Here is a 72,089-nt window from a genome sequence, read left to right as displayed (position 1 = left end):
AGAGCCGAGGAGGGATATGGACGAAAAGAACCGGGTCGAGACCTGATGAGAAAGGCGAATGCCAAGCCCTCAAATGCTCGTCCCACGAGAGGACCACGTTATACAATGTATACAAGACATTTTTAAATATTTGTCATGTCGTTCCTTATTTTACTATATATATACGTTTAGGTCGCGCTCATGCAGGTCCAATCTCGAATAACGCACACGTCGACGCCGAGCAATCCTCGGCTGATCACTCAAAAAGTGCGCTCGAGCCCGACAGGTTTCCCTCCCGATTAACCTCCTCGGCTAAGGATGTACCTAGGCCGAGCATTAAAAGTAATGATGTGATAATCTAATTGAGATGACCTTTTGTGATTGGAGGGACAGGAGTTGGAGACAGAAGATTTTGATCCTATATAATAATATGATTAATTGAAAATATTATATTTACAAATTTAATGACACAAAAATATAATTGTAACACATTTTCTTATTTGAAATCAATTCTAATTATTTTTTTTTAATATTAAGAGACTTGAGAATGCAATACCGAGTAATACTTATGTAATATCAAGTAATTATAAATATATAGTGTAAAATATTTTTGATATATTTAAAGCATTATAATTGTAAAAGAATTAAATTTTCCCATTACCAAAAATAATACAAATAGACACCTACACACACACACACACATATATATATATACATATATTTTAAAAAAATATATATATTGAGATATGAAATGCCTTGGTTTAAATAAAATATAAACACGTACATAAAAAATAAATACATATAAGCAGTTAAGCACCACGTACAAGTAATTGAAAAATAACTACCAAAATCGATAAAAATTGCCTAAAAGTCCATTTACCCTGGCAAGGTAATTTTATTCAATACAGAGTTGGGATTTGGTGGGGCAACGTGTTCATGATGTTCTTAAAGACTATCCGCCTTTGCGCTTAACTCACGGGCGGAAGGTACTACTTTTAGAGCCAAAGCCAACCTTTTGATGCATTTTTAAGAAGATTCAACGGTTGAATTCTTAAAAAAGAGGATTTGTTGTTTAAAATTTCTGATTACTATTTCTCAGGTTTTAGAGGTCCGACCTGTGATTAACTGGGATAAGGGAAAAGTTGTCACCTCTTTACATGAGTTACTTGGTGAATTCATTAAAAAGGTTACTTTCTTTAAAGATCAAAGTTCATTGTTTTGCAGTAATTGACATTAGAATATTGTGATTTAGGATAAACAATTGTGATGATGTGCTTCCAATATATATTGGAGATGATCGGACAGACAAAGATGCATTCTATAAGAATACTTAAAGGGTTATACTTATTAAAAATCAAAATTAAAATTAAAAGTAATGATGTGATAATCTAATTGAGATGACCTTTTGTGATTGGAGGGACAGGGGTTGGAGACAGAAGATTTTGATCCTATATAATAATATGATTAATTGAAAATATTATATTTACAAATTTAATAGACACAGAAATATAATTGTAACACATTTTCTTATTTGAAATCAATTCTAACTATTTTTTTTAATATTAAGACACTTGAGAATGCAATAACAAGTAATACTTATGTAATATCAAGTAACTATATTTATATAGTGTAAAATATTTTTGATATATTTAAAGTATTAATTATAATTGTAAAAGAGTTAAATTTTACCATTTCCAACAATAATACAAATAGACACCTACACACACACACACACATACATATATATATATATATATATATACATATATTTTAAAAAATATATATATAAAGATATGAAGTGCCTTGGTTTAAATAAAATATAAACACGAACATAAAAAATAAATACATATAAGCAGTTAAGCACCACGTACAAGTAACTGGAAAAAAAACTGCCAGAATCAATAAAAACTGCCAAAAAGTCCATTTACCCTGGCAAGGTAATTTTATTCAATACAGAGTTGGGATTTGGTGGGACAACGTGTTCACGATGTTCTTAAAGTCTATCCGCGTTTGCACTTAACTCACGGGCGGAAGGTACTGCTTTTAGAGCCAAAGCCAACATTTTGATGCATTTTTAAGGAGATTCAACGGTTGAATTCTTAAAAAAGAGGATTTGTTGTTTTTAATTTCTGATTACTATTTCTCAGGTTTTAGAAGTTCGACCTGTGATTAACTGGGATAAGGGAAAAGCTGTCACCTTTTTACTTGAGTTAATTGTTGAGTTCATTAAAATGGTTACTTTCGTTAAAGATCACAGTTCATTGTTTTGCAGTAATTGACATTAGAATATTGTGATTTAGGGCTAAACAATTGTGATGATGTGCTTCCTATATATATCGGAGATGAACCGACAGACGAAGATGCATTCTATAACAATACGTAAAGGGTTATACTTATTAAAAATAAAATTAAAATTAAAAGTAATGATGTGATAATCTAATTGAGATGACCTTTTGTGATTGGAGACACAGGGTTTGCAGATAGAAGATTTTGATCCTATATAATAATATGATTAATTGAAACTATTATATTTACAAATTTAATAGACCTAGAAATATAATTGTAACACATTTTCTTATTTGAAATCAATTCTAACTATTTTTTTTTAATATTAAGACACTTGAGAATGCAATACCGAGTAATACTTATGTAATATCGAGTAATTATAATTATATAGTGCAAAATATTTTTGATATATTTAAAGTATTATAATTGTAAAAGATTTAAATTTTAACATTACCAAAAATAATACAAATAGACACCTACACACACACACATATATATATATATATACACATATATTTTTAAAAAATATATATATATAGATATGAAGTGCCTTGGTTTAAATAAAATATAAACACGTACATAAAAAATAAATACATATAAGCAGTTAAGCATCGCGTACAAGTAACTGGAAAAAAAACTGCCAAAATCGATAAAGACTACCAAAAAGTCCATTTACCCTGGCAAGGTAATTTTATTCAATATAGAGTTGGGATTTGGTGGGGCAACGTGTTCATGATGTTCTTAAGGACTATCCTCTTTTGCGCTTAACTCACGGGCGGAAGGTACTGCTTTTACAGCCAAAGCCAACCTTTTGATGCATTTTTAAGGAGTTTCAACGGTTGAATTCTTAAAACAAAGGATTTGTTGATTATAATTTCTGATTACTATTTCTCAGGTTTTAGAGGTTCGACCTGTGATTAACTGGGATAAGGGAAAAGCTGTCACCTTTTTACTTGAGTTACTTGGTGAGTTCATTAAAATGGTTACTTTCTTTAAAGATCACAGTTCATTGTTTTGCAGTAATTGGCATTAGAATATTGTGATTTAGGGCTAAACAATTGTGATGATGTGCTTCCTATATATGGGTGATGATCGGATAGACGAAGATGCATTCTATAACAATACATAAAGGGTTCTACTTATTAAAAATCAAAATGAAAATTAAAAATAATGATGTGATAATATAATTGAGATGACCTTTTGTGAGTAGAGGGACAGGGGTTGAGACAGAAGATTTTGATCCTATATAATAATACGATTAATTGAAACTATTATATTTACAAATTTAATAGACCTAGAAATATAATTGTAACACATTTTCTTATTTGAAATCAATTCTAACTATTTTTTTTTAATATTAAGACACTTGAGAATGCAATACCGAGTAATACTTATGTAATATCGAGTAATTATAATTATATAGTGCAAAATATTTTTGATATATTTAAAGTATTATAATTGTAAAAGATTTAAATTTTACCATTACCAAAAATAATACAAATAGACACCTACACACACACACACACATATATATATATACATATATTTTTAAAAAATATATATATATAGATATGAAGTGCCTTGGTTTAAATAAAATATAAACACGTACATAAAAAATAAATACATATAAGCAGTTAAGCATCGCGTACAAGTAACTGGAAAACAAAAACTGCCAAAATCGATAAAAACTACCAAAAAGTCCATTTACCCTGGCAAGGTAATTTTATCCAATACAGAGTTGGGATTTGGTGGGGCAACGTGTTCATGACGTTCTTAAGGGCTATCCTCTTTTGAGCTTAACTCACGGGCGGAAGGTACTGCTTTTAGAGCCAAAGCTAACCTTTTGATGCATTTTTAAGGAGATTCAACGGTTGAATTCTTAAAACAAAGGATTTGTTGATTATAATTTCTGATTACTATTTCTCAGGTTTTAGAGGTTCGTCCTGTGATTAACTGGGATAAGAGAAAAGCTGTCACCTTTTTACTTGAGTTACTTGGTGAGTTCATTAAAATGGTTACTTTCTTTAAAGATCACAGTTCATTGTTTTGCAGTAATTGACATTAGAATATTGTGATTTAGGGCTAAACAATTGTGATGATGTGCTTCCTATATATATTGGAGATGATCGGACAGACGAAGATGCATTCTATAACAATACATAAAGGGTTATACTTATTAAAAATCAAAATTAAAATTAAAAGAAATGATGTGATAATCTAATTGAGATGACCTTTTGCGATTAGAGGGACATGGGTTGGAGACAGAAGATTTTGATCCTATATAATAATATGATTAATTGAAAATATTATATTAACAAATTTAATAGACACAAAAATATAATTGTAACACATTTTCTTATTTGAAATCAATTCTAACTATTTTTTTAAATATTAAGACACTTGAGAATGCAATACCGAGTAATACTTATGTAATATCAAATAATTATAATTATATAGTGTAATTGTTATATTTAAAGTGTTATAATTGTAAAAGAATTAAATTTTACCATTACCAAAAATAATATAAATAGACACCTACACACACACATGTATATATATATATATATATATATGTATATATATATATATATATATATATACACACATACATATATTTTAAATATATATATATATATATATAGAGATATGAAGTGCCTTGGTTTAAATAAAATATAAACACGTACATAAAAAATAAATAAATATAAGCAGTTAAGCACCACGTACAAGTGACTGAAAAACAATCCCAGAATCGATAAAAACTGCCAAAAAGTCCATTTACCCTGGCAAGGTAATTTTATTCAACACAGAGTTGGGATTTGGTGGGGCAAACTGTTCATGATGTTCTTAAAGACTATCCGCGTTTGCGCTTAACTCACGGGCGGAAGGTAACGCTTTTAGAGCCGAAGCCAATATTTTGATGCATGTTTAAGGTGATTCAACGGTTAAATTCTTAATAAAGAGGATTTGTTGTTTATAATTTCTGATTACTATTTCTCAGGTTTTAGAGGTCCGACCTGTGATTAACTAGGATAAGGGAAATGTTGTCACCTTTTTACTTGAGTTACTTGGTGAGTTCATTAAAATGGTTACTTTCTTTAAAGATCACAGTTCATTGTTTTGCAGTAATTGACATTAGAATATTGTGATTTAGGGCTAAACAATTGTGATGTTGTGCTTCCTATATATATTGGAGATGATCCGACAGACGAAGATGCATTATATAACAATACATACAGGGTTATACTTATTAAAAATCAAAATTAAAATTAAAAGTAATGATGTGATAATCTAATTGAGATGACCTTTTGTGATTGAAGGGACAGGGGTTGGAGACAGAAGATTTTGATCCTATATAATAATATGATTAATTGAAAATATTATCTTTACACATTTAATAGACACAAAAATATAATTGTAACACATTTTCTTATTTGAAATCAATTCTAACTATTTTTTTTAATATTAAGACACTTGAGAATTCAATACCGAGTAATAAATATGTAATATCAAGTAATTATAATTATATAGTGTAAAATATTTTTGTTATATTTAAAGTAATATAATTGTAAAAGAATTAAATTTTAGCATTACCAAAAATTATACAAATAGACACCTACATATATATATATATATACACACATACATATATTTTTAAAATATATATATATATATATATATATATATATATATATAGATATGAAGTGCCTTGGTTTAAATAAAATATAAATACGTACATAAAAAATAAATACATATAAGCAGTTAAGCACCGCGTACAAGTGACTGAAAAAAAACTCCCAGAATCGATAAAAACTGCCAAAAAGTCCATTTACCCTGGCAAGGTAATTTTATTCAATACAGAGTTGGGATTTGGTGGGGCAAAGTGTTCATGATGTTCTTAAAGACTATCAGCATTTGTGCTTAACTCACGGGCGGAAGGTACTGCTTTTAGAGCCAGAGCCAACCTTTTGATGCATTTTTAAGGTGATTCAATGGTTAAATTCTTAAAAAAGAAGATTTGTTGTTTGTAATTTCTGATCACTATTTCTCTGGTTTTAGAGGTCCGACCTGTGATTAACTGGGATAAAGGAAAAACTGTGACCTTTTAACTTGAGTTACCTGGTGAGTTCATTAAAATGGTTACTTTCTTTAAAGATGACAGTTCATTGTTTTGCAGTAATTGACATTAGAATATTCTGATTTAGGGCTAAACAATTGTGATGATGTGCTTCCTATATATATTGGAGATGATCGGACAGACGAAGATGCATTCTATAACAATACATAAAGGGTTTTATACTTATTAAAAATCAAAATGAAAATTAAAAGTAATGATGTGATAATCTAATTGAGATGACCTTTTGTGATCGGAGGGACAGGGGTTCGAGACAGAAGATTTTGATCCTATATAATAACATGATTAATCAAAAATATTATATTTACAAATTTAATACACACACAAATTTAATTGTAACATACTTTCTTATTGGAAATTAATTCTAACTATTTTTTTTTAATATTAAAATGGAGGAGGGCGTCCAGGGTGCTATGTGATAAAAAGGTGCCTCTTAAGCTTAAAGGAAAGTTCTACCGTACTGCTGTTAGGCCGGCTATATTATATGGGACCGAGTGTTGGGCCGCAAAGGGGCAACAAGAGAAAAAACTTCATGTAGCCGAGATGAGGATGTTACGGTGGATGTGCGGACACACGATAAAAGATCGGATTAGAAATGATTGCTTCCGAGAAAGTGTGGGGGTTGCACTTATTGTGGAGAAGTTGGTTGAGTCCCGTCTTAGATGGTTTGGGCATGTGTGGAGGAGACCGGCTGACGCACCGGTGAGGAGGGTCGATGAGATGGAGGTTACTGTGGGAGCTAGAAGGAGAGGAAGGCCTCGAAAAACTATAGGGGAAACAGTGCTAAAGGACATGGAGATCAATGTCTTATCTAGAGAGATGATTTATGATAGATCCCTATGGCGTCGTATGATCCATATAGCCGACCCCACCTAGTGGGATAAAGGCTTGTTTGTTGTTGTTGTTGTATTAAGACACTTGAAAATGCAATACCGAGTAATACTTATGTAATATCAAGTAATTATAATTATATAGTGTAAATTATTTTTGATATATTTAAAGTATTATAATTGTAAAAGAATTAAATTTTACCATTACCAAAAATAATACAAATAGACACCTACGCATATATATATATATACATATAATTTAAAAATATACATATATAGAGATATGAAGTGCTTTGGTTTAAATAAAATATAAACACGTACATAAAAAATAAATACATATAAGCAGTTAAGCACCACGCACAAGTGACTGAAAAAAAACTGCCAGAATCGATAAAAACTGCCAAAAAGTCCATTTACCATGGCAAGGTAATTTTATTCAATACAGAGATGGGATTTGGTGGGGCAATGTGTTCATGATGTTCTTAAAGACTATCCGCGTTTGCGCTTAACTCACGGGCGGAAGGTACTGCTTTTACAGCCAAAACCAACCTTTTTCATGCATTTTTCAGGAGATTCAACGGTTCAATTCTTAAAAAAGAGGATTTGTTGTTTATAATTTCTGATTACTATTTCTCAGGTTTTAGAGGTCCGACCTGTGATTAACTGGGATAAAGGAAAACTTGTCACCTTTTCCCTTGAGTTACTTGGTGAGTTCATTAAAATGGTTATACTTATTAAAATGATTGGATAGACGAAGATGCATTCTATAACAATACATAAAGGGTTATACTTATTAAAAATCAAAATGAAAATTAAAAGTAATGATGTGATAATCTAATTGAGATGTCCTTTTGTGTTTGGAGGGACAGGGGTTGGAGACAGAAGATTTTGATCCTATATAATAATATGATTAATTGAAAATATTATATTTACAAATTTAGTAGACATAAAAATATAATTGTAACACATTTTCTTATTTGAAATTAATTCTAACTATTTTTTTAATATTAAGACACTTGAAAAAGCAATACTGAGTAATACTTATGTAATATGAAGAAATTTTAATTATATAGTGTAAAATATTTTTGATATATTTAAAGTATTATAACTGTAAAAGATTTAAATTTTACCACTACCAAAAATAATACAAATAGACACCTACACACACACACACATATATATATTAAAAAATATATAGAGAGAGATATGAAGTGCCTTGGTTTAAATAAAATATAAACACGTACCTAAAAAATAAATACATATAAGCAGTTAAGCACCACCTACAAGTAACTGAAAAAAAACTGCCAGAATTGATAAAATTTGCCAAAAAGTCCATTTACCCTGGCAAGGTAATTTTATTCAATACAGAGTTGGGATTTGGTGGTGCAACGTGTTCATGATATTCTTAAGGACTATCCTCTTTTGCGCTTAACTGACGGGCGGAAGGTATTGCTTTTAGAGCCAAAGCCAACCTTTTGATGCATTTTTAAGGAGTTTCAACGGTTGAATTCTTAAAATAAAGGATTTGTGGATTATAATTTCTGATTACTTTTTCTCAGGTTTTAGAGGTTCATCCTGTGATTAACTGGGATAAGAGAAAAGCTGTCACATTTTTACTTGAGTTACTTGGTGAGTTCATTAAAATGGTTACTTTCTTTAAAGATCACAGTTCATTGTTTTGCAGTAATTGACATTAGAATATTGTGATTTAGGGCTAAACAATTGTGATGATGTGCTTCCTATGTGTATTGAAGATGATCGGACAAACGAAGATGCATTCTATAACAACACATAAAGGGTTGTACTTATTAAAAATTAAAATTAAAATTAAATGTAATGATGTGATAATCTAATTGAGATGATGTTTTGTGATTGGAGGGACAGGGTTTGGAGATAGAAGATTTTGATCCTCTATAATAATATGATTAATTGAAAAGATTATATTTACAAATTTAATAGACACAAAAATATAATTGTAACACATTTTCTTATTTGAAATCAATTCTATTTTTTTTAATATTAAGACACTTGAGAATGCAATACCGAGTAATACTTATGTAATATCAAGTAATTATCATTATATAGTGTAAAATATTTTGGATATATTTAAATATTATAATTGTAAAAGAATTAAATGTTACCATTACCAACAATAATTCAAATAGACACCTACACACACACACACAAACATATATATATATATATATATATATATATATATATATATATATATATATTTTAAAAAAATATATATAGAGAGATATTAAGTGCCTTGGTTTAAATAAAATATAAACACGTACATAAAAAATAAATACATATAAGCAGTTAAGCACCACCTATAAGTAACTGAAAAAAAACTGCCAGATTCGATAAAAACTGCCTAAAAGTCCATTTACACTGGCAAGGTAATTTTATTCAATATAGAGTTGGGATTTGGTGGGGCAACGTGTTCATTATGTTCTTAAAGACTATCCGGTTTGCGCTTAACTCACGGGCGGAAGGTACCGGTTTTAGAGCCAGAGCCAACCTTTTGATGCATTTTTAAGGAGATTCAACGGTTGAATTCTTAAAAAAGAGGATTTGTTGTTTTTAATTTCTGATTACTATTTCTCAGGTTTTAGAGGTCCGACCGGTGATTAATTTGGATAAGGGAAAAGCTGTCACCTTTTTACTTGAGTTACTTGGTGAGTTCATTAAAATGGTTACTTTCTTTAAAGACAACAGTTCATTATTTTGCAGTAATTGACATTAGAATATTGTGATTTAGGGCTAAACAATTCTGATGATGTGCTTCCTATATATATCGAAGATGAACGGACACACGAAGATGCATTCTATAACAATACGTAAAGTGTTATACTTATTAAAAATAAAATTAAAATTAAAAGTAATGATATGATAATCTAATTGAGATGACCTTTTGTGATTGGAGACACAAGGTTTGGAGATAGAAGATTTTGATCCTATATAATAATATGATTAATTGAATCTATTATATTTACAAATTTAATAGACCCAGAAATATAATTGTAACACATTTTCTTATTTGAAATCAATTCTAACTATTTTTTTTAATATTAATACACTTGAGAATGCAATACCGAGTAATACTTATGTAATATCGAGTAATTATAATTATATAGTGCAAAATATTTTTGATATATTTAAAGTTTTATAATTGTAAAAGAATAAAATTTTACCATTACCAAAAATAATACAAATAGACACCTACGCATATATATATATATATATATATATATATATACATATAATTTAAAAATATACATATATAGAGATATGAAGTGCTTTGGTTTAAATAAAATATAAACACGTACATAAAAAATAAATACATATAAGCAGTTAAGCACCACGTATAAGTGACTGAAAAAAAACTGCCAGAATCGATAAAAACTGCCAAAAAGTCCATTTACCATGGCAAGGTAATTTTATTCAATACAGAGATGGGATTTGGTGGGGCAATGTGTTCATGATGTTCTTAAAGACTATCCGAGTTTGCGCTAAACTCACGGGCGGAAGGTACTGCTTTTACAGCCAAAACCAACCTTTTCATGCATTTTTCAAGAGATTCAACGGTTCAATTCTTAAAAAAGAGGATTTGTTGTTTATAATTTCTGATTACTATTTCTTAGGTTTTAGAGGTCCGACCTGTGATTAACTGGGATAAAGGAAAACTTGTCACCTTTTCCCTTGAGTTACTTGGTGAGTTCATTAAAATGGTTATACTTATTAAAATGATTGGATAGACGAAGATGCATTCTATAACAATACATCAAGGGTTATACTTATTAAAAATCAAAATGAAAATTAAAAGTAATGATGTGATAATCTAATTGAGATGTCCTTTTGTGTTTGGAGGGACAGGGGTTGGAGACAGAAGATTTTGATCCTATATAATAATATGATTAATTGAAAATATTATATTTACAAATTTAATAGACATAAAAATATAATTGTAACACATTTTCTTATTTGAAATTAATTCTAACTATTTTTTTTAATATTAAGACACTTGAAAATGCAATACTGAGTAATACTTATGTAATATGAAGAAATTTTAATTATATAGTGTAAAATATTTTTGATATATTTAAAGTATTATAACTGTAAAAGATTTAAATTTTACCACTACCAAAAATAATACAAATAGACACCTACACACACACACATATATATATATTAAAAAATATATAGAGAGAGATATGAAGTGCCTTGGTTTAAATAAAATATAAACACGTACCTAAAAAATAAATACATATAAGCAGTTAAGCACCACCTACAAGTAACTGAAAAAAAACTGCCAGAATTGATAAAAACTGCCAAAAAGTCCATTTACCCTGGCAAGGTAATTTTATTCAATACAGAGTTGGGATTTGGTGGTGCAACGTGTTCATGATATTCTTAAGGACTATCCTCTTTTGCGCTTAACTCACGGGCGGAAGGTACTGCTTTTAGAGCCAAAGCCAACCTTTTGATGCATTTTTAAGGAGTTTCAACGGTTGAATTCTTAAAATAAAGGATTTGTTGATTATAATTTCTGATTACTTTTTCTCAGGTTTTAGAGGTTCGTCCTGTGATTAACTGGGATAAGAGAAAAGTTGTCACCTTTTTACTTGAGTTACTTGGTGAGTTCATTAAAATGGTTACTTTCTTTAAAGATCACAGTTCATTGTTTTGCAGTAATTGACATTAGAATATTGTGATTTAGGGCTAAACAATTGTGATGATGTGCTTCCTATGTGTATTGAAGATGATCGGACAGACGAAGATGCATTCTATAACAACACATAAAGGGTTGTACTTATTAAAAATTAAAATTAAAATTAAATGTAATGATGTGATAATCTAATTGAGATGATGTTTTGTGATTGGAGGGACAGGGTTTGGAGATAGAAGATTTTGATCCTATATAATAATATGATTAATTGAAAATATTATATTTACAAATTTAATAGACACAAAAATATAATTGTAACACATTTTCTTATTTGAAATCAATTCTATTTTTTTTAATATTAAGACACTTGAGAATGCAATACCGAGTAATACTTATGTAATATCAAGTAATTATCATTATATAGTGTAAAATATTTTGGATATATTTAAATATTATAATTGTAAAAGAATTAAATGTTACCATTACCAACAATAATTCAAATAGACACCTACACACACACACACAAACATATATATATATATATATATATATATATATATATATATATATATTTTAAAAAAATATATATAGAGAGATATTAAGTGCCTTGGTTTAAATAAAATATAAACACGTACATAAAAAATAAATACATATAAGCAGTTAAGCACCACCTACAAGTAACTGAAAAAAAACTGCCAGATTCGATAAAAACTGCCTAAAAGTCCATTTACACTGGCAAGGTAATTTTATTCAATACAGAGTTGGGATTTGGTGGGGCAACGTGTTCATTATGTTCTTAAAGACTATCCGGTTTGCGCTTAACTCACGGGCGGAAGGTACCGGTTTTAGAGCCAGAGCCAACCTTTTGATGCATTTTTAAGGAGATTCAACGGTTGAATTCTTAAAACAGAGGATTTGTTGATTATAATTTCTGATTATTATTTCTCAGGTTTTAGAGGTCCGACTTGTGATTAACTGGGATAAGGGAAAAGCTGTCAACTTTTTACTGGAGTTACTTGGTGAGTTCATTAAAATGGTTACTTTCTTTAAAGATCATAGTTCATTGTTTTGCAGTAATTGACAATAGAATATTGTGATTTAGGGCTAAACAATTGTGATGATGTGCTTCCTATATATATTGGAGATGATCGGACAGACGAAGATGCATTCTATAACATTACATAAAGGGTTTTACTTATTAAAAATCAAAATAAAAATTAAAAGTAATGATGTGATAATATAATTGAGATGACCTTTTGTGATTGGAGGGACAGGGGTTCGAGACAGAAAATTTTGATCCTATATAATAATATGATTAACTGAAAATATTATATTTACAAATTTAATAGACACAAAAATATAATTGTAACACATTTTCTTAATTGAAATCAATTCTAACTATTTTTTTTAATATTAAGACACTTGAGAATGCAATACTGAGTAATACTTATGTAATATCAAGTAATTATAATTATATAGTGTAAAATATTTTGGATATATTTAAATATTATAATTGTAAAAGAATTAAATTTTATCATTACCAACAATAATTCAAATAGACACCTACGCATCTATATTTAAAAAAAAAAATATATATATATATATATATATATATATATATATATATAGATATGAAGTGCTTTGGTTTAAATAAAATATAAACACATACATAAAAAATAAATACATATAAGCAGTTTAGCACCACGTATAAGTAACTGAAAAAAATTGCCAGAATCGATAAAAGCTGCCAAAAAGTCCATTTACCCTGGCAAGGTAATTTTATTCAATACAGAGTTGGGATTTGGTGGGGCAACGTGTTCATGATGTTCATAATTACGATCCGGTTTGCGCTTAACTCGCGGGAGGAGGGTACTGGTTTTAGAGCCAAAGCCAACCTTTTGATGCATTTTTAAGGAGATTCAACGGTTGAATTCTTAAAAAAGAGGATTTGTTGTTTCTAATTTCTGATTACTATTTCTCAGGTTTTAGAGGTCCGACATGTGATTAACTGGGATAAGGGAAAAGCTGTCACCTTTTAACTTGAGTTACTTGGTGAGTTCATTAATATGGTTACTTGCTTTAAAGATCACAGTTCATTGTTTTGTAGTAATTGACATTATAATATTGTGATTTAGGGCTAAACAATTGCGATGTTGTGCTTCCCATATATATTGGAGATGATCGGACAGACGAAGATGCATTCTATAACAATACATAAAGGGTTATACTTATTAAAAATCAAAATTAAAATTAAAAGTAATGATGTGATAATCTAATTGAGATGACCTTTTGTGATTGGAGGGACATGGGTTGGAGATAGAAGATTTTGATCCTATATAATAATATGATTAATTGAAAATATTTTATTTACAAATTTAACAGATACAAGAATATAACTGTAACACATTTTCTTATTTGAAATCAATTCTAACTATTTTTTTAGTATTCAGACACTTGAGAATGCAATACCGTGTAATAATTATGTAATATCAAGTAATTATAATTATATAGTGTAAAATATTTTTGATATATTTAAAGTATTATAATTGTAAAAGAATTAAATTTTACCATTACCAAAAATAATACAAATAGACACCTACACACACACATATATATATATATATACACATACATATATTTTAAAATATATATATATATATATATATATATATATATATATATATAGATATTACGTGCCTTGGTTTAAATATATAAACACGTACATAAAAAATAAATACATATAAGCAGTTAAGCACCACGTACAAGTGATTGAAAGAAAACTGCTAGAATCGATAAAAACTGCCAAAAAGTCCATTTACCATGGCAAGGTAATTTTATTCAATACAGAGTTGGGATTTGGTGGGGCAACGTGTTCATGATGTTCTTAAAGAGTATCCGCGTTTGCGCTTAACTCACGGGCGGAAGGTACTGCTTTTACATCCAAAGCCAACCTTTTCATGCATTTTTAAGGAGATTCAACGGTTCAATTCTTAAAAAAGAGGATTTGTTGTTTATATTTTCTGATTACTATTTCTCAGGTTTTAGAGGTCCGACCTGTGATTAACTGGGATAAAGGAAAACTTGTCACCTTTTCCCTTGAGTTATTAGGTGAGTTCATTAAAATTGTTACTTTCTTTAAAGATCACAATTCATTGTTTTGTAGTAATTGACATTAGAATATTGTGATTTAGGGCTAAACAATTGTGATGATGTGCTTCCTTTATATATTGGAGATGATTGGATAGACGAAGATGCATTCTATAACAATACATAAAGGGTTATACTTATTAAAAATCAAAATGAAAATTAAAGGTAATGATGTGATAATCTAATTGAGATGACCTTTTGTATTTGGAGGGACAGGGGTTAGAGACAGAAGATTTTGATCCTATATAATAATATGATTAATTGAAAATATTATATTTACAGATTTAATAGACACAAAAATATAATTGTAACACATTTTCTTATTTGAAATTAATTCTAACTATTTTTTTTAATATTAAGACACTTGAAAATGCAATACCGAGAAATACTTATGTAATATGAAGTAATTTTAATTATATAGTGTAAAATATTTTTGATATATTTAAAGTATTATAATTGTAAAAGATTTAAATTGTACCACTACCCAAAATAATACAAATAGACACCTACACACACACACATATATATATATATATATATGTTAAAAAATATATATATATAGATATGAAGTGCCTTAGTTTAAATAAAATATAAACACGTACATAAAAAATAAATACATATAAGCAGTTAAGCACCACCTACAAGTAACTGAAAAAAAACTGCCAGAATTGATAAAAACTGCCAAAAAGTCCATTTACCCTGGCAACGTAATTTTATTCAATACAGAGTTGGGATTTGGTGGTGCAACGTGTTCATGATGTTCTTGAAGACTATCTGCGTTTGCGCTTAACTCACGGGCATAAGGTACTGCTTTTAGAGCCAAAGCCAACCTTTTCATGCATTTTTAAGGAGATTCAACGGTTGAATTCTTAAAAAAGGAGATTTGTTGTTTATAATTTCTTATTACTATTTCTCGGGTTTTAGACGTCTGACCTGTGATTAACTGGGATAAAGGAAAAGCTGTCACCTTTTCACTTGAGTTACTTGGTGAGTTCATTAAAATGGTTACTTTCTTTAAAGATCAGAGTTCATTGTTTTGCAGTAATTGACATTAGAATATTGTGATTTAGGGCTAAACAATTGTGATGATGTGCTTCCTATGTGTATTGAAGATGATTGGATAGAAGAAGATGCATTCTATAACAATACATAAAGGGTTATACTTATTAAAAATTAAAATCAAAATTAAATGTAATAATGTGATAATCTAATTGAGATGATCTTTTGTGATTGGAGGGACAGGGTTTGGAGATAGAAGATTTTGATCCTATATAATAATACGATTAATTGAAAATATTATATTTACAAATTTAATAGACACAAAAATATAATTGTAACACATTTTCTTATTTGAAATCAATTCTAACTATTTTGTTTAATATTAAGACATTTGAGAGTGCAATTCCGAGTAATACTTATGTAATATCAAGTAATTATAATTATATCGTGTAAAATATTTTGGATATAATTAAATATTATAATTGTAAAAGAATTAAATTTTACCATTACCAACAAAAATTCAAATAGACACCTACACACACACAAACATATATATATATATATATATATATATATATATATTTAAAAAAATATATAGAGAGATATTAAGTGCCTTGATTTAAATAAAATATAAACACGTACATAAAAAATAAATACATATAAGCAGTTAAGCACCACGATAAGTAACTGAAAAAAAACTGTCAGAATCGATAAAAACTGCCAAGAAGTCCATTTACCCTGGCAAGGAAATTTTATTCAATACAAAGTTGGGATTTGGTGGGGCAACGTGTTCATTATGTTCTTAAAGACTATCCGGTTTGCGCTTAACTCACGGGCGGAAGGTACCGGTTTTAGAGCCAAAGCCAACCTTTTGATGCATTTTTAAGGAGATTCAATGGTTGAATTCTTAAAAAAGAGGATTTGTTGTTTATAATTTCTGATTACTATTTCTCAGGTTTTAGACGTTCGACCTGTGATTAACTGGGATAAGGGAAAAGCTATCACCTTTTTACTTGAGTTACTTGGTGAGTTCATTAAAATGGTTACTTTCTTTAAAGATCACAATTCATTGTTTTGCAGTAATTGACATTAGAATATTGTGATTTAGGGCTAAACAATTGTGACGATGTGCTTCCTATGTATATTGGAGATGATCGGACAGACGAAGATGCATTCTATAACAATACATAAAGGATTATACTTATTAAAAATCAAAATTAAAATTAAAAGTAATGATGTGATAATCTAATTGAGATGACTTTTGGTGATTGGAGGGATAGGGGTTCGAGACAGAAGATTTTGATCCTATATAATAATATGATTAATTGAAAAGATTATATTTACAAATTTAATAGAAACAAAAATATAATTGTAACACATTTTCTTATTTGAAATCAATTCTAACTATTTTTTTTAATATTAAGACACTTGAGAATGCAATACCGAGTAATACTTATGTAATATCAAGTAATTATAATTATATAGTCTAAAATATTTTTGATATATTTAAAGTATTATAATTGTAAAAGAATTAAATTTTACCATTACCAACAATAATTCAAAAAGACACCTACACACACACACATACACACACACACACACACACACACACACACACACACATATATATATATATATATATATATATATATATATATATATATTTTAAAAAATATATATATAGAGAGATATTAAGTGCCTTGGTTTAAATAAAATATAAACACGTACATAAATAATAAATACATATAAGCAGTTAAGCTCCACGTACAAGTAACTGAAAAAAAACTGTCAGAATCGATAAAAACAGCCAAAAAGTCCATTTACCCTGGCAAGGTAATATTATTCAATACAGTATACAGAGTTGGGATTTGGTGGGGCAACGTGTTCATTATGTTCTTAAAGACTATCCACGTTTGTGCTTAACTCACGGGCGGAAGGTTCTGCTTTTAGAGCCAAAGCCAACTTTTTGATTTCTTCAATAATGACATCAAACAATGTATTATAGGTTTTGAGAGAGGGAAATAGAGGTTATGGGATCTTGGTGTCTTCAGCACCAAAAGAAAGCAACGCAGTTTACTCTCTTCGTGATCCATCCGAGGTAAATCTCATTTTTAACTGAGTTCATATATTTTGTTTGAAATTTTTCTTGTAGCTACTTGTTCATTAGGTGGTCTAATTCGTTGGTATTATTTGATGTGGACATAAATTTTACCTTAACAAACATTGTCATTGTATTTACAGGTGATGGAATTTCTCAAGTCACTTGTGATAGTTGGGTCGGGCCGCCACAAAACTTTGTGATAATTTTATTTTAATAAATCATTTTCATTTTTAATATCCCACTATTGTTTGCTAAATTTTGCTCTGCAGAATGGGACCTTGTGAATCGTGAACGCGTTACTTCACTGCAATTTGTGCTCTTCTCTGCCTCACTACATAGAAATATATCTCTATTTTTAAGTACGTATTTATCCTTTCCTCTCTCAATTTCGTTTGCTTACATCGCATGTTCGGGTTTTGCTTTTACTTTCTTTTACTTACAAATTCATCGCATGTAAGTACTCAAAATGATATTTTGTTAGTTTTATAGTTTTTTTTACCGGTTATTGTCTGTATGATTTGTTTGTGATTTTTGGTGAAACTCTATGACTTAAATAGTGTTAGTATAGATTAGGGATTGTTAACATGCTGTATGAACATTTTGAGATTTGCTGGGATTATGTATTTTAGGTTTATGGATGTTTGCTTGAAGTTGCTGATTATGCATGTTAAATGTTTGTTAAATTGTCAACTTGAATTTGTTAATTTGGGGGGTGTAGATTTTTATAATAGTGGGGCCTCTTTCAGAGGAAATAATATCGCTCTTGGTCCACACATGTATATATCTATATCTATATCTATATCTTTAGGTATAGGTATGTAATTATTTTTAGTCTCCATTTTTTTTATCTATCTATTTATACTTATGTATCTATATATATCTATACTTCTATTCTATATTCTATGTTCTATACTTTCTATATACTTATTATAAAGGAGACAGGTACGTAATTGTTTTTGGTCTCCATTTTTTGGACCATTATACCCCTCAAATGTAAGAAAAATTCTTATATTTTTTTAAATAATTACACACAATTTTTTAATATTATGTTTGTGTATAATTATTAGAGACATGAAGTGCCTCGACCCCTTTAATATTATTATTATATATTTTATATTTTATCTATACTTCTATACTAATTTATAAATGAAATATTACTTTCAATAACTACTTTTGATTTTCATTTTTACATGAATTATTTTATTCTTTATTTAATATTTATAGGTGAATGATCAAACACCCACCAAACATGACAAACCAGATATAGCTAACTAATTCACCATAGAGTTGGCAAAGTGAACCAAGTTTCAAAACCACAGGTCAAAATAACCAACTGATCTATAACAGTGGAGAAAAATTACATGATGTCATAGTTAGAGTCTTAGAGACAGAATAAATGCTTAAGGAGTAAACAGGAACATAAAGATACTACTGGGCCATCATAATACAGTTCAGCTTTTCCGGTTCCTTGATTTAGAGAAAGTGAGATTTCACAAATACCTTTCAAACAATGCAAGTTGGTTAATAGTCTAATGGTTGTAGCTTTTGTTGACATTCAAACGAGGTTAACAAATATTATGGTTATCCATAGGTTTAACATTTATAATGAGTTAGTTAACCTCTCACACATACATTGTGGCATATTTAAGACCCTGATTTAGTGGGAGTAATATATTTTTAAAATAAAAATTATTATTATTATTATTATGGGAAGGATTAAAATGTGAGGTAAAATAAAATGTCTAGTTAAATGAAACATAAAGATTTTAAAAAGTTAAAAATGGAACAAAAGATAAGAAATATACGGGTCAATAAAAAATTATCTCCTTTATATAAAAAAGGAAAATTGTACTTAGAAAATAGAGGTACAAAACTAGTATATACCATTGATTTCACAAATTAAAAAAAAATATATACATATACATATACATACATATATATATATATATATATATAATTTTTTTCCTTATTATTGATGACATCTATCACTTTCTCTTTTGTCTTTTTCTCTTTTCTTCTTATCTCTTATTTTCACCTTAATCCTCTCAAAATGAGGTGCACAAATATCATCACTTAATGCCAAATAAGAAAAACTAAATGGACTGGAACAAAATGATAAGATCTACTTTTGTGCATTGGGCCTATGGGATCCATAGAACAAATGGCCCAACCCAATTAATTTTCTCTCTCACACGTGACGTCTCACCGTTCGGTTTTCCTTTCTTGTTGAAAAAGTTTAAACCCTCTGCATAAACCCTCGACAACCACAAACCCTTCACTCTCATTGGACGTCATCAGAACTTGCAAGTTATTCCCCTTTCCATTTTCCGTTTCTTTCCTGTAATATTTTCTACAAAGTACCTTAGGCCATTTCTCGATAAGGCAATGATTCAATTCTATTTATTTGCCAACTGTTTATAGTTTTCACTACATTCGATTAATCTTCTCCCTTTGATCAACATTTTCCTTTTTCTCAGTTTTTTTTATCAACATATGAACATCTCATTCTTTTCTTGTTTAATAAATGTAATTTTCCTGGATATATAAATATAATTTATATATAAATAAATGTGTTTTTAACGTACCTAAAAACATGAATAACGCATGCAATCATTCTGGTTCTATTGAAAAGTGAAGAAATTGCAAGCAAATGCGCAACCCTCGCCCGCGAACTCTCTCTGTGTGACCCAGTTCTCGCTCGCTCCGACCCCTCTTTCTGCGAACCTTCTCTCTCCCTCCCTCGCTCGTTCTCTCGCTCGCTTTTTCCTTCTCTCTTTCTACTTTAGGTTTGCCTTTCTTCTGTTTTAGACCCAGGGTTCCGTTTGATTTCTTGATGATTAGGGTTTCATTTTCAATTGTTTGATTTTGTCTTTGATTTCTTATTTATTGGGGTTTCATTTTCATTTGTTTGATTACATTGACTTCATATATTGATTATGTAGGTTTGTTTACCGATTAAAGATTGAGACATAAAGTGAATAACAGTTATGTATTAGTCTCTCTGATTAGATTTTGTGGACTGTATTTTATTCATTTTCATGTTTTTGCTTCTATCTTGTTACAGGTAGAAATAAGGAAAATTCTATTTGCAATTGTTTTGTAGGTTTTAGGAATGAAGGCATGTATGTATCAAAGAATTAATCCATTAGAGAAAAAGTTTATTCAATTATTGCATTGTAAATTTTGTTCTCTTGTCATGTTGGAAGAGTAAACGTATTAGACAAGATGAAGTTACAATTGAACACATTTAGGAATAAAAGATAGTATATGGTAATAAAGATGGTAGAAACCCATCCCAAGTGGTTTTCACGTGTGAAGAAAATTATTAGAGATAGAAAAAGTTAACTTCTAACGACTTCTTACGGAGAAAACTGACTTTTTCTATTTCTAATGAAAATTTGTAGAAACTGCAATAAGAAGAATAGATGAAACAGAGAATACACTAAAGCAGAAAGAGACCAACAAAAATCATAAGCAAAATCATTAATAAGGATTTTATGTTCAATAGTTATACTATAAACATGATTTGCTAATTGCTATAGAGCATAATAGGATCTTCTTATCTATATATGTTGTCAACCCAACTAATGGAAAAAGGTTTGGTTGTTATTTATTTGTCTAGGGAAATAAAAGAAAAGGTAAAGGATTCTAAAACAAAAGAACAGGAAAACGTAGACATAATCTAATATTGTGTTATGATATTTCATTCAAGTTCAAGTACTCTAACATCATCTATCATGATTTGCCCACTATTGGTTTATTCTAATGACGTGGTCTTAGAGATAATAATATTTATATTAATGTTCTAAGGAAATTAAATTAAATCAATAACAATGTCCTAAGGCACCTGTTTGTACCTATATAAATCATCTCAAATTATTTGGTATGTGTTGATATTTGTTGATTTGTTTCTTTAGAACTCATGCTTATTTTGTGAAATTCACTTTTCCTTTATCATGCTCTCTTTGACTCTTGTAAAAATTATTCGGTATGTGTTGATATTTGTTGATTTGTTTCTTTAGAACTCATGCTTATTTTGTGAAATTCATTTTCCCTCTATCTCCTTTGTTTAATTCTCTAATATTACCTTTTTTTATGAGTAATTTCTCATTCTTTTCCTTTTTTTTATTTTACTCTGAAACTATTATAATTGTGTTTTTTTCTTCTTTTAATACAATACAGGCACATAGTACCTTTTTCTTGCTAGTCTTTATTTATATTTTTTTATTTGTTATATATACTAAATATTTAATACACAAGTTAAAATACTACAATTTAAAGGACTTTTTAATATTTGAGAAGCTGAATAGTTCGATTTATAATAGTTTAAGAATCACTTATATAACTTTAGTACGATTTAATAATTATTTAGGAGAGACTGATTCTTGTAGCCAAATTGATAATTTATTTAAAAATTTTGTTAATTTTCAATTCTTATCGTCATGTTGAGGATCAAAACAAGATGATAAATTTTGGAAAGATAAATAATAATAAGATTTAAACTCTAAATATTTTCAAGCTTTTAACATTAATTTTTCATAATAAGTGATTTCAATTTAGTTTTCAAAAGATTCACATGATATTAATTTGTATTTTATTATTATTGAATATAGCTATTATGATTTACTAGAAGAAACATCTCCAAATATTTTTTAAAAGTAAAATAAATAAATAAAAATATAATACTGGGAACAATTATTCAAAATTAATTAACAATGGTTACTAAAATTGTTAATTTATTTATTTTTAATAATTGAGAGTATTATCGTCTACAAATTGTAAAAACGAAAAACGGTATTTTTTTTAATAAAGTAAATATCTTGATTTGTTGTACATATTTTTTAGATGATTTTATTCTTAAATTTTTAAATAATGAAAAGTAGTATTATAATATGTGCACTTTTTTATGAAAATTTTAATAAAGTATTTTAATTAATTTGAATTTATTTAATGGAGTTTTAAATAATTTTAAAAAATTATAAAATTTTGTATAATGATATATTTAAACTGAAATAATGGATGACGTATTCTATAAAGAATTGAAATTTATTCTTGAAAGGTATGACATTATTCAATTTAATTATTTATTAATTTTAATATATGTTTTAGTTTATGTTAATGTTAACTAAAAATAATAGTAGAATGATATTTAATTTCTATCATAAATTGCAAGGAAGCTAATAAGGTGGAATTATTATTTGGTCTTCTTATTAAGGAAATTTTATGATCGCAAAACATCATGTTGTGTAAAATTATTTATATGATTATATGCCAACAAATGAATTCATTCCATAAATGAGTTGTTTTAAATCTATACTAATATTCTATACTAATATATAAAGGGGTTTTTAGTAACTACTTTGCTCTCCAATTTTTTTTGGATCATTATACCTTTTTATTTTAAAAATTTAAAAAAATATTTTTTAATTAAATTTAAGAACTTGAAATTAATGAATTAATCATAATATTAATTAGATTCATATACTTTTATTATTTAATTTTTATTTTTATTTTCAATAGAGGTATGAAGTGTCTCGATCTCACTAGTTTAAAGATAATATATATATATATATAGACACGAAGTGCCTTGATCCCACTAAAAAATCTATATCTATACTAATATATAAAGGAAATATCATTTTCAATAACTACTTTTAGTTTCCATTTTTATATGGGCTATTTTATCATTTATTTATTTTTCAATAACTACCTTTTTTATGAGTAATTTCTCATTATTTTCCTTCTTTATTTTTTTTAATACAATGCAGGCATGAAGTGCCTTTTTTCTTCTAGTAATTATAAGGAGTTATACATCTATCACCATTATATATCTTGGTCAGTTTTTATTTTCTTTTTTGGGCTTATTGTTTGCAGGATTAAACAGGGATACAAACATTTTGGGTCTGGTGGAAGTGTGGGTCTGGTGTGGCGAGCCCAAACATTGTTTCCCTCCTTCAATTCAAAGCCATTCTTCCATTTCAGTTTCACCTTCATTTCGTTGTTGCCAAAACCGCTACCTGCAGAGGCTCCACCAAACTTAGCATTGAGATTCAGTTTCACAGAATTTAATACTATTTTTCCGAAATCTCTCTGTTAGGTAACCTAACTACTCTTTTTTTGAAAAGTTTTTTTTATATGATTTGAATGTTTTTGTGATAGTAAAGTTGGCGTTTGTTTTTCGAATCACGTATGTGAGAATTCCCTATGTGTAAATGATATGTTAATTGGTATGCACTCGTGGTGTTCGCCATAATTCCTACACCACAAACATGCCAGATTCAATTGTCGCTTCCTCAAATTAGTGTCATTTTAGCTCTTAACATTTCGGACAAAAAAATATATGTTCTATTATTCCAATCCTTAATTTAGTACTCTCTGCGATCTTCTTTGTATACGAAACAAATAACTATAACTAATTCATCACAATACAAATACTTGACTAATAATGTCAAATTGAATATGGAGACAATGAAAATTGACAATATAACGTGGCATACTTTAATATGTACAGGTTTCTTATTTTAAAAAGTTACAAAATTTTAACACACATACTAATACAACGAGTTCGAATGAAATAATTCGATTTTCACCTATATGTATATCTTGAAAAAAGTGATAACTTTTTTATTATAAAATATATGAGAACTATAAATTTAATTCACATAAATATATGATGTATGACCAGTATTAAAAGATATTTAATATCCGCATGACCATATTTTAGTTTAATTGTGACCGTTCAAATTTAATAAACTACACTCACGTATTTGTTTAGAGTGGTTTTGGAGTGGTTTTGTTTTGCTTTTGTTGTCTGAAGAAGAATAATCGTCAAACCGCTTCTCTCTATTTTGCATGTTACGTCACTTTCTTTCTTCTCTCCACATTCACTTTCATGTTCCCAAGAAAACCATCCTTACGTCTTGTTCTAGATCTATATAATTTCGATGGTAAAACTTGATTCTGCATGTATTTGAATAATTTATTAATGTCATTGAATGCTCTTTTATTTATTTATTATTGATTATTGATGCTTTGGTTTGAATACTCATTAAATTATTTGGCATCTTGTTGATCATAATAAAGATCACATTAAATTTACCATTGCAACTTCATCATTTCAGAACGTAGATATATGTTGAAAGCTCGTGCATATGGGAGAAAAGAAACAAAGGGATAACCCACGTTACTCTTCCTTAACCAATTAGAAGAGTACTCCACAATTCAAAACCGTAACCACCCAAAAATGGCATTGCGTTCGTATGTCACCCTTATCATCTTCCTACTTTCTTTTTCCTTTCTCGCGTCTCATGTTGCTGGAACTCAAATTATCTCCAAATCCAAGTTGGAGAAGTGCGAGAAGAACTCCAACTCCGATAATCTCAATTGCACCACAAAAATTGTAGTCAACATGGCTATTCCCAGTGACTCGGTAAATCATTCTCATTGTCTTCAATTAAGTGAATTAGCCACGTTATGAATTGTATTTTCTCGTTTTTGAACTTGCTTTATGATGGTGTAGAGTGGAGGAGAGGCTTCAATTGTTGCAGAATTGGTGGAAGTAGAGGAAAATTCAACTAGAAAGATGCAGACATTGCGGATTCCGCCTATGATAACGGTCAACAAAACTTCTGCATATGCATTGTATGAGTTAACATACATAAGAGTATGATATTCCTATTTATTAGCCATTTCGCCCTCTCTTTTCAACTAATTTTTCACGGTATGATGCATTCAAATACATATATATTTGCAATTGTATATAGATGTTGGATTATATGAGTGATAATTATTTATTGTTACTATTGAGAACTAATCTAGCATTTTCTTTTGGTTTTGGAGATTCTATTTTCAAAGTGAATGGAAGCTAGACGATTAGTGTGGATATAATTTGATAGTTTGTATGATTAAGTTAGAGTTTGTTCTTAGCAGGATGTTCCATATAAACCTGAAGAGTATTATGTTAAAACACGCAAATGTGAGCCAGATGCTGGTGCGAATGTTGTGAAGATATGCGAGAGGCAAGCTATGTTTTATTGCTGTTTTATTTTTTTCTAGAGGCTAACTATAGTATTAGATAATGCTAATTTCACTGCTTGGTTTCTTGTACTTGTGTTGCAGATTGCGAGATGAAGAGGGTCATATAATTGAGAACACTCAGGTGGCTTTCTAACACCTAATTTTATATATAGTCATTGATGGTCATAGTTAACATACTTGCTCTACTTTTTACTTCATTAGTTGTTTATGTTAATCTTATTTTAAGTGTTTGAACAGTTATGAAACCATCTTGGTTTACATATCTATGTTTTTGTATTTAATGTAGCCAATATGTTGTCCATGTGGGCCCCAGCGGCGGATGCCTTCATCACGTGGAAACTTCTGTAAGTGCTTTATTGTTGTAACATTCTGTTAAGTTTTCAAGAAACATAGAACACACAATTATGAGTGAAATTGTTTAACTAGTTGAAAAAGTAACAAAAGGAAAGGCCAACACTGCACATTATGTACGTTTCCCAGGTGATTGGTAAGCGTCCACCCTCCCCGTTCTTTTTTATTCTAATTGTGATTGATTTGGACTATTTTTGTTGATATATGCTCTTTAAATGTATTTTGTGTTGGACTTAATGGGAACACATGAAAACCATGTTTGCATTGAACCTTTTGTATATACAAATCAACACCCTATTCCATGTTATCTTGTCAAGATATTTTTTGAAATCTTTTTGTTTTCATTGTGATTATCCACTTTTTTTTCCTATTTGTTTTAAATTTTTAAAAAAAGTTTTAGTTGCAATAACCAAATAACTTTCATTAAGTTCGTTGTAATTTTAGGGATTTAGATAAAAAAAAAAAGGGAAAGAGAGAGATATAGCACAATATAATTTATCAAAAAGATTTTAAATATTGACATATTATACCCGTAGCTATATTATGTTAATCATCTTGTTTACGAAATATAACTACCATAAATTCAACTCTTAACGCTCATAATATACAAATATAGTTATAATTTAACTAAAAATTACTACTTAATAGTAAATAACCTGATATTCTAACAATTTTATGAGGAAACTTTGTTATTTAAGATTAGTTATATTACATTGTAAAGTGTAGTTTTGTCTTGTTTTAATTGTAATTACCTCTAAAAATTGACAAAGTGAAAGCAACTTCTTTGTTTTAGTCATCAGTTACAAGTTACAACTCAGACATCCTTCTTTCTTTTTCTCGCTCAATCAATTTAGGTTTCATGTTTTTGGCATTGGGCGACGAACATTGAGATTTAGGGTTCGAATACAGGTGAAGAACAGAACTCAAGTTTCGGTATGCAACTATTGGTTTCTTATGCAATAATATTAAATTTAAATATAACATGCATCTTTTTCCATGGACTACGTATTTTGTCTCATGATACATGATACTCGATTTGGCTATTGCTCAGGATAACCCTTGGATTGTAAATATTAGATTTTAATATATTTCTTTTCCTTTTACATTTGAATGAGAAATAGGCAGAATCGTTGGTCCTTCTTTTTTCTCTTTTCTTTATTCATTTGCTAAAATTAGAATAACATTTTGTTCTAAACAATTAAATAAAAAATAATTCAATTTAGTCCTCAAGAATATTTAGTCCCTCATGTATACTCAAATTAATTTTTGAAGTTTTTAAACCCATGACATGATCTTTTTGTTGACATGACCCTTTTTTTAAATAGACAGAATCACTTTGGTCCTTCTTGTTCTTGTTTCATCATTCTTCTGGTAAACTAGTATTGTGTTTTGCTCCAAATGTTATGAAAATGAATATTTTCATTTTTCATATGTTTTTTTAAGGTCATAACCAGTTAGGAGTTGGCAAATTGATTAAAAGGATTATGTTCTTTTAGTTATCCTTTATATTTCGTATTATGATGTGCTTGCAATGGAAAATGAGCGTAAAAATGCTTAAAAGATGCATGCATACATATATAATATTATTTTTCTATTCCACTTTTGTATATCTAACACATAACTTTGCCCGTCCATAATTTGGCTGGCAGGAAGTGGTGGTGGGACCTGAAAATAGAACAATGATCTCTGGTGATAAATTTTTTAGGGTTAATCTTATTGGAGATTTTGTTGGGTATACAACTATACCATCTTTTGAGGATTTCTATCTTGTTGTACCAAGGCAGGTACGTTGTTTGTGACATTTGAAGGCATATAAAGTTATGCTTCCTCACGCACAACGTATATGTGACACAAAATATAATATGTGTTTGTTTTATTGATCACACACATTGCAAGTCATGTTAATGGAAAAACAGACTAGAGGAATTGATATGTAATTGAGGGCATTATGAACCTTTTTTATCATGCCAAAAATGTTAACATTGTAGCTATATGTATATATAAGGGTTAGGAAAACATTTTTTTATTTACTTTCTAGAGTTTTCTCAATGAAGAATTCTTGCAACATGAAATTATATTAGACAATGTTATAATTATAAGGAGGCTTGTATATTGCAATTGCAAGTTCATAGGATTATGCTCTCTTAGTTTCAACGGTCTCCTCTTTGCACTAGGTTAGGCACTTTTTTCCCATTTTTAATCTAAGTCACACATTAATATTTGATAGGTTAATTTGGACCTTGATAGATTTAATACAATTGAAAATGATATTTAAAAATATTGGACCTTGATACATTTTTATCAATCTTGACATTACTAGTTTAGTTAAGGAAGAAATTATTGATGAACTACTTTTACATATTTTTGGCATGACTCACAACTTTACAAGCTTAAAAAAATGTTTGAAATTTTTCTTGTGATAGGGAAGCTTTGGTCAACCACAAGATTTGGGAAGAAACATTTCTATGTGGATGCTACTTGAGAGAGTGAGATTTACCTTAGATGGTATTGAATGTAACAAAATCAGTATTAGCTATGAAGCTTTTAATCAACAACCAAACTTTTGTTCTTCACCCTTTTGGACTTGCTTGCATAATCAACTGTGGAATTTTTGGGAGGTTAGTATTGCAACAACTGTTTTTTTTTCTTTAACTCTTATTCTCATCGTATTTTTTGTAAGTTTCATTTTTTGTTATCAATTTCTTTTTAGTTTTCAATTATATTTTTTGCAACTATATAGGTTCCATATTTGGAATGTTTCTTTGGTATTTTGCTTGTCTTTATTTCCTGCTCTGGGACCACATTACCAAGAGTCCGAAACGTTTAATTATTATTGTTAAACAAGGATCACAAAGGACTTTTAGTAACTTTAACACCTAAAATTGAGCATGTAGGTGCATACACACTTATCTATAATTTTAAGACATGTATGATTGCATCAATAAACATAAAAATTATTTTGTATTAAAATGTCTCACATTGACTAAGAATAAGACAAAAATACTCCTTATAAGGATTGGACAATCCCTTGAGTTAATTATACTTCATTTCTAATAATTTCAAATCCTATTATTTATATTTATCTAATAGTTAATTGAAAACTTAGGTAAAGTTTCTTAGAGTTTTTGAAAATTTGAAAGAAAATTTTATATCCTTAACAGGCGGACTTGAATCGAATGAGAAGGAATCAGATGCCACTCTATGGTTTGGAAGGAAGGTTTGAAAGGATAAACCAACATCCAGTTACGTTGCAATAATTTTGTATTTATATTAAATATGGTGTCTTTTATTAAAAATTATTATTTATTTTATTTTATAGTTTTGTTTGCAGAATGTTGGGAGTTATTCTTTCTTCATAGGAATTATAGAGGTTCTCAATACAAATCTTGTGTTAGAATTAAGTGAAAATGATGTAGAGTATGTATATCAAAGGTATTATTATTTTCTTGTCATATACATATGCTTCCAAAATAATATTTTTTTTTATATAATTATATACCTTTGATATGATGGATTGTCATGATTTTTCTTACACGTCTTTTTAAGCTTTGTATCATAAATGACCGAAAACTTTTCTTTTTCTAATATTTCCTTTCGAAAGTTGATGTGTAAGATTTATTTGTTAGCTTGAACGAGATTGTAATATGACAAAATCATTTCTAGATTATAGACTTTGTAGTCAATTACTAACAAAGTTATTTTATGATATGATGATTGTTGAGCTCTATTTTTTGTTTTATTCTTTTGGGCTGGGTGTGGAAGACGTTTCCTTTCACCTTTTCATATGTTTAATTTGGATTACCAATAATGAATATTTTGATCCTAAATAGACATATAAATCTTGAAAAGTTTGCCATACTGTGAGATGGGCAGAGAGAATATCTAAAAATGATGGTGAAAAGATTATTTAATGCAACCAATTTATTTTTTATTGATACTAGGGAATGTCTTTTGGTTTGTTATAAACTTGTAATGTCCAACAAAATTATTATTTTTATAGTGAAAAAAACTTTTCAAAATTTGTTTGACATGGTTCTTTTTTTTCTAGGAGCCCAGGAAAGATTATAAGTGTTAGTGTCCCCACATTTCAAGCCTTAACTCAATTTGGTGTTGCTTCAATCACAACTAAGAATACTGGTGAGGTGGAAGCATCATATAGTTTGACGGTAGTCTACTTCTCTATATTGTGCTACCTTGAATTTATTTTTGTTATCCAGTGCTCCTTATACAAGGACAATGGAACATTGATTTGATGTCAGATATGCTTTAAATTAATTTCTATACTTGTGGCACTGTTCTTTAAGGCTTGAAAGAGTTGGTGGAGTTCTATTCCATTTCTTTGCTTATGATATCTAATTGAAAACTCGAATGTAATAAAAGAAATTATAAAATCTTCTAACATGTACTCATTGTTTACACTAGCACCATATCACTTCTTCATTGCATACCCATATGATTCAGGAGCAAAATTATTGTTTATTAAATTATCTCTAGTTAGTTTAATTGATAGAATGAGAAGAATGGGAATTTAACAAATGCATGCTACTCCAGATGCTTTTGTGTTATAAAAGTTGCAAAATTTGGTTCATATATATTTGAGGCTTGCAGCATTTCAATAATATTCCCTAAGTGTCCAACAAGATGTAGTTTTAGCTTTGCTATGTTGTGTTGTCTTGCAGTTTAATTGCTCCAAGGATATCACCCTGATGGAGGTATTATTCTAAAACGTATTTCACCAATTTATTTTTTGCCACTTCTTGTTCAATACTTTTATTGGTTTTCTATTATGTTTTTCTTTTGCTTGTAAACATGGTTGAGGAGCAATTTTTAATAATGAGGTCTAACGAGATTACGACCCGATCATTCAAAATCTACCCAAACACTGATCAAGCTTCAAAATATTTCTGTATAGGTAAAGTTGAAGCTTAGGATTAATACATTGTTATTTTGACTGAGGATAAGGAACACATTGATGTTTACTTTGTGTCCTTTTTTTTGGGTGTTTTGAATGAAGCCATACTAAAAGATTCTAATTATAATGAAGTTGATAGAGCTGAATGTCAATTTGCTACTACATCAACTATTCTTGACAATGGAACAGAGGTTTGTCTTTTCCTGGTGCCTGAATTTAGTATGTTTTATTTTCTCTGACATGAACATAATAACCCTGTTTAATTCATGTAGTTGTATTCCCATATAACATGAAACTCATCCAAATTTGGATATTATGTTGTTATGGTATCCTTAAAGGTTGCAACCAATCATATTATGTGAAAATGATTTTTTCACACTAAAACAAGAATAGGACCTGCTGTATAGATTAATTCACACATAAAATGCCTTCATACTCTTAGGAATTTTAGGTTTAACTCTTGCATGAAATGTGATCAATAATGCATTGTATTGATTCTGATGTGGCTAAAAATTTATGCTTGACCATCTTACCTTTCTAACTTATTTGATGTTATTTTTTTTCCTGGTGATGTATTGGAAATTTTGCTAGCCAACATGAACATTATAAAATGCTATCAATGCTAATTTGACTTTGTAAAATTGTTCCCCATGGTTATATTAAAGTTCATTTAAAAGTTAGTCTTTTGATTGCTTCACAAAAAATATCCTAGTTATTGGTGATGATGTTAAGAAGTATGTTATAACAACAAATTGTGAATCACTAAATCATTTGTTACTACAGGGCATGCCTTTTCAACCACCAAAGACCGGTATAAATGGTTTTTTTGATTCTATCAAAAGAATATGGAATAAACTATGGAAAAGCTTAACAAAATTTATCAGTGGAAAAAGTTGTAGGTATTATTTTCTACTATACTTTGTATTTGCAAGTTATACAATTTAAATTCTCACATAAAATGTACAAAACGTCAATTTCTTAAAATTTTGTACACATGATTACATTGATAAGAAATTCTACTTATTGAACACATATGAGTAGCACTCACTATTCTGAACATATGGAATGCATTTTATTAATCATTCGAATATTCTGTCATTAGTATCATAAAGGGTTAAAGCTAGGATTATTTTATGCAAAATCTATTATTTTACAATCTAGTCAATAATAAACAAAAGTTGCTACACTTATTTTTCTTTATTTGCATGTGAATCAAGTCTTTCATTATGTTCTTTATGTTCTATTCTTGGCAAAATTTTGGCATGTTTCCACTCCCAAAAACTAATATTGAGTTTTTTTTCTTCCATGTTTCTATTCTTAGTGATTTATACATTTTGTTATAAATGTAAGTATAAAACACTACACATTGAAGCATGATATTGGAAGATTAGTAACTATGTTGCTTTCTTAACCATAACCTTTGTTTAATATTTTGATTCATTTTTCTTGACTAATTATTTGATCAAATTTCTTCCTTGTCCCTCGATTTGGGTGGAAGAATAGACAAAAATGCTCTGGATTTTTTGAATTCAAGTGCCACATACAGTATGTATGCTTGAGTTGGGTGATGTTGTTTGGTCTATTTTTGGCAATTTTTCCGACAGGTATGACTTTTTTTCAATGTCTATTAGTATACTATATTTTGTAAATCTAGCATAACAACTTAATAAACACTATTCTTCAAATTGCAGTGCTTGTGTTATTATGGCTTTTACACCAGGAAGGTCTATTTGTTCCTTTTTATGACTGGTGGGAAGATATATTAGGTGCTGATGAACAGACCATTGTGGATTAACATAAACTCAAAATTGACAGGGGACCACCATTTTCATGATAACAAACATCATCACAGGCAAGAACTTGGGCACCCTAACTATAGTTCTCAACATAGGCAAAAGACCAGTTATGAGCATAAACACAAGCATTCTGAAAGGAATTCTGATTATTTTGATGATTTACACCATATTCATAAAGATATGCACAAGCGTGGACATAAAAAAAAGAATATGGATAATGTGCAACATGTTTTTGACCATCTTGCACATCACAAACACAGAAAGAAACAAAAAAGTTCAAAGAGACTAGATAAAGTGACGGAGCTAAAGCATGATAAAGTGAAGCGAGAAAATCATGACAAACATAAACAAGTTCTGCTAGAGGAGCTAGAGGCTTAGTATAGATTGTAGCTCAAATGAATAATTTAATGTATATATTTTTTTAATTTTGGACATGAATGTTTAACCGCAACTTAATATTAATTTCATAGAATCATAGTGACACTTTATCCTTTTATTGTTTTTTCCCTCATTTCCACTAATACTCTTCTCCTTTTCTGTTACTTTCTAATAGGGTGGAGAGGATAATAATTTAGAAAAGAAAATTATAGAATGGTAAATTTAGAATGAAATGTGAAAGACATTTTTATGTAAAGGAAACATTTTATGTTTTTGAAAACCTCCATTTAACACTAAAATATTATGTGAAAGTCATTTGGAAACTATAAACCAAGAGTTCAAATGATGTTTCCTCTTTTGATGGATCGCCACCTAAAATATTCAAATGTTATAAAAAGAGAGACTTTGCATCTCAATTTAACACGTAGGATGTCATTTCATAATCTTACTGGCATTTCATTACCAAGCTATGGAGAATAATAGTCATTTGAACCTTAGTGAAGTTTGTTCCAGCACAATGGATCTTCATGTGATTACGAATCAATCATTTATATAATTTTTTTAATAATATGATAAATTACTTTCCAAAATAAACAATACTATTTCATAAAGTAATATCTAGAACTATGCATTATTTTTATTAAAATAGTTTTATAAATTTTTTAAAAATAATTGGACTTGTGCCCCTGTGTTGCATAGAAAATAAATTATTATAATAAATAAATTATATTTTAATAATTAATCTATATATATATAATTGTGAAAATTAATTGAATTCAACGCAATATGAAGAAAAATATCTGAATATACGAATAAAATGAGAATATTAGATGATTGAAAACATGACGATATGAAGTATTAGAAAAACTAAATTGCATTGTATTAGCTTCAAAAACACCAACATCTACAACATGAGCTAATGCATTAACTTGGAAAAGAAATCTTATAATTAACTTATAAGAGGTGTAATATTAAAATTCTATAAAGATAAAGTAATTCAAATAGGAAGGAAACTATATTAAATGTTTACCTTATACGATAATTATGTAATGACTCCTGAACACATCCAGCATGAAAAACAAACTTGGTGAAATGCTTGAAAAATTGGTAAAATTAAAACTAAAGTTGACATATTTTGCTTTCATAATGTTATTATAAAAAAAATGCAATAAGTTACTTATGTCAAAGTCTAAAAGATTTCTTTATAAACTACATTAGTAGTAGATATTGAACCATTTACCTCATCGTCACAAATAAAAATTTTCATACTATTGCGAGATGTGTCTCAAGATATTGCGACATATAATTGGTCATGTGAGAAAACAGGTTGTGGAAGATAGATGACAACATGCTTCAATGATTTTCCTTGACATTTATTTATTGACATGACAAAGGAGATATTCATTGAAAATTGTCTACGTTGAAATTTGAAAGGAATTCTATTATCAGATGGAATTAAGGACAATCGAGGAATAAAAACCTTTCGTCCAATATTGCTGCTTGATATCACTTTTTCCTCCAAAAACATATTTACCCAACTGAGTTATGATAAGTCTAGTTCCATTACACAATCCAGAAGATTGATTTGTATTTCTCAATAACATTGTCAGAACACTAACTTTCAATTTTACCTCATGATTTGGAAGTTCAAAAGTAGTGATAGTATTAAGAAATTCAGGGGTGTGAACATCATCATGTGCACCTAATTACCCTTTAGTAGAACATGTACTATCTGAACTCAAATATGAATTTAATTCTCCAAGAATCAGTGATAGCATGTAATCATTTAATTGGTTAATGATTTCATTTGTTGGTGCTAATATGGCTTATGTTGGAAATACGTGTGGTCAGTGATGTTTTTCAACAATGATGGATAAGTGCTATCAACAATTGATGAAAGAAGGTCACATGTATTCTTTATAAGCAAATCTTTAGGAAATTCAATTTTCATTTCTTCATCATCTCCTTGACCAATAGTTCCATCACCGATGCTCAACACCCGATCTGAAAAAAATTTAATCTCTATAGCATTGGAAATTGAATTGGTAGTTTGAAGTCTCATGTTTTTTGTCAAAGTGAGAACCTCACAAAATTTCCAGAGATAAGAAGCACTAATGCTAACATTGACAATATCCTATCTTGTCTCTTTAGGAATTATAGGTAAAATTTATCTAAAATCACCTCCTAAAATTATCACCTTTCCTCCAAATGGGAGATTCAAACCATCAACATTAGTAAATCGCATAATGTTTTTAGAAATTCTGTCAAGTGCTTCAAAACAATGTTTATGAGTTTTGAGAACTTTATCCCATTAAATGGTTTCCCTATTTAATACAACAAGTAGAGTACTCATCCATATTAATTGGGATAACAAATCTAGAATGTGTTGTCCTACCATCGAGAACTAGCAAAACTACTATTCCACTTGATGCAATTGTCAAAATGATTTATCCCTCACATCTTAAAGTTGTTGATATAGTCCTCCAAAAAATATCAAATCTATGATAACAAAAATGAAACTATCGTTATGAACAAATTTTTTAAGGTTATAAAACAAATGAAATTTAAAATCAAAATATGAATTTAGAAATGCAATCAAATATTTGAATAATCACCTTCACGCTGCATAACTATCCTTTGACGATGCAAGATATCATCACTCAAATATTTTCAAGTACTTGACCAAACAAATTCAACCCTGAAGAGTTGATTAGACAATAATAATGTTGCAAAAAGACTTCTTAGATATGTAGTTGAACCCAACTTGATGCCTCAATTATAGCATCAATGAACTATTTATTATCATCTAGCAACCCCAATGCATAGCAAGTATCCTTAAATGTTGGATTAATGACATTGTTGATTGTTTTGATGGCATCATATGATTGTGGATATCTATGAGGGAGTTTTTGCTTATAAAATTCAACAAAGAGGAGATAAATAGGTAGTTTTTTTGTACTCCAAAAGGCTTTTTCAAAAAAATTTGGTGGACGCTTATAACATGATTGAGTAAGCCAGATTGAATTATGTGAAAACTCACCAAAAGCAATTAGGGTCAAAAATATATAAAGGTTTAACAAATGCAATTTTAAGAGGTGAAACAGATCCTTCAACAACAAGAAAACGTATTGTCTTACCCTCATGTTTCACTGGAGGTGCTTGGCACATGTTTCAAAATTATCAAGATGCTATGGGTATTTGTAGATGGGCAGGTTACCCTGATTTGCTTATTACTTTTACCTGTAATCAAAAGTGGCCTGAATTAAGTTGAGTATTGAGTAATCATGGACTACAATATGTAGATAGACCTTATCTAATTTGTTGAGTTTTTAAGGTGAAACTTGACCAACTTTTAAAGGATTTAAAGGAAGGAAATTTTTTTTTGTAAGATTACAGCAAATATATTTTCTTGTTCTAACTTAATTTCGATTCAAACTTATTGCTCAAAATGATTTGTAAATATGAAATTAATAGCTTTGTCACATAATGAATTTTTTTTAATTTTGAATATGCAATGATGTATACAATAGAGTCTCAAAAGCGTGGATTACCTCATGCCCACATTCTTATTTGGAATTTTTTTTGTAAGATTACAACAAGTATATTTTCTTATTCTAACTTAATTTTGGTTCAAACTGATTGCTCAAAATGATTTGTAAATATGAAATTAATAGCTTTGTCACATAATGAAATTTTTTTTTTAATTTTGAATATGCAGTGGTGTATACGAGAGTCCCAAAAGCATGGATTACATCATGCCCACATTCTTATTTGGATGCAACCAAATTTTATATATACAATGCCTCATGACATCGACAAGATCATAATTGCTAAGGTTCCTGACAAAAACTTTGATCCTGAATTGTTTGATATTGTGCAATCTCTAATGGTCCATGGACCATGTGGAGCTCAAATAAGAAATCTCCATGCATGGTAATTGGGAAGTGTATAAAGTATTTCACTAAGAATTTTGTTGAACAAACAATAATTGATGCAAATGAGTATCCAATTTATAGAAGAAGAGACAATGGTAGAGTAATTATGAAGGGTGATATTGTGATGGACAACAGATTTATCATTCCTTATAATAAAGATTTGTTGCTGAAGTACAATGCTCATATTAATGTAGAGTGATGTAATCAATCTCAATTTATCAAATACCTTTTCAAGTATGTTAACAAAGGCTATGACTATGTCACTACTACCTTTTATGACAATGTTGAAGAGCGGTCCACTTCCCAATATGTTGATGAGATCAAATTGTATTATGATTGCAGGTGTTTGTCATCAAGTGAAGCTAGATGGAGGATTTTTTTATTTATTTTGACATCCATTGTAGAGAACCCTCAATTGAAAGATTGTCTTTCCATCTACCAGTTGAATAGTCTATTGTCTTTCGTGATGATTAATGCATTGATTATGTGGTTAAAAAGCTGTCAATCCACATGGCAAGATGGAAGCAAATAAGAAATACTCAATTGTTAGGAATTTGACATATGCTGAATTTCCAATGAAGTTTGTTTGGAAACAAAAATCACGTGAATGGACTCCTAGACAGCAAGGGTTTTTTATTGGCAGGTTATTTTTTGTTCCACCAGGAAGTGGAGAGATTTATTATTTGAGAATTTTGCTCAATATAATTAAGTATCCACAATCATATGATGCCATCAAAACAATCAACAATGTCATTCATCCAAAATTTAAGGATACTTGCTATGCATTGGGGTTGCTAGATGATGATAAATAGTTCATTGATGCTATAATTGAGGCATCAAGTTGGGTTCAACTACATATCTAAGAAGACTTTTTGCAACATTATTATTGTCTAATCAACTCTTCAGGGTTGAATTTGTTTGGTCAAGTACTTGGAAATATTTGAGTGATGATATCTTGCATCGTCAAAGGATAGTTATGTAGCGTGAAGGTGATTATTCAGATATTTGATTGCATTTCTAAATTCATATTTTGATTTTAAGTTTCATTTGTTTTATAAACTTAAAAAATTTGTTCATAACGATAGTTTCATTTTTGTTATCATAGATTTGATATTTTTTGGAGGACTATATCAACAACTTTAAGATGTGAGGAATAAATCATTTTGGCAATTGCATCAAGTGGAATAGAAGTTTTGCTAGTTCTCGATGGTAGGACAACACATTCTAGATTTGTTATCCCAATTAATATGGATGAGTACTATACTTGTTGTATTAAATAGGGAAACCATTTAGCTCAATTGATGATTAAAGCTAAATTGATAATATGGGATAAAGTTCCCATAACTCATAAACATTGTTTTGAAGCACTTGACAGAATTTCTAAAAATATTATATGATTTACTAATGTTGATAGTTTGAATCTCCCATTTGGAGGAAAGGTGATAATTTTAGGAGGTGATTTTAGACAGATTTTACCTATAATTCCTAAAGGGACAAGATAGGATATTGTCAATGTTAGCATTAGTGCTTCTTATCTCTGGAAATTTTGTGAGGTTCTCACTTTGACAAAAAACATGAGACTTCAAACTACCAATTCAATTTCCAATGCTATAGAGATTAAATTTTTTTTAGATTGGGTGTTGAGCATCGGTGATGAAACTATTGGTCAAGGAGATGATGAAGAAATGAAAATTGAATTTCCTAAAGATTTGCTTATAAAGAATACATGTGACCTTCTTTCGTCAATTGTTGATAGCACTTATCCATCATTGTTGGAAAACATCACTGACCACACGTATTTCCAACATAAGCCATATTAGCACCAACAAATGAAATCATTAACCAATTAAATGATTACATGCTATCACGGATTCTTGGAGAATTAAATTCATATTTGAGTTCAGATAGTACATGTTCTACTAAAGGGTAATTAGGTGCACATGATGATGTTCACACCCCTGAATTTCTTAATACTATAACTACTTTTGGACTTCCAAATCATGCGGTAAAATTGAAAGTTAGTGTTTTGATAATGTTGTTGAGAAATATAAATCAATCTTTTGGATTGTGTAATGGAACTAGACTTATCATAACTCATTTGGGTAAATATGTTTTTGGAGGAAAAAGTGATATCAAACAGCAATATTGGATGAAAGGTTTTTATTCCTCGATTGTCCTTAATTCCATCTGATAATAAAATTCCTTTCAAATTTCAACGTAGACAATTTTCAATAAATATCTCCTTTGTAATGAAGTAAAAAGTGGAGCAAGTATGTTAGCTATGACCATCAATGACTATATTTAAAATTAGGTGTTAGAAAGCAAGCTGAGTGTTCTACATTATATGGCCTCTTCATCTCGCAATCTGCAACACAAGTACAAGAAACCAAGTAGTGAAATTAGCATTGCCTAATACTATAGTTAGCCTCTAGAAAAAATTAAAACAACAATAAAACATAGCTTTCCTCTTGCATATCTTCACAACATTTGCACCAACATCTGGCTCAGATTTGCGTGTTTTAACTTAATACTCTCCAGGTTTATATGGAACATCCTGCTAAGAACAAACTTTAACTTAATCATACAAAATATCAAATTATATCCACACTAATCGTCTAGCTTCCATTCACTTTGAAAATAGAATCATCCAAAACCAAAAGAAAATGCTAGATTAGTTCTTAATAGTAACAATAAATAATTATTATCACTCATATAATCCAACATCTATATACAATTGCAAATATATATATATATATATATATATATATATATATGTATTTGAATGAATTATACCGTGAAAAATTAGTTGAAAAGAGAGGGCAAAAAGGCTAATAAAGAGGAGTATCATACTCTTATGTATGTTAACTCATACATTGCATATGTAGAAGTTTTGTTGACCGTTATCACAGGCGGAATCCGCAATGTCTGCATCTTTCTGGTTGAATTTTCCTCTATTTCCACCAATTCTGCAACAATTGAAGCCTCTCCTCCACTCTACACCATCATAAAGTAAGTTCAAAACAAGAAAATACAATGCATAACATGGCTAACTCACTTAATTGAAGACAATGAGAATGATTTACCGAGTCACTGGGAACAACCATGTTGACTACAATTTTGGTGGTGCAATTGAGATTATCGGAGTTGGAGTTCTTCTCGCACTTCTCCAACTTGGATTTGGAGATAATTTGAGTTCCAGCAACATGGGACGCGAGAAAGGAAAAAAAAAAGTAGGAAGATGATAAGGGTAACACACGAACGCAATGCCATTTTTTGGTGGTTACAATTTTGAATTGTGGAGTACTCTTCTAATTGGTTAAGGAAGAGTAACGTGGGTTATCCCTTTGTTTCTTTTCTCCCATATCCACGAGCTTTCAACATGTATCTACATTCTGAAATGGTGAAGTTGCAGTGGTAAATTTAATGTGATCTTGATTATGATCATTAAGATGTCAAATAAATTAATGAGTATTCAAACCAAAGCATCAATAATCAATAATAAATAAATAAAAGAGTGTAGTTTATTAAATTTGAACGGTCAAAATTAAACTAAAAATATGGTATTTTTTTTAATGGTCATGCGGATATTAAATATCTTTTAATACTGGTCATACACCATATATTTATGTGAATTAAATTTATAGTTCTCATATATTTTATAATAAAAAAAGTTATCACTTTGTTCAAAAGATATACATATAGGTGAAAATTGAATTATTTCATTCGAACTCGTTGTATTAGTATGTGTGTTAAAACTTTGTAACTTTTTAAACTGAGAAACCTGTACTCATTAAAGTATGCCACGTTATATTGTCAATTTTCATTGTTTCCATATTCAATTTGACATTATTAGTCAAGTATTTGTATTGTGATGAATTAGTTATAGTTATTTGTTTCATATTCAAAGAAGATCACAGAGAGTACTAAATTCAGGACCGGAATAACAGAACATATATTTTTTTGCCCGAAATGTTAAGAACTAAAATGACACTAATTTGGGGAAGCAACAATTGAATCTGGCATGTTTGTGGTGTAGGAATTATGGCGAACACCATGAGTGCATACAATTAGCATATCATTACACATAAGGAATTCTCACATACGTGATTCGAAAAACAAACACCGACTTTACAATCACAAAAACATTCAAATCATATAAAAAAAACTTTCAAAAAGAGTAGTTAGGTTAGTTAGGTTACCTAAAAGAGAGATTTCAGAAAAATAGTATTAAATTCTTTGAAACTGAATCTCAACGCTGTGAGTTTGGTGGAGCTTCTGCAGATAGCGGTTTTGGCAGCAAAGAAATAAAGGTGAAACTAAAACGGAAGAATGACTTTGAATTGAAGGAGGGAAACAATGTTTGGGTTCGCCACACCAGACCCACACTGCCACCAGGCCCAAAATGTTTGTATCCCTGTTTAATCCTACGAAAAATAAGCCCAAAAAAGAAAATAAAAACTGACCAAGATATATAATGGGGATAGATGTATAACTCCTTATAATTACTAGTAGAAAAAAGGCACTTCGTGCCCGCATTGTATTAAAAAAATAAAGAAGGAAAATCATGAGAAATTAATGATACAAAAGGTAGTTATTAAAAAATAAATAAAGGATAAAATAGTCCATATAAAAATAGAAAACAAAAGTAGTTATTGAAAATGATATTCCCTTTGTAAAGGGAAATATAGACAGAATGACATTGTAGATTAAAGATATAAAGTTAGTTAAACAAGTTAATTAAAAATAATAAAACAAAAAAATATGGACATCGAAATAAAATATCCTTTTTATTAATGTTATAAATATATAAATATAATTTATTTATAAATAAATGTGTTTTTAATGTACCTAAAAACATGAATAACGCATGCAATCGTCCTAGTTCTACTGAAAAGTGAAGAAATTGCAAGCAAATGTGCAACCCTTGCTCACCACCCCTCATTCTGCAAACCTTCTCTCTCCCTCCCTCGCTCGTTCTCTCACTCGCTTTTTCCTTCTCTCTTTCTACTTCAGGTCTGCCTTTCTTCTCTTTTAGACCCAGGGTTCCATTTGATTTCTTGATGATTAGGGTTTCATTTTCAATTGTTTGATTTTTTTTCTTTGATTTCTTATTGATCATGGTTTCATTTTCATTTGTTTGATTACATTGACTTCATATATTGATTCTGTAAGTTTGTTTGCCGATTAAAGATTGAGACATAAAGTGAATAGCAATTATGTATCAATCTCTCTGATTAGAATTTGTGGACTATATTTTATTCATTTTCATGTTTTTGCTTCTATCTTGTTACAGGTAAAAATAAGGAAAATTCTCTTTCCAATTGTTTTATAGGTTTTAGAAATGAATGCATGCAATTATCAAAGAATTAATACATTTGAGAAAAAGTTTATTCAATTGTTGTATTGTAAATTTTGTTCTCTTGTCATGTTGGAAGAGTAAACGTATTATACAAGATAAAGTTACAATTGAACACATTTGGGAATAAAAGATAGTATATGATAATAATGATGGTAGAAACCCATCCCAAGTGGTTTTCACGCGTGAAGAAAATTATTAGAGATAGAAAAAGTTAACTTTTAATGACTTCTTATAGAGAAAACTAACTTTTTCTATTTCTAATGAATATTTGTAGAAACTGCAATAAGAAGAATAGATAAAACAGAGAATACACTAAAGCAGAAAGAGACCAACAAAAATCATAAGCAAAATCATTAATAAGGATTTTGAGTTCAATAGTTATACTATAAACATGATTTGCTATAAAGCATAATAGGATCTTCTTATCTATATATGTTGTCAACCCAACTAATGGAAAAAGGTTTGGTTTTTAATTATTAAAAAAAAATATATGATTTGAATGTTTTTGTGATAGTAAAGTTGGCATTTATTTTTTGAAACACGTATGTGAGAATTCCCTATGCGTAAATGATATGTTAATTGGTATGTACTCGTGGTGTTCGCCATAATTCCTACACCACAAACATGCCAGATTCAATTGTCGCTTCCTCAAATTAGTGTCATTTTAGTTCTTAACATTTTGGACAAAAATAACATATGTTCTGTTATTCCAATCCTGAATTTAGTACTCTCTGCGATCTTCTTTGTATACGAAACAAATAACTATAACTAATTCATCACAATACAAATACTTTACTAATAATGTCAAATTGAATATGGAGACAATGAAAATTGACAATATAACATGGCATACTTTAATGTGTATAGGTTTCTTAGTTTAAAAAGTTACAAAATTTTAACACACATACAAATACAACGAGTTCGAATGAAATAATTCGATTTTCACCTATATGTATATCTTGAACAAAGTGATAACTTTTTTATTATAAAATATATGAGAACTATAAATTTAATTCACATAAATACATGATGTATGACCAGTATTAAAAGATATTTAATATCTGCATGACCATTAAAACAAATACCATATTTTTAGTTTAATTTTGACCGTTCAAATTTAATAAACTACACTCACGTATTTGTTTAGAGTGGTTTTGGAGTGGTTTTGTTTTGCTTTTGCTGTTTGAAGAAGAATAATCGCCAAACTGCTTCTCTCTATTTTGCATGTTACGTCACTTTCTTTATTCTCTCCACATTCACTTTCATGTCCCCAAGAAAACCATCCTTACGTCTTGTTCTAGATCTATATAATTTCGATGGTAAAACTTGATTCTGCATGTATTTGAATAATTTATTAATGTCATTGAATACTCTTTTATTTATTTATTATTAATTATTGATGCTTTGGTTTGAATACTCATTAATTTATTTGGCATCTTGTTGATCATAATCAAGATCACATTAAATTTACCACTACAACTTCACCATTTCAGAATGTAGATATATGTTGAAAGCTCGTGCATATGGGAGAAAAGAAACAAAGGGATAACCTACGTTACTCTTCCTTAACCAATTAGAAGAGTACTCCACAATTCAAAACCGTAACCACCCAAAAATGGCAATGCGTTCGTGTGTCACCCTTATCATCTTCCTACTTTCTTTTTCGTTTCTCGCATCCCATGTTGCTGGAACTTAAATTATCTCCAAATCCAAGTTGGAGAAGTGCGAGAAGAACTCCAACTCCGATAATCTCAATTTCACCACCAAAATTGAAGTCAACATGGTTGTTCCTAGTGACTCGGTAAATCATTCTCATTGTCTTCAATTAAGTGAATTAGCCACGTTATGCATTGTATTTTCTTGTTTTGAACTTACTTTATGATGGTGTAGAGTGGAGGAGAGGCTTCGATTGTTGTAGAATTGGTGGAAGTAGAGGAAAATTCAACCAGAAAGATGCCAACATTGCGGATTCTGCCTGTAATAACGGTAAACAAAATTTCCACATATGCATTTTATGAGTTAACATACATAAGAGTGTGTTACTCGTCTTTGTTAGCCTTTTTGCCCTCTCTTTTCAACTAATTTTTCACGGTATGATGCATTCAAATACATATATGTTTGCAATTGTATATAGATGTTGGATTATATGAGTGATAATAATTATTTATTGTTACTATTGAGAACTAATCTAGCGTTTTCTTTTGGTTTTAGATGATTCTATTTTCAAAGCGAATGGAAGCTAGACGATTAGTGTGGATATAATTTGATATTTTGTATGATTAAGTTAAAGTTTGTTCTTAGCAGGATGTTCCATATAAACCTGAAGAGTATTATGTTAAAACACGCAAATGTGAGCCAGATGCTCGTGCGAATATTGTGAAGATATGCGAGAGGCAAGCTATGATTTATTGTTGTTTTAGGTTTTGCTAGAGGCTAACTATAGTGTTAGACAATGCTAATTTCGCTGCTTGGTTTCTTGTACTTGTGTTGCAGACTGCGAGACGAAGAGGGTCATATAATTGAGAACTCTCAGGTGGCTTTCTAACACCCAATTTTAAATATAGTCATTGATGGTCATAGCTAACATACTTGCTCCACTTTTTAATTCATTACAAAGGAGATATTTATTGAAAATTTTCTACATTGAAATTTGAAATGAATTTTATTATCAGATGAAATTAAGGACAACCGAGGAATAAAAACCTTTCGTCCAATATTGTTGCTTGATATCACTTTTTCGTCCAAAAACATATTTACCCAACTGAGTTATGATAAGTCTAGTTCCATTACACAATCCAGAAGATTGATCCATATTTCTCAACAACATTATCAGAACACTAACTTTCAATTTTACCTCATGATTTGGAAGTCCAAAAGTAGTTAGGTTAGTTAGGTTACCTAACAGAGAGATTTCAGAAAAACAGTATTAAATTCTTTGAAACTGAATCTCAAAGCTATGAGTTTGGTGGAGCCTCTACAGGTAACGGTTTTGGCAGGAACGAAATGAAGGTGAAACTGAAACGCAAGAATGGCTATGAATTGAAGGAGGGAAACAATGTTTGGGTTAGCCACACCAGATCCACACTGCCACCAGGCCCAAAATGTTTGTATCCTTGTTTAATCCTACGAAAAATAAGCCCAAAAAAGAAAATAAAAACTGACCAAGATATATAATGGGGATAGATGTATAACTCATTATAATTACTAGCAGAAAAAAGGCACTTCGTGCCTGCATTGTATTAAAAAAAATAAAGAAGGAAAATAATGAGAAATTAATGATACAAAAGGTAGTTGTTAAAAAATAAATAAAAGATAAAATAGTCCATATAAAAATAGAAGCCAAAAATATTTATTGAAAATGATATTCCCTTTGTAAAGGGAAATATAGACAGAATGACATTGTAGATTAAAGATATAAAGTTAGTTAAACAAGTTAATTAAAAATAATAAAACAAAAAAATATGGACATCGAAATAAAATATCCTTTTTATTAATGTTATAAATATATAAATATAATTTATTTATAAATAAATGTGTTTTTAACGTACCTAAAAACATGAATAATGCATGCAATCGTCCTGGTTTTACTGAAAAGTGAAGAAATTGCAAGCAAATGTGCGACCCTCACTCACGACCCCTCTTTCTGCGAACCTTCTCTCTCCCTCCCTCGCTCGTTCTCTCGCTCACTTTTTCCTTCTCTCTTTCTACTTCAGGTCAGCCTTTTTTCTCTTTTAGACCCAGGGTTCCATTTGATTTCTTGATGATTAGGGTTTCATTTTCAATTGTTTGATTTTTTTTCTTTGATTTCTTATTGATCAGGGTTTCATTTTCATTTGTTTGATTACATTGACTTCATACATTGATTCTGTAAGTTTGTTTGCCGATTAAAGATTGAGACATAAAGTGAATAGCAGTTATGTATCAGTCTCTCTGATTAGAATTTGTGCACTGTATTTTATTCATTTTCATGTTTTTGCTTCTATCTTGTGACAGGTAGAAATAAGGAAAATTCTCTTTCCAATTGTTTTATAGGTTTTAGGAATGAATGCATGTATGTATCAAAGAATTAATCCATTAGAGAAAAAGTTTATTCAATTGTTGCTTTGTAAATTTTGTTCTCTTGTCATGTTGGAAGAGTAAACGTATTAGACAAGATGAAGTTACAATTGAACACATTTAGGAATAAAAGATAGTATATGATAATAATGATGGTAGAAACCCATCCCAAGTGGTTTTCACGCGTGAAGAAAATTATTAGAGATAGAAAAAGTTAACTTTTAATGACTTCTTACAGAGAAAACTGACTTCTTCTATTTCTAATGAAAATTTGTAGAAACTGCAATAAGAAGAATAGATGAAACAGATAATACACTAAAGCAGAAAGAGACCAACAAAAATCATAAGCAAAATCATTAATAAGGATTTTAAGTTCAATAGTTATACTATAAACATGATTTGCTATAAAGCATAATAGGATCTTCTTATCTATATATGTGTCAACCCAACTAATGGAAAAATTTTGGTTTTTATTTATTAAAAAAAAATATATGATTGGAATGTTTTTGTGATAGTAAAGTTGGCATTTATTTTTCGAAACACGTATGAGAGAATTCCCTATGTGTAAATGATATGTTAATTGGTATGTACTCGTGGTGTTCGCCATAATTCCTACACCACAAACATGCCAGATTCAATTGTCGCTTCCTCAAATTAGTGTCATTTTAGTTCTTAACATTTCGGACAAAAAAAATATATGTTCTGTTATTCTGATCCTGAATTTAGTATTCTTTGTGATTTTCTTTGTATACGAAACAAATAGCTATAACTAATTCATCACAATACAAATACTTCACTAATAATGTCAAATTGAATATGGAGACAATGAAAATTGACAATATAAAGTGGCATACTTTAATGTGTATAGGTTTCTTAGTTTAAAAAGTTACAAAATTTTAACACACATACTAATACAACGAGTTCGAATGAAATAATTCGATTTTCACCTATGTGTATCTCTTGAACAAAGTGATAACTTTTTTATTATAAAATATATGAGAACTATAAATTTCATTCACATAAATATATGATGTATGACCAGTATTAAAAAATATTTAATATCTGCATGACCATTAAAAAAAATACCATATTTTTAGTTTAATTTTGACCGTTCAAATTTAATAAACTACACTCACGTATTTGTTTAGAGTGGTTTTGGAGTGGTTTTGTTTTGCTTTTTCTATTTGAAGAAGAATAATCGCCAAACCGCTTCTCTCTATTTTGCATGTTACGTCACTTTCTTTCTTCTCTCCACATTCACTTTCATGTCCCCAAGAAAACCATCCTTAGGTCTTGTTCTAGATCTATATAATTTCAATGGTAAAACTTGATTCTGCATGTATTTGAATAATTTATTAATGTCATTGAATACTCTTTTATTTATTTATTATTGATTATTGATGCTTTGGTTTGAATACTCATTAATTTATTTGGCATCTTGTTGATCATAATAAAGATCACATTAAATTTACCACTGCAACTTCACCATTTCAGAATGTAGATATATGTTGAAAGCTCGTGCATATGGGAGAAAAGAAACAAAGGGATAACCTACGTTACTCATCCTTAACCAATTAGAAGAGTACTCCACAATTCAAAACCGTAACCACCCAAAAATGGTGTTGCGTTTGTGTGTCACCCTTATCATCTTCCTACTTTCTTTTTCCTTTCTCGCATCCAATGTTGCTGGAACTTTAATTGTCTCCAAATTCAAGTTGGATAAGTGCGAGAAGAACTCCAACTCCGATAATCTCAATTGCACTACAAAAATTGAAGTCAACATGGTTGTTCCCAGTGACTCGGTAAATCATTCTCATTGTCTTCAATTAAGTGAGTTAGCCACGATATGCATTGTATTTTCTTGTTTTGAACTTACTTTATGATGGTGTAGAGTGGAGGAGAGGCTTCAATTGTTGCAGAATTGGTGGAAGTAGAGGAAAATTCAACCAGAAAGATGCAGACATTGCGGATTCCGCCTATAATAACGGTCAACAAAATTTCCACATATGCATTGTATGAGTTAACATACATAAGAGTATGATACTCGTCTTTATTAACCTTTTTGCCCTCTCTTTTCAACTAATTTTTCACGGTATGATGCATTCAAATACATATATATTTGCAATTGTATATAGATGTTGGATTATATGAGTGATAATATTTATTTATTGTTACTATTGAGAACTAATCTAGCGTTTTCTTTTGGTTTTGGATGATTCTATTTGCAAAGCGAATGGAAGCTAGACGATTAGTGTGGATATAATTTGATATTTTGTATGATTAAGTCAAAGTTTTTTCGTAGCAGGATGTTCCATATAAACCTGAAGAGTATTATGTTAAAACTCACAAATGTGAGCCAGATGTTGGTGCGAATGTTGTGAAGATATGCGAGAGACAAGCTAGGATTTATTGCTGTTTTAATTTTTGCTAGAGGCTAACTATAGTATTAGACAATGCTTATTTCACTGCTTGGTTTCTTGTACTTGTGTTGCAGACTGCGAGACGAAGAGGGTCATATAATTGAGAACTCTCAGGTGGCTTTCTAACACCCAATTTTAAATATAGTCATTGATGGTCATAGCTAACATACTCGCTCCACTTTTTACTTCATTACAAAGAAGATATTTATTGAAAATTGTCTACGTTGAAATTTGAAAGGAATTTTATTATCAGATGAAATTAAGGACAATCGAGGAATAAAAACCTTTTGTCCAATATTGATGCTTGATATCACTTTCCTCCAAAAAATATTTACCCAACTAAGTTATGATAAGTCTAGTTCCATTACACAATCCAGAAGATTGATCCATATTTCTCAACAACATTATCAGAACACTAACTTTCAATTTTACCGCATGATTTGGAAGTCCAAAAGTAGTGATAGTATTAAGAAATTCAGGGGTGTGAACATCATCATGTGCTCCTAATTGCCCTTTAGTAGAACATGTACTATTTGAACTCAAATATGAATTTAATTCTCAAAGAATCAGTGATAGCATGTAATCATTTAATTGGTTAATGATTTCATTTGTTGGTGCTAATATGGCTTATGTTGGAAATACGTGTGGTCAGTGATGTTTTCCAACAATGATGGATAAGTGCTATTAACAATTGATGAAAAAAGGTCACATGTATTCTTTATAAGCAAATCTTTAGGAAATTCAATTTTCATTTCTTCATCATCTCCTTGACCAATAGTTCCATCACCGATGCTCAACACCCGATCCAAAAAAATTTAATCTCTATAGCATTGGAAATTGAATTGGTAGTTTGAAGTCTCATGTTTTTTGTCAAAGTGAGAACCTCACAAAATTTCCAAAGATAAAAAGCACTAATGCTAACATTGACAATATCTTATCTTATCCCTTTAGGAATTATACGTAAAATCTGTCTAAAATCACCTCCTAAAATTATCACCTTTCCTCCAAATGGGAGATTCAAACTATCAACATTAGTAAATCGCATAATGTTTTTAGAAATTTTGTCAAATATTTCAAAACAATGTTTATAAGTTATGGGAACTTTATCCCATATTATCAATTTAGCTTTAATTATAAATTGAGCTAAATGGTTTCCCTATTTAATACAACAAGTAGAGTACTCATCCATATTAATTGGGATAACAGATCTAGAATGTGTTGTCCTGCCATCGAGAACTAGCAAAACTACTATTCCACTTGATGCAATTGTCAAAATGATTTATGCCTCACATCTTAAAGTTGTTGATATAGTCCTCCAAAAAATACCAAAGCTATGATAACAAAAATGAAATTATCGTTATGAACAAAAATTTTTAAGTTTATAAAAACAAATGAAATTTAAAATCAAAATATGAATTTAGAAATGCAATCAAATATCTAACTAATCACCTTCACGTTGCATAACTATCCTTTGACGATGCAAGATATCATCACTCAAATATTTCCAAGTACTTGACCAAACAAATTCAACCCTGAAGAGTTGATTAGAAAATAATAATGTTGCAAAAAGTCTTCTTAGATATGAAGTTGAACCCAACTTAATGCCTCAATTATAGCATCAATGAACTATTTATCATAATCTAGCAACCCCAATGCATAGCAAGTATCCTTAAATGTTGGATGAATGACATTGTTGATTGTTTTGATGGCATCATATGATTGTGGATACTTAATTATATTGAGCAAAATTCTCAAATAATAAATCTCTCCACTTCCTGGAGGAACAAAAAACAACCTGCCAATAAAAAACCCTTGTTGTCTAGGAGTCCATTCACGTGATTTTTGTTTCCAAACAAACTTCATTGGAAATTTAGCATATGTCAAGTCCCTAACAATTGAGTATTTCTTATTTGCTTCCATCTTGACATGTAGATTGACAGCTTTTTAACCACACAATCAATGCATTAATCATCACGAAAGACGATAGACTATTCAACTGGTAGATGGAAAGACAATCTTTCAATTGAGGGTTCTCTACAATGGATGTCAAAATAAAAAAATCCTCCATCTAGCTTCAAATGATGACAAACACCTGCAATCATAATACAATTTGATCTCATCAACACATTGGGAAGTGGACCGCTCTCCAACATTGTCATAAAAGGTAGTAGTGACACAGTCATAGCCCTTGTTAACATACATGAAAAGTTATTTGATAAATTAAGATTAATTACATCACTCTACATTAATATGAGCATTGTACTTCAGCAACAAATCTTTATTATAAGGAATGATAAATCTGTTGTCCATCACAATATCACCCTTCATAATTACTCTACCATTGTCTCTTCTTCTATAAACTGGATACCTATTTGCATCAATTATTGTTTGTTCAACAAAATTCTTAGTGAAATACTTTGTACACTTCCCAATTACCATGCATGGAGATTTCTTATTTGAGCTCCACATGGTCCATGGACCATTAGAGATTGCACAATATCAAACAATTCAGAATCAAAGTTTTTGTCAGGAACCTTAGCAGATATGATCTTGTCAATGTCACGAGGCATTGTATATATAAAATTTGGTTGCATCCAAATAAGAATGTGGGCATGATGTAATCCACACTTTTGGGACTCTATCGTATACACCACTGCATATTCAAAATTAAAAAAAAAATCATTATGTGACAAAGCTATTAATTTCATATTTACAAGTCATTTTGAGCAATCAGTTTGAATCGAAATTAAGTTAGAATACGAAAATATACTTGTTGTAATCTTACAAAAAAAATTCCAAATAAGAATGTGGGCATAAGGTTATCCACGCTTTTGGGACTCTATCGTATACATCATTGCATATTCAAAATTAAAAAAAAAATCATTACGTGACAAAGCTATTAATTTCATATTTACAAATCATTTTGAGCAGTAAGTTTGAATCAAAATTAAGTTAGAATAAGAAAATATACTTGCTGTAATCTTACAAAAAAAAAATTTCCTTCCTTTAAATCCTTCAAAAGTTGGTCAAGTTTCACCTTAAAAACTCAATAAATTAAATAAGGTCTATCTACATATTGTAGTCCATGATTACTCAATACTCAATTTAATTCGGGCCACTTTTGATTACAGGTAAAAGTAATAAGCAAATCAGGGTAACCTGCCCATCTACAAATACCCATAGCATTCTGATAATTTTGAAACATGTGCCAAGCACCTCCAATGAAACACGAGGGTAAGACAATACGTTTTCTTGTTGTTGAAGGATCTGTTTCACCTCTTAAAATTGCATTTTGTAAACCTTTATATATTTTTGACCTTAATTGCTTTTGGTGAGTTTTCACATAATTCAATCTGGCTTACTCAATCATGTTATAAGCGTCCACCAAAATTTTTTGAAAAAGCCTTTTGGAGTACAACAAAACTACCTATTTATCTCCTCTTTGTTGAATTTTATAAGGAAAAACTCCCTCATAGATACTTTTTCCCTTTTTTTTGGAAGTGTCTATTGTAACTTCATTTAATGGGATGTCATCATTGTATCCATCCTCTCCACGTGGGAACAAAAGTGGGTAGTGCAATGTTAAGTAAGCAGAACTCACTATAGAAAGTCATTCTAGGTATCCTTCTTGAGTCTCTAAAACAATGTCTCTCTCACCATTGCCTACAAAAAAATCACCCACAACTAAAGTCGCAACCTTAGACACAGTTGGAAGATTATACCTCTTACCATCCTTTCCGCTTTTCCTTATTATTCTCAATTTTAGGTTGCGCACATTACTTTCCTTTAGAAGATCTTGAACCATACTATATGTTTGAACATAAGGATTATAAGAGTCAAGCATCTTTTTAATGTTAGACATTATTTCTGTATGCAATAGATCATAATTGTTATCCATCCTACAATATAATAGAATAAAAAACTATTTAAGATAAGGACTCAACACATAAATTAAGTATGGAAAATTTAGAAAAGAAATAAATAATATAGCCAAATGTATCAATAATTATCTAACAACAAAAATTCTGTTAGCAATTTCATTTTTCGTGTCATATATGTACAATTGATAAAATTTGGGTATCTTTAATAGATTAGTAAACAAACTACCAATTCTATGGTAATTCTCACAACTCATGACAAAAATTGGAGGACCCGATCCATTATCTTACCCCCCCCCCATAAAGATGAATGAAAACATCATATTAAATGATTTAATATTCTCCAAGAATAGCTCACTCTTTGTGTCACTCTTTAAGGTGCGGGCCAAAAATCAGGAAACTTTATTTTACCTTGCATGCAACACAAAGAGAATCTAGGGTTCGCTGGATTGTAACCCTTTTACACTCTCTCAAAATACCACATCATTGCTCCACATTCTTGATACTCATAAGTAAGATCACCAATATCACAATAAATTCTTTATTATTATAAGAAAATAATAAGTTTTCATATAATAGACTAATGGTTAAAATATGAAACTTAAAAAAAAATACAATATTGAATACATACAATCAGTAGTGGATACATCTTCATGTATATCATCAATTAGTACATTTTGCTCTGATGTTTTGGTTGATCTACCATTATTCCATATTAATTTTTGTGATCTTTTCCTTTACGCATGGTTATTATGATTTGATTCACGTTCTTCCAACGAGTCATCAAATTCATTATTTTGATTTGATGTGCGATTTGGTCTTTGGCAAGATAAATATCTTAACTATAAAACAACAACATAAAAGGATAATCAAATAAGAAATGCTAAACAACTTTATTTAAGATAGTGTTAGATTGACGAACATTATGTATGCTATCATTGACTGGAAAAAAAACCTTGTAAATAAGTTTCTCTATAGGCCTACGCCCCATAGAAACTGTCTACCTGAGATTGTCCCTTGGCCCGTAGGTCCTGGCACAAGGTTAGAATTCTAGCTCTTCCAGAGTGGTATCTCACTGATGGCTCTGGCCCCCCCAGAAGGAGGCCTTCATTGCCCTCCACCTAAGCTGCGCAGGAAAAGCCCAAAGCCAATCCCAGGAAACAGTGAAGCGATAAAAAAAAATTGTTTAATACTTTAACTTGTCAGTTGTTACATCAAAAAATTGAAACATATTACATTGACGTTGCATAAGTGCAACTTTACCAAATAATAGTTTATCTCCAGCAAAAAAGGGAGAAACATTTTGATTGTTGGTTCCTAGTAATAATGATAACAAAATATGAATAATTATTAATTTTTAAATATAAATAGAATAAGTCATCTTTTACAAAATTTAATTTTACCAATAGTAATATATGACAATGGAATACTACACTATTTTACTTGATTAGATGTGTTTCCTCCAATAAAATCATTTAGATAATGCTCACAGGAATGATCACTTGGAATGTTGTTCCTCGCAATTGTAAAATACACACTCATATATTAATTACATTTTAAAGTGCTTCTATATTATTAAATATTTTGACAAAAAATTATTTCCTATTACTAATATGTAACAATGGAACATATTATCACTCACCATTGGTGACATTTGAATGACACACTGACACATTTATTGTGATTATAATATTAAACATCTTCATCGAATGATTTTGAGTTATTTTGTTTTTTTTCAACATTATCCTCCATAACACTGCTTGTCTCTAAATACTCAAAATTTGAAAAAACTAAAAAAAATGTTAAATATCTATTATAAACAATTTATAATGTTTAGCATTGAAAGAAAATTTAAAAAGTTCAATCTGTCAATAAATAAAATTATTTATTTATTTTCTTAAATGACTCTCGCTTGGGAACTAAATCTAAAAGGACAATAACAACAAAGAGTTATACAACAAACCTTTGTCGTTTCAATATGAATCAAAACCATAAATATTTAAAAAAACTATAGTTTGGCAAGCAAATAAAAGGTTAGATAATTAAAAATAACATGCACAGTAAATAAATGACGCAATGGGGTCTTTAGTATTAAGAGAAGAATAGTCATAGAAGAAGAAATATATATGCAGGAAAAATTTTCAATTTTTTTTTAGTATATGAATGAAGCATAACATGTTCAGTTTGGATGGTGATTAAATTTCAAAAATCAATAATCACTCACGATATATATGATGCAGTAGATAAATCCATCAATTGAACCATTTATGTTCAAAGAGAGAAAAAAAAAAGTGTGACATTGAGAGAAGAACATTCACACAAGAATAAATAAATAATAAAGAAAAGACAATAATATTATAATAATGTATTTTAATAAAATATTTAAATAAATAACGTAACACATACCTTTTCTAAAGTATATCATGTCTATCCTCTATCACATAAATAACTTTATTTGCACTACATGTGACATGATAAAAAATGGACACAGTTTCTAACATAACAAACTAATATAATGAGACTTTAATATTTTAATATTAAATACCTTTAGTTGTTGTTGCAACCATTATAAAAATAAAGAGTCACTCATCTTTTAATCATGCGTCGTAGGAAACAAACATCAAATGTGCATCAAAGGCAATATCCACCTGCTTTTGTTAATTGAGTTTATCTAAGAAACCAGTCACCAAATGCATAGTAAAACTACCCTCCAAAAATTTTTGTTTAGTTACTTTAAATCAACCAACAACCAAATATTTTAATTATCTGACGGGGTAGTGATTATTTTGGCTTATTTACTTTAACCAACCATCACCAACCAAAAAATATATTAACCTTTAGATTTTTTTCTTTTTATTTATGTAACATTTTAATTTTGTAGTAATTTTTTGGTATTCATTTATTTTTTCTTTTTACTTGTGTAACTATTTTACCGGTAGAAACTTTAGATTAATTTCTGAATCAGTAATCAAAGTATAAAATCTCATAGTTAATTATTTATTTAATAACCATTGTAATTATTTTGAAAATCATTATAGGAAAAAAACTGAACAAAATTTATAATATTTATTTAAAAATATATTATGTAAACACATAAATATAATTAATATTGCAATATATCTTTATACAATATTTTTGAATAATTATAAATTAGTTTTATATTTAGAAATTTTAAAATAAATTTTAAAAAATAAAAATTAATAAAATATGAAACAATATTATTTTCTTATCTTTATGTTTCAATTAGAAACCTGAAAACAGTGAAATATGAGGAAATTATCACATGAAAACTACACCTGATGGAAGAATTAAAATAATTTTTCAAAGTTATTGATGAACAAGATGAAACAATTTCATCGTCACCTTATTTTTCAATTTGTTCGTAATTAAAGTATGTTTGAAATATTTATTCAATTTGTTCATAACTCATTTGAACAAAATTAGATTTATCCAAAATCATTAACAAAAAAAAAATAGTATTAATAAAGACATTCATAGTTTAAAAAAACTTGTTGAATAATATTTGCATAGAAAAACATTTACCACATGAAAACACCAATTAAAACTTCAAGCATAAATCAAAGGGTTAAAATATAACTAACAATATTTCACAACTAAATCATCAACACTATTCACATGATGGTATAGTTCTCAAAATACAAAAAAAACCATATGGTAGTTAAAATCCAAACCAAACCCTTGACATTAACAACTCATAGTCTCCATAAAAGACATATCCAAAAGGATGAAAACCAACAATACCATCAATCTCAAAATAAATTCATGTTCAAAGGCATGAAACCACAATTTCAAAAGTGCATAATACTTACATCTACATCACTATGAAACCATATGAATAGTTCCTCCAAACTTGAAAACATGTAAACCCATAACACAACCTAAACACTAATCAATACAAAGAAATCATCATTCTTCTTGTTCCTTCTTGATATCAACAATAGCTTTGGTACCTTGGTGCTTGAAGTTTGAGTTTCTTGATTCAGGACTAGCAAGTTTTTCCCTGTGACTTTAATTGGAGGAGTTTCTTCTAGAGAACCAGTAAGCATATTTTGCACAAATGAAAATATTAGTAAAAATATTTGAACAAACATACTTAAACAAAATACATTAAGTAAAAATTACCAACCAACTTACATTAGGTTGTTGGGTTAGCACTTCTCCACTAAACATGACAAAATTTGACGACATGGTTAAACATGAAAAAATTTGTGGAACTAGTGTCATCAATGACAGTGACATGAAACATGAATCTAATAAATTTTGAGGGCACAACATAAGTTGAAGGATAAATACTTAAATTATCTAACAAAATTAAAAGAGTTAAATAGATGCATTATGTTAAAATATCATATTATATTTTTTTAATATGCATAAGTTTCAGATTATGGCTAGAGACTCCAACAACAATCATCTCACAATGTTCACAAAAAATACTAGCTTCCAAGACTAATAACTTTTTTAGCACATTTGTTTTATGAATTATAATGCCAATATTTGTGCTGATCAATTTCTATAATCTTTCCCAGATCAGTGTAGTAACATCTTTAATTACATGATAATAGAGGTTTAATATATTAGAAAGAATAAATTTAATGATTAAATGTACTTATTAAAATTTACAAAAAAAATAATATTTAAAAATAACAAAATCTGAACACAATTAACAATATTAGAAATTGTCATTCACTGTCTTTGCAAGAAATCATCACCCACAAAAGTAGGACTAACACCATGACTCATAGTAGAATTACATTTGTTCAACCTATTAAAAAAAATCAAAACACTTAAATGTCATAGTACTTCTTGTGCAACATTAAAAGAATTGACCATTCATTAAATAGTTTTTCAAGTTAAAGAAAATGTGACCTTTCTTTATACTCCAAATCAAGCTTAATGTTCATATTGATAAGAAGTTTGGTAGCGTTGTAAGAATTAGATACACCCTTTTTACCTTAAAACAATTAAAGCAAATAAATTGATTATCTATGCTTTATATACAAATTGAAAACATTAAAAAAAATAGTTTCAAAATGCATACCATTGAAAACATTCCGCTTCCATAGTTGCAATACAACAATTACAACATTGTTACTTGTATTTTTTGAAAGGAATTCATCCATTGTAGCCACAAACTCATCCTACAACGAATACAAATATTTTAAAGATAATGCTAAGTTGTACTCGTAAAATGAAACAAATGACTACAACGAGTAACATAATTTATAAGATACATACAATCAATTAAATGTATTGTAATTAAGGGAAAATTCACTAAAGGAAATATAGTATAAAAAACTTATTCCAAATCTTCAAGCACCACCTCCACAGGTTTACTTATTTTTCCACCTTTATTGGATTCCTTAAGATCATATCGTTGTACGACATGGCCAATTACATCTAAATTGAAATTTAAATAGAAATCAAATTATTTAATAAAACTATAACATTTAAGCATAAATAGTTCACCAAAACAACATGTTGAACAACAACTTACCCATCAACACAAACTCATTTAATTCTACAATACTAGGAAATGGTACAAACATGAACGAATGTAAAAAAATATTTTCAACATCATCTTCAACAATTTTGGTGTTTTGCATAAACTCAAGCTTAAATTCGCATGTAGTTGTTTTAAACTTCATTTGGTTTTCAACAACTAACAAATTCTCTATTACATAAGCATGTCCTTCGTTCAACAATCTTTAAAAAAAATTAATCAATTTTTTTAACATATGCATGAATCTTTTTATCCTGATTATTAAATATTATGGAATCAGGCATTAAATAAAAATTGAATAAAAAGTTGATGCATCACATATAATTAAAAATCAATTAATAGAGATTATTTGGCCTTTGAAATGAAATTGAAAATATAAAACAAAAATTTAAAATGAATGTAACATTTAATAATAACACAATAGAAAAGAAAACTACTCCATAAAACAATACAACGTAATAACTTGTGAAATATCACCTATATTCTCATTTATTCTAAAGGAAGTGCATAAATCAATACAACTATTATCTCAAATGCAAGGAAATATAATAAAGTTATGAAGCTACAAAACGTTTAAGATTGAAAGTGTAGAACTGGTAGAAAGTCAACAACACAATAGGAATAAATTGATTAAAAATATTATTTTATATCTTAATTGAATCTAATCACCAAATTAGCAATTACACTAAGGTCATTAATAACTATATGTGATCAGTGTTATCTCACGTCTCAGCAAAAAGTAATATATAAATCAACTAAAAAAAATAAAGTTATGTCAATCAACTCAAAAATAAATTAAGAAATTTGAAATGAAAAGAAAATAATAATTACTTAATTTTAGAACCTAGTAATATCAATATACTTAATTAATAGTAATAATAATGAACTTAAAAAATATATTAAGGAAAGGCTAATATCTATTTTCTTATATGACAAACAAATTTTGAATATAATCCAGAATTAATAACTATTAAGGAAAAACTATTAAGTAAAGGATAATATATTAATATGAATAAAAAATCAAGAACTAAAGAGATATATTTAGAAAAGGCTAATAGCTATTAAGGAAAGGCTAATATTTATTCCCTTACATTGCAAAAACGAAGTTGAAACAAAAATATTATCAAGAATAAATAATTGTGAAAAAAGTAATATCAATCATTTAAAATTCTGCAGCAATTTAAAAAGTAGTATCAATCATGTTAAAAAGTGCTTTAAGTTATGTATAAATACTTTACATTCATGTTAAAACAATATTATTAGAAGAAAAAATTGAACTTTAGGTTATGTAATGATTTGGCAGCAAAATAGAAAGGTCAAATTGGAAAAATCCAGCAACACTAAATAGGATTTCATCAATTAAAATGTAAGAATATAATTGATAAGTGCTCAAATTACATATTTTTATGCTTAATTTGACACTCTTTTTGGGAGAGATGTAAGTAATTTTGGTTGTATTTAACCCTCCAAATAGATAAACTAAGATTAATCTAAGGATTTACAAGAGTGTAGTTTCTTTGGTTGAAAATATTTCTTTTTTGTGTAGATTTTGATGAAGTTGGAAATCCAAGGCTATAGCTCCAAAGCCAAAGCTGCAGCCACGAAGCCTAAACCCAAAAGAAGTGTTCCAGAGAGTTAAGGCTATAGCTTCAAGTCCAAAGCTGCAGCCACAAAGCCTGAACCAATTCCAGAGAGTTAAAGCTTCAGCCATGAAACTAGAGCTCTATCCTTGGAACATTTTGAGCAGTCCAGAAATTCGGAGCTACGGCCCCCATTTCAGAGCTACAGCCTTGGAGCTTTGTGTATCTTGGAGCACTTCAAAAGTTGTAGCCACACATCTAGAGCCGCAGTCGTGGGTTAAAAATCTCAACTTTCACCTGGACAGGAGGTATTTTAGGGCAAGAAATGAAGGAAAAGAGGAGGAAACGGAACCAAAGAAAAAGAAATAGAGAGAAAGATCACCCAAGAGAAGAGGAGAGCTTGAAGATTAGATTTGAAGATTTGCTTGCTTGGGAACGAGGACCCATCTTTATTTCTTCTCTTCTATTGGGTAATCTCATCTTGTTATTTGCTATGGCCCTCACCATGAGTGGCTAGTTTCTCTTGGGTTGGATTCAATGCAACTACTAACTCTATTTCTTCTTAGATTTATATGATATTCAGTTGTATTACTTGTGTTTGATTCTTCTTTTAATGCTTAATCCGGTATGATCACCCATTTTATGATATTAGGTTTTTGAACTTTGTTGGGAAACATTTTCAAAACCCTAAACTAAATCATTCACCTAATAATCTCTTGTTCTAGGAATAGACTTGATTTTGTTAGCCATTTTGGTTCAAGTTATTGTTTTAATGCAAGGTGTTAATCTTAAATCATAGAGGAATCATGTTTAGGGTTAATCACCTTAGGGCTCAATTTTGAGGAATCTGGTTAAGCTAATTATTGAACATGGAAGTGATAGAAGTGGAATCATATTTATTTGATGAAGATTAAAAGAGTTAGAAAGTACATTTGAATCCACAATCTCTTTCTCATATAAGGTTTTTTGTTACATTCATACTGTTGCTTTTAATTGCTTTATTATAAACTTAAATCAATATTTCATTCATGTTCTCTATAAACAAGAAAGGAAATTACTAGTATCACCAAATCCCTGAGGACGATGTCAAATTACTACAACGAAGTTTGGTCCGCTTGCCAAGAGTGAAAAAATCCTTCACCAATAATTCATAATTAATAACTATTAAGGAAAGGCTATTAAGTAAAGGTTAATATATTAATATGAATAAAAAATTAAGAACTAAAAAAATATATTTACAAAAGGGTTATTATTTGAATTAATTTCATTTGTTTTAAAATAAGGTTAGTATTTGAATTATAATAGGTAAAAAGAATTAAAAGAATAGAAGTAACCCCCCAGTTTTCATACCTTATAACAAGGAAATAGACTTCTATTATCAAGGAAATGAGCTCCCAAAGCATGGGAACAACATGTTATGACATTAGAAGGCCCAAAGCCCAATAAGGGTATTTTAGTAGCTTATAACGGGTTGTTCCCAAAACGGAACGAGTCATTCCCAAAACTGGAACTAGGTGTTCCCAAATTGGAACAAGTCATTCCAAACTACTAAAAAGGTCTAAAACTCTAGTTGAGAACGGGTCGTTCCAAACATGGTCGTTATAGTATAAATTAGTTTTTCAGTTGTATTTTTTTTATTTTAATATTTTTATAATATTATTATAAATTTTTATTTTTAATTTTTTAATTTTGTCACATATAAATAAAATTTGTTAAGAAAATTGACCTGTTGATTTTTTTTTTTTGAATTAATCTTTTTTATTGATTCATCTTATACAAATTTTTAATCTAAAATTTATGTTATTTTAAATTTATTTTTTAAAATTTATTTTGTTCACATAATTTAATATACCAAAATCCTTCAATTTTCATGAGTACCATAACAACTCCCATAAATTTAACATATTTCACAGTTACGATAGTTACACGTTTTCTTTGCCTCTTTTCAATTTCCATGAACTAAATCGTTGTCCATCATAACATTTCACAAAGTAATGATTTTTCTTTTTATATCTATAAGAAATATTAAATGTGACCAAAATTGAATCTAGGATTTTTTTTTGTACTGTCTGACCATTAAATTAACTCTTATAATTTCACGATTTAAATAATGGAAAAAAAAAAGTTTCTTGTATCTTTTGTATGAATATTTATTTTAGTCTACTTAGGGTAGAATGTCAACTCTTTGTTTTTTTGTTTTTTTTTTTTAAAGGTGTGATTCTTATTTGAGACACGTGCTTAGATGGGACCCATGTGGATCCTTACTATTTGTCTGCATCTTAGACATATTCTACTTGGTCACGATCAACATTTCAACTGGTCCTACAAATTATCTTCCAATATAATATTTTCATGCACAAAAACATCATAAGAGGACCAACCCACGAGAGAGCTACGTTAATTATTATAAATTTTAGCTATGAAAGTGAGTTCGATTTTTATAGTTAAAATAAAAAGTGCGCAGAACAGAAGACCGGAAACCATAGCAGAGTAAGTGGGTTGATTTCATTTCTGAAACTCAAGGACGGTGTAGAAATGATCGACATGGAAGGCTCTGAAAGAGGGAAACCTGTAGCAATGGCTAGGTTCTTGAATTGCTCTTCAGTACTGTGCTTCCCCTTGGCTCTGTAGATTGTCATGACAAATATGTCACCCTCAAGCAATGCTCTTGTTCTGTGACTCTCATCTGAGTTCTCTGGCACCACTGGCTCACAAGCTATTAGTTTTCCTCCCTCAGGCAGTGCCTTGTGACAGTTCTGCATTATCAGCTTGCATTCCTCATCTGTCCATGTTGTTAGCACCCACTGCCAAACAATGCCCCAAACATTGTACATAAAACTTACATGCATTATTATTATTATTATTATTATTATTATTATTATTATTATTATTAATTAATCCTAAATCTTAAATTCCTAAAAATTTTAATCTAAACACACCTTTATATTATCTATACTAATATATATAAATAAAATATTCATTTAAATAATTACTTTGATCTTCATATTTAGTTAATCATTATATTTTTTTTTAAAAAAATATTTTTTATCAAAATAAAATTTTATAATTAATAAAGTAATCATAACACTAAATTAATATATATTTATTATTTAATTTTTATTTTTATTTTATCTTTAATATACCTCTACTCTATTGATTTACATAATAAAGCTTGACATTCTTCACAATTTTATATATAAAAATAAAGAGACCTGCTGACATAAAATATTAGGATTTTTCAGGGTTTGGCTTTCACACGAATAACGAGATAACCTTTTATGAAAAGAAAAGGATGAATAACATGGTGAAACTGACAAGATAGATATTTCGCTACAATTTTGCTTTGTCCGGTCCGTGAATCGTCTCTAGTATCGGCCAAAATACAAAATGTACATCAGCCAAAAAAACAAAGAAATTAATATTTTCATTAGATGTTGATCAAATTGTTTAAGTTGTATTATTGTAAGTCAATGTTGCATGATTATATTGTTTTTGTTTCACAAGCTTACCCTCCTTTTTTTTTAGTTAGAATTACAATTATTATATTTGGTATTAAAGTAAGGCTGAATGAGCAAGTAAACTTGTCTAGCTGTAGAAGGTCATGTTGGAGATAACCAGTCTTTGTTTTGGTAATATTGCTCTTATGCAATTTTGGTCTTGTTTAGACACTTCACCAACAAGTATGGTTTATTTTGTGTACAGGTGTATTTTATATAGAAAGTATATATGTACCGGAGTTGTTTTAAATTTTTTGTTTCTTACATATGTTTCATGTCTATAACATGAGACTTGTTACCTATTGTATGATAATCCTAAAGTAATTGATGCTTCATTTATCTTTTCACTACATAGTAGTTGAAATATAGTAAGTGTAGTGACTTTTAAAGTCGTTACATATTTGGTCTCCTAAATTTTATTTGAGAAATTTCAATCTTTCAAGTATCACGTAGTACAATTATAATCACTCAAATATCGTAATTATATAACTTTTAACCTATTTAACTTGCATATAATATAATTTTCATTTATATATTAAATGATATATATATATATATATATTACTAAAATTAATAATATATGTAACTTAAATAGGTAAAAAAATTACATACTTATGATACTTACGATTAGAATTACACAAGTACACTATTTAAAAGATTAAAATTATTTAATTAAAATTTGATAAACTAAAATCATATAACTACTATACTTGGAAGAAAAAAAAAAAGTATCTAAACTAAAAATATTTTTTACACCACCCGTATATAGCCTTTTTCTCATTTTTATTTAATTATATAACAATTTATAATTTTATAAACCTATATTCCAGGTAATTAACTTGATATTGCTTAAATGGAGTAATGAATGACATACCTTCATGAAGATGGCATCTCCTTGGGGAATGAATTTGAACATGTCACCACCCACATGGGTTACACCTGCAAATCATAACACAATTCACATGTGACAACAACAACGATTAAATATAATTAACCAATTATAAAATCAAATAAAATAAAAACCCTCACATGGAATCTGTGGTGCTTTGGCCACAACTTGAGGTAGGTCAAAGTTCACCCCTTCCTTGATTGTAGGGTGCTTTTGCAAGATCATACGGAGGCAGTCACCACCACTGCCACCCACATCCACCAGCTTCTGCACCCCTCGAAAGCCATCATAGCCAAGGAGCATGGCCCTCATGAAGGGCACTGAGACCCCTGCCATGGCCCTTAACATTAGCTCATTCATCTCTGGCTGCTTCAGATAGTACCCATATGCTGCCTCTCCATTCGCCGTCTCGAAGGGCTCCTTCGTAGGGTCCACTACTGCCTCGTGCACCAACGGCCACGCTCGCATCAAAGCGTCCTACATACACGTGCCACGTTACACATTTTCTCCCTCTTATGAATATGCTGTCTTTACCCATTCAAGACACGCACACTCATTCAATATGCACCCCTTGTCTCACAAGTTTTACAACCAATCCACCACTTCATTTTTAACATATCCTTTCCATTCTCACATGTCATAACTACCTTTTTTTTTTACTTATTATATACATCATTAATAATCATTTATTTATCTTACATGAACGCGACTTGACCATGACAAGGTTGCATATTAATCAAATTTCCACTTTTCAAAAAATAACCCTATTGTTATTTCATTATATAAAAAAAGTTTAATATATTTTTATCCTCTTAAATGTGAGATAAATTTAAAATTAATTTTAATTTTGTAATTTATAAAAATCTAATTTTAATCTATTTGTTCATCAATTAAGACCCATCATCTTCGAATATGAAAGTCAATTTCATGTTCTCAAATTTAAATATTATTTTTATTAAAATAATGTCAGATCAATAACAAATATATTATAAAATTAATTTTTAATCATCAATTTTAAGACATTATAAGATTATAATCATGAGATGGGAAAAAAAAACAGACAATCTTATTAATATAATTATTATACAAAACTCACTAAGAATATTAAACTTAACTAAAAATTATTATAAGTAATATTATGATATATTTTATTATTGATTTGATATCGAGAAACTAAAATAATTTTTTTAAAATTAAACTACTAAAAGAAGACTAAGTTGAGCACTTAATTTTCAATATTCGCAACAATAATTAAATAAGAAAATTGCGATATAATCGGACCTGATGGTGTTGGAGCACGTAAGGCGCGTAGGACAGGCCTTCGCCATTCGGTGACGAGCGTTTTGCCGACGTCGGTGAGGGAAAATTTACGTTCGCCGGCGTCGAGGTGCTCGTGGAAGACGCCGTAGCTGGCGAGCATGCGGAGGAGGCGCTGGAGGTTCTCGGCGTCGCCGGCGGCGGCGGGGAGGAGGCGGGGGAGGATCTGAGCGGCGGAGAGAGGGGCGTTGGCGCCGTTCTGCCAGATGGCGTCGGCGACGTTGAGGCGAACGACGGCGTTTAGAGCCATGGGAACGCTTATCATGTTGGCGAGTTCCATAATGGCAAGCCTGGCTTGCTTTCGCCTCTCGGTTCCCTCCTCCAGTCCTCCTCCATGCCTCACTTTTTGGGGTTTTGATTTGGAGTTTGCGAAGAAATTTGAGGATGTGGTGAAATTTATGGTACATCATAGGCTTAGCCTATACTGTTAAAAAATTATTTTATAATTTAAAATTTAAATTAAATATTTAATAGAATTATTTTCTTTTTAACGTTTCAAAACGGACGATATTTTACAGTTTTGTTTTTATTCTCTTCCTGACCACGTAATGTTTTTTGCTTTCAAATTGGTTAGCAAATATGTATCCATGTTTTTGCTGTTACCCAAAAATGAGGCATGATGATGCACTCTTCGTTATGTATATAATACACTAATAGTGTACACATAGACACAGTTCACTACGTGAGAAAAAAGGTAGTTCCCGACACATTGAAAATTACACAGTAAACTTACTTTATTTCTCTCTCAATATTATTTCTACAATTAAATTATAATTTTGGAGCGGTGTTCTTTAATTCGGGGATCTTTCACTGTACTCGAACGGTCTAACGGGTTGACGTATCTTGAGAGAGGAGCGCACTATAAGGCTCAAAATTACCAGTGCAGTGGGGGCGTTTTCTCTCTAAGGATAGCGTTCTGTGTGCTTCAACTCAGGCTACTCTAAACTCATTATCTAATGATTTTATTTACTCTTTGTGTTTAATTAGTTGTTACTGATTGCTCTGTTTTAATTTCATAATATTCATTGTGTTGTTGATATTGATTTTATTGATAAATCTAAATATTTGTTTTTATTGTGCTCTATTAAATTTATTTTTCCAACAATCTTAGAGAGAAAAATCTTTTCTTTTGTTCAATATTAACATGTCTGCAATGGACATTTTAAATTCTTTGAGTAGTAAGCCAGAAAAATTTATTGGTGAAAATTTTTTATGTTGGCAACAACAGATGAAATTTTGACTTACAGAGTTGAATTTATTTTCTGTTATTTTAAATGAAAAATCTAAAAATTCTTCTGAATCTGCCTTGGTTGAAGCTGGTTCTTCTAGTGATAAAGATATTTTGTGGCATGGTCGTATTTTGAGTGCTCTGTCTGATAATATCTATAAAATATTTTGTCATACAAAAACTGCTTTGGAGTTATGGGACGCTCTTGAACTAAAGTATGGTTCTGCTGAAAAGGGTTTAAGAAAATACTCTTGTGAAAGAATGATTTATTTTCAAATGGAAGATGGAAAACCTTTCTCTGACCAAGTTCATGAATTTGAAAATATTATTTATGATATGAAAATGAAAGAAATTACTTTGCCTGACATAATGCTTGTTAGTTTGTTAATTTCTAAATTGCCTCCTTCTTGGTCTGAATTTGCAAGAAGTCTTAAACATAAACCCGATAACTTCACTTTATCTGATTTATTGGTTACCTTGCGAATTGAAGATAAACATTGTATTTCACAAAAGGTTTCTAATAAAATCCCTTTTCAGGCTAAAGCTCATTTAGTGGAAAACGCTAATAAGCCTAAACAAAAATTTTTCAAAAAATCTAGTTTTTCCAATAATAATAAATTTGGTCAAAGCTCTCATTTCTCTAAAAATAAAAACAAAGCTTTTAATAACAACTACAAACCAAAGAGTAAAATTCAAGGGAATGAGTCCTTTTGCTTTGTTTGTGGAAGAAACAATCACTTTGCTAAAGATTATTTTCATCGTCGTCGTCAACCAAAAGACATTACATCTGATCCCAAATCATCGTCTCAGCCTCAAGCTAATGTCATTACCGCTAATGCTAGCTCGGATTCCCCATCTAACAGGTATCATGTCACTAGCCCAGAGTTAAATTTTATTTATAACTCAAATGATTGGTGGATCGACTCTGGAGCTAATGTTCATATGTGTGTTGATAAAAAATTATTTTCTTCATATCAGGAATGTGGCACACGTACTGTAAGCATGGGGAATGGGAGCCTAGCACGCGTCATTGGTCTAGGCCGAGTAGAATTAAAATTATCTTCTGGAAATTGTCTTGTTTTAGATGAAGTTTTTCATGTTTCTGAAATTAGGAAAAATTTGATTAATGTTGCTTTGTTAGTTCAACAAGGTTTTAAAGTTGTTTTTGAATCCAATAAAGTTGTAATTTCTCGACATGGTTCTTTTGTTGGGAAAGTGATGGAAGAGATTAGGAGAAGTGGAAGATGTAGCTCCTCCTTAGCTCTCCTTATGCACGGATCTTCAATCAAGGAGCTAGGACCGAGAACTTGAACACCTTTAGAAGATGAAAACGTGAGGATTAGAAGCTCTAATCCATTGACGGAAGCATCCAAGCACAATTCTCAAGGGATTGCACACTTCAAAGAATAGGAAGCTAGGTTTCCTAAGGGAATTGAAGGCACTCTCTTAAGGCTTTCTCTCTTGGATGATTTCGGTGACTCTTGAGGGAATTTGGCTGAAGACAAGTTCAGAAAATTCTCATATATTCAAAAGTGTGTTACAAGGTGGGAAAAGATACATTTATAGGAGGGAAAATTAGGTTAACTTGGGCGGCACCTAGGTAAACCTAGTTGGCGCCAAGTTTGAATTTCAAATTTGAATTTGAAATTCAAACTTTGGCCAACTCATATGCTCACACGGATGCTGCCCTCATCTAAGTCTTATTTAGGAGTGATTTGGATTGAATTTGGAGCTCACATGGCCGGATCCATCCCATGCCATCCATGTGACTCAAATTCAATTCAAATTATTTCTAAATGATGCTTAAATAAAACCTATTTCTCCTATTAATGTATTCTTCATATATTCCTAATCTAATGACCGAAATACATTGGTCTAATGAATACAATGAATAGGGAAAAATATAAGAAGAAGAATGAGCCCAATATTGGGTATCAAAAGCCCAAAGCCCAAGAAGCCCAAATTAAGCCCAAAACACCTAAACTCTAATCTATGGTCAAAATACAAGACCAACATCAAAATAAATTCCTATACTAATAAAATACAATTACTCATGGTGATTAATCAATCAAAGCCCAAGTGAGAAGCACCCTAGGCCCACCAAGCCCATTGGGCCCACTAAGCTCTGAAGCAGTCAAATCTTCAAGTAACCTCCTGGCCATAGCTCTAGTGGTTGGGCCTTTAGCCCATGCTTTTCCATCATTCCCTCCCTCTTGAGAAGGATTCGTCCTCGAATCTGAAGACTCTTCCTCATCATCACTAGCACCTACAAAAGGTTTAAGATCACTAACATTAAAAGTGGTGCTGACTCCATAATCAGAGGGTAAGTCAAGTCTATAAGCGTTATCATTGATACGCTGTAAGACCTGAAAGGGACCATCTCCTCTAGGACTGAGTTTAGACTTCCTTTGATTTGGAAAACGTTCTTTTCTTAAATGAAGCCAAACCCAATCACCTTCCTCGAAGATCATAGACTTCTTGCCTTTATTCCCTTGTTTTGCATATTTCTCATTTTGATTTTGAATATGAGTTTTAATCCTTTCATGAAGTTTCTTAACAAAATCAGCCTTTGAAGCCCCTTCCTTATGAATGAAATGTTCAACATTAGGAAGAGGTATCAAATCTAAAGGAGTTAAAGGATTAAACCCATACACAGCTTCAAAAGGAGAAATATTGGTAGTTTTGTGAACTACCCTATTGTAGGCAAATTCAATGTGGGGCAAAAACTCATCCCAAGATTTGTGATTACCCTTTAGGACTGCCCTAAGCATAGTAGACAGAGATCTATTCACTACCTCAGTTTGGCCATCTGTTTGAGGATGACAAGTAGTGGAAAAGAGAAGTTTGGTTCCTAGCCTTGACCACAAGACACACCAAAAGTGGCTTAGGAACTTTGTATCTCTATCTGAAACTATAGTCTTAGGAAGCCCATGAAGTTTAACCACATCTCTAAAGAAGAGTTTTGCAATGTTGCTGGCATCATCTACTTTGTGGCATGGAATAAAATGAGCCATTTTACTAAAACGGTCCACTACCACAAAAATAGAATCCATTCCCCTTTGGGTTCTAGGCAACCCTAGCACAAAATCCATGCTAATATCAACCCAAGGAGAAGAAGCAACTGGCAAAGGTGTGTATGTACCATGAGGCATTACTTTAGACTTAGCTTGTAAACAAGCTAAACATCTAAAACAATGCCTTTGGACATCTTTTCGCATATGGGGCCAATAAAATTTTTCTTTTAACAAACTAAGGGTTTTATCAACACCAAAGTGCCCCATAAGCCCACCTTCATGACTCTCTTTAATTAATAGTTTCCTAATGGATCCTTGGGGTATACACAATCTTCCTTCTTTGTATAAATACCCCTCAGCCATATAGAAACCATCAAAAGCTTTTTGTTGACATTTTTTATAATTAACACCAAATTCAAGATCTTCTTCATACAATTCCCTAATATTATCAAATCCAAGAATTTGAGTTCCTAGGGACACAAGCAAGGTATGTCTCCTAGATAAAGCATCAGCTACAACATTGGATTTTCCTTTCTTGAATTTAATAATATATGGAAATTGTTCAAGAAACTCTAACCATTTGGCATGTCTCTTATTTAATTTACCTTGACCTCTTAAATATTTAAGTGACTCATGGTCACTATGGATGACAAACTCTTTGGACACAAGATAGTGCTCCCAAGTTTGTAAAGCTCTAACCAATGCATACAACTCCTTATCATAGGTAGGGTAATTGAGGGAGGCACCTTTTAGTTTTTCACTAAAATATGCAATGGGGTGTCCTCCTTGCAATAACACAGCTCCTATGCCAACTCCTGATGCATCACATTCTAGCTCAAAAGTCTTTTCAAAATTAGGTAGAGCTAAAATGGGTGCATTAGTAAGTTGATCTTTAAGTAATTGAAATGCTTGGTCATGCTTGGAAGTCCATTCAAATAAAATATCTTTTTTGACAAGCTCATTCAAGGGTGAAGCAATGCTAGAGAAGTTAGGTACAAATCTTCTATAAAAACTTGCTAAACCGTGAAAACTCCTAACTTCACTAACATTTTTAGGTTTGGGCCACTCTTGAATGGCTTTAATTTTCTCGGGATCCACTTGAACCCCATTTTTGCTTACAATGAACCCTAGGAAAACCACATGATCCACACAAAAAGTACATTTTTCAAGATTTGCAAATAATTGGTTTTCCCTAAGGATCATCATAACTTCTCTAAGATGTCCTAAATGATCATCTTGAGACCTACTATAGATTAATATGTCATCAAAATAAACAACAACAAATTTTCCTATACATTCTCTCAAGACATGATTCATAAGCCTCATGAATGTACTTGGTGCATTAGTTAAACCAAAAGGCATAACTAACCACTCATACAATCCAAATTTGGTCTTAAAAGCAGTTTTCCACTCATCACCCTTTTTAATTCTTATTTGGTGATAACCACTTTTAAGATCAATTTTAGAAAATATGGAAGCACCATGTAACTCATCAAGCATATCATCAAGTCTAGGGATTGGGTGCCTGTACTTGATTGTGATATTGTTAATGGCCCTACAATCACAACACATTCTCCATTTTCCATCTTTCTTGGGCACTAACAATACAGGCACAGCACAGGGACTCAAACTCTTTTGTACCCAACCCTTATTCAATAATTCATTGACTTGATTCTCGATCTCCTTAGTTTCTTGAGGATTTGTCCTATAGGCTGGTCTATTGGGTAGACTAGCCCCAGGCACAAAATCAATTTGATGTTCTATACCCCTAA

The 72,089-nt window shown here is 29.8% G+C and overlaps 4 protein-coding genes and 2 pseudogenes across 5 annotated transcripts; 5 read left to right on the top strand and 1 right to left on the bottom strand.

The window, feature by feature from the left end:
- The first annotated feature begins 15,201 nt into the window (after window positions 1-15,201).
- Window positions 15,202-18,430, top strand: LOC109787976 (trehalose-phosphate phosphatase A). Its single transcript, XM_083067335.1, has 6 exons — window positions 15,202-15,222; window positions 15,776-15,853; window positions 17,004-17,073; window positions 17,157-17,227; window positions 18,054-18,146; window positions 18,290-18,430. The coding sequence occupies exons 1-6, from the start codon at window positions 15,202-15,204 to the stop codon at window positions 18,347-18,349; spliced, it is 393 nt and encodes a 130-aa protein (XP_082923461.1). The 3' UTR covers window positions 18,350-18,430.
- A 7,796-nt stretch (window positions 18,431-26,226) lies between these two features.
- Window positions 26,227-31,718, top strand: LOC109787981 (protein HAPLESS 2). Its single transcript, XM_083067334.1, has 9 exons — window positions 26,227-26,307; window positions 28,187-28,321; window positions 28,961-29,155; window positions 29,644-29,754; window positions 29,869-29,969; window positions 30,586-30,703; window positions 31,217-31,249; window positions 31,356-31,449; window positions 31,552-31,718. Exons 1-9 carry the CDS (start codon window positions 26,227-26,229, stop codon window positions 31,686-31,688), a joined length of 1,005 nt encoding a protein of 334 aa, XP_082923460.1. The 3' UTR covers window positions 31,689-31,718.
- Window positions 31,719-36,881: 5,163 nt separating this feature from the next.
- Window positions 36,882-38,559, top strand: LOC145953209 (uncharacterized). The gene is given in 6 exon segments (XM_083067046.1): window positions 36,882-37,185; window positions 37,387-37,528; window positions 37,531-37,940; window positions 37,943-38,072; window positions 38,075-38,401; window positions 38,404-38,559. Coding segments are annotated over 6 exon segments (1,194 nt in total). The 5' UTR covers window positions 36,882-37,137; the 3' UTR covers window positions 38,541-38,559.
- A 469-nt stretch (window positions 38,560-39,028) lies between these two features.
- On the top strand, window positions 39,029-40,161 carry LOC145953210 (uncharacterized; annotated as a pseudogene).
- A 1,813-nt stretch (window positions 40,162-41,974) lies between these two features.
- LOC109787977 (protein HAPLESS 2-like) lies at window positions 41,975-52,660 on the top strand. Its single transcript, XM_083067158.1, has 7 exons — window positions 41,975-42,571; window positions 44,411-44,718; window positions 44,808-44,903; window positions 45,222-48,775; window positions 48,865-49,008; window positions 49,468-49,507; window positions 51,326-52,660. The coding sequence occupies exons 4-6, from the start codon at window positions 48,590-48,592 to the stop codon at window positions 49,495-49,497; spliced, it is 360 nt and encodes a 119-aa protein (XP_082923284.1). The 5' UTR covers window positions 41,975-42,571; window positions 44,411-44,718; window positions 44,808-44,903; window positions 45,222-48,589; the 3' UTR covers window positions 49,498-49,507; window positions 51,326-52,660.
- A 10,080-nt stretch (window positions 52,661-62,740) lies between these two features.
- Window positions 62,741-66,481, bottom strand: LOC109787979 (nicotinate N-methyltransferase 1-like; annotated as a pseudogene). The gene is made up of 4 exons (XR_014430834.1): window positions 66,040-66,481; window positions 64,899-65,235; window positions 64,744-64,808; window positions 62,741-63,176 (listed from the first exon to the last, which is right to left on the bottom strand). The product of XR_014430834.1 is annotated as a nicotinate N-methyltransferase 1-like (transcript).
- Window positions 66,482-72,089: the final 5,608 nt, after the last annotated feature.

This window comes from Cajanus cajan, chromosome 11 (assembly GCF_000230855.2).
Source record: "Cajanus cajan strain Asha chromosome 11, NIPB_CcT2T_4, whole genome shotgun sequence".
NCBI classification, from domain to species: Eukaryota; Viridiplantae; Streptophyta; class Magnoliopsida; order Fabales; family Fabaceae; genus Cajanus; species Cajanus cajan.
The sequence above is the reverse complement of the archived record's forward strand: the minus strand, read 5'-3'. Positions and strand labels throughout refer to the sequence as shown.

What these genes read in the sequence shown, in the direction of transcription:
- LOC109787976 (XM_083067335.1), top strand. Translation starts at nt 15,202, where the DNA reads ATGAAAATTAAAGGTAATGAT. An exon ending in TGAAAATTAAAGGTAATGAT is followed by an intron (nt 15,223 to 15,775) that starts GTGATAATCTAA and finishes TATTCAATACAG; the next exon opens with AGTTGGGATTTGGTGGTGCA. An exon ending in CTCTTCGTGATCCATCCGAG is followed by an intron (nt 18,147 to 18,289) that starts GTAAATCTCATT and finishes TTGTATTTACAG; the next exon opens with GTGATGGAATTTCTCAAGTC.
- LOC109787981 (XM_083067334.1), top strand. Translation starts at nt 26,227, where the DNA reads ATGCTAATTTCACTGCTTGGTTTCTTGTACTTGTGTTGCAGATTGCGA. An exon ending in ATATAATTGAGAACACTCAG is followed by an intron (nt 26,308 to 28,186) that starts GTGGCTTTCTAA and finishes TTTGGCTGGCAG; the next exon opens with GAAGTGGTGGTGGGACCTGA. An exon ending in TTCAAAATATTTCTGTATAG is followed by an intron (nt 31,450 to 31,551) that starts GTAAAGTTGAAG and finishes TTTTGAATGAAG; the next exon opens with CCATACTAAAAGATTCTAAT.
- LOC109787977 (XM_083067158.1), top strand. Translation starts at nt 48,590, where the DNA reads ATGGTGTTGCGTTTGTGTGTCACCCTTATCATCTTCCTACTTTCTTTT. An exon ending in TGGTTGTTCCCAGTGACTCG is followed by an intron (nt 48,776 to 48,864) that starts GTAAATCATTCT and finishes ATGATGGTGTAG; the next exon opens with AGTGGAGGAGAGGCTTCAAT. An exon ending in ATGAGTTAACATACATAAGA is followed by an intron (nt 49,009 to 49,467) that starts GTATGATACTCG and finishes CTTGTGTTGCAG; the next exon opens with ACTGCGAGACGAAGAGGGTC.